This window comes from Macrobrachium rosenbergii, chromosome 37 (genome assembly GCF_040412425.1).
Source record: "Macrobrachium rosenbergii isolate ZJJX-2024 chromosome 37, ASM4041242v1, whole genome shotgun sequence".
Taxonomy (NCBI): domain Eukaryota; kingdom Metazoa; phylum Arthropoda; class Malacostraca; order Decapoda; family Palaemonidae; genus Macrobrachium; species Macrobrachium rosenbergii.
In genome coordinates this window covers 5,688,032-5,760,120 of record NC_089777.1, presented here as the reverse complement: position 1 = coordinate 5,760,120, position 72,089 = coordinate 5,688,032, and the positions used below count along the sequence as shown (strand labels likewise).

At 38.3% G+C, this 72,089-nt stretch overlaps 2 protein-coding genes across 11 annotated transcripts in view; one reads left to right on the top strand and one right to left on the bottom strand.

Moving 5' to 3' along the window:
• The first annotated feature begins 19,824 nt into the window (after positions 1-19,824).
• Positions 19,825-57,740, top strand: dos (daughter of sevenless). Its single transcript, XM_067081349.1, has 4 exons — positions 19,825-20,187; positions 22,350-22,475; positions 23,047-24,804; positions 42,646-57,740. Exons 1-4 carry the CDS (start codon positions 20,110-20,112, stop codon positions 42,868-42,870), a joined length of 2,187 nt encoding a protein of 728 aa, XP_066937450.1. The 5' UTR covers positions 19,825-20,109; the 3' UTR covers positions 42,871-57,740.
• Positions 57,741-68,175: 10,435 nt separating this feature from the next.
• The window catches only part of LOC136825271 (ras-related protein Rab-33B-like), a 94,439-nt gene continuing 90,525 nt past the window's right edge, over positions 68,176-72,089 (bottom strand). For 5 of the 10 annotated variants that reach the window (XM_067081340.1, XM_067081344.1, XM_067081348.1 and 2 more), the window contains one exon: positions 69,834-72,089. This exon is cut by the window's right edge and continues 1,724 nt beyond it. The gene's annotated coding sequence lies outside the window, so the exon portion shown is untranslated. The other 5 variants (XR_010849273.1, XR_010849272.1, XR_010849274.1 and 2 more) reach the window with 2 other exon arrangements.

Genomic DNA, 72,089 nt, shown 5'->3' with positions numbered 1-72,089 from the left:
TCAAGTTAAATAGACAAGAAATATTTAACATTCAAACTGAGACACAAAAGACTAATACTCAAGTTAAATAGACAAGAAATATTTGACATTCAAACTGAGACACAAAAGACTAATGCTCAAGTTAAATAGACAAGAAGTATTTGACATTCAAATTGAGACACAAAAGACTAATGCTCAAGTTAAATAGACAAGAAATATTTAACATTCAAACTGAGACACAAAAGACTAATACTCAAGTTAAATAGACAAGAAATATTTGACATTCAAACTGAGACACAAAAGACTAATACTCAAGTTAAATAGACAAGAAGTATTTGACATTCAAACTGAGACACAAAAGACTAATGCTCAAGATAAATAGACAAGAAGTATTTGACATTCAAACTGAGACACAAAAGACTAATACTCAAGTTAAATAGACAAGAAGTATTTAACATTCAAACTGAGACACAAAAGACTAATACTCAAGTTAAATAGACAAGAAATATTTGACATTCAAACTGAGACACAAAAGACTAATGCTCAAGTTAAATAGACAAGAAATATTTGACATTCAAACTGAGACACAAAAGACTAATGCTCAAGTTAAATAGACAAGAAGTATTTGACATTCAAACTGAGACACAAAAGACTAATGCTCAAGTTAAATAGACAAGAAGTATTTAACATTCAAACTGAGACACAAAAGACTAATACTCAAGTTAAATAGACAAGAAATATTTGACATTCAAACTGAGACACAAAAGACTAATGCTTAAGTTAAATAGACAAGAAGTATTTGACATTCAAACTGAGACACAAAAGACTTATACTCAAGTTGAATAGACAAGAAGTATTTGACATTCAAACTGAGACACAAAAGACTAATACTCAAGTTAAATAGACAAGAAGTATTTGACATTCAAACTGAGACACAAAAGACTTATACTCAAGTTAAATAGACAAGAAGTATTTGACATTCAAACTGAGACACAAAAAGACTTATACTCAATTTAAATAGACAAGAAGTATTTGACATTCAAACTGAGACACAAAAGACTAACACTCAAGTTAAATAGACAAGAAGTATTTGACATTCAAACTGAGACACAAAAGACTTATACTCAATTTAAATAGACAAGAAGTATTTGACATTCAAACTGAGACACAAAAGACTAACACTCAAGTTAAATAGACAAGAAGTATTTGACATTCAAACTGAGACACAAAAGACTTATACTCAAGTTAAATAGACAAGAAGTATTTGACATTCAAACTGAGACACAAAAGACTTATACTCAATTTAAATAGACAAGAAGTATTTGACATTCAAACTGAGACACAAAAGACTAATACTAAAGTTAAATAGACAAGAAGTATTTGACATTCAAACTGAGACACAAAAGACTTATACTCAAGTTAAATAGACAAGAAGTATTTGACATTCAAACTGAGACACAAAAGACTAATACTCAAGTTAAATAGACAAGAAGTATTTGACATTCAAACTGAGACACAAAAGACTAATACTCAAGTTGAATAGACAAGAAGCATTTGACATTCAAACTGAGACACAAAAGACTTATACTCAAGTTAAATAGACAAGAGAAGTATTTGACATTCAAACTGAGACACAAAAGACTTATACTAAAGTTAAATAGACAAGAAGTATTTGACGTTCATACTGAGACACAAAAGACTTATACTCAAGTTGAATAGACAAGAAGTATTTGACACTCAAACTGAGACACAAAAGACTTATACTCAAGTTAAATAGACAAGAAGTATTTGACATTCAAACTGAGACACAAAAGACTTATACTCAAGTTGAATAGACAAGAAGTATTTGACACTCAAACTGAGACACAAAAGACTTATACTCAAGTTAAATAGACAAGAAATATTTGACACTCAAACTGAGACACAAAAGACTTATACTCAAGTTGAATAGAAAAGAAGTATTTGACATTCAAAGTGAGACACAAAAGACTTATACTCAAGTTGAATAGAAAAGAAGCATTTAACATTCAAACTGAGACACAAAAGACTTATACTCAAGTTAAATAGACAAGAAGCATTTGACATTCAAACTGAGACACAAAAGACTTATACTCAAGTTAAATAGACAAGAAGTATTTGACATTCAAACTGAGACACAAAAGACTTATACTCAAGTTGAATAGAAAAGAAGCATTTAACATTCAAACTGAGACACAAAAGACTTATACTCAAGTTAAATAGACAAGAAGCATTTGACATTCAAACTGAGACACAAAAGACTTATACTCAAGTTAAATAGACAAGAGGTATTTGATATTCAAACTGAGACATAAAAGACTTATATTCAAGTTAAATAGATAGAAGTATTTGACATTCAAACTGAGACACAAAAGACTTAAGTTAAAAATAGACATATTTGACAGCAAAAACTTTTCTTCTCTTTTATTTACTAATTATTACTGACCATTTACTAAATATTATTCAACGTTAGTGTTTACCAACACGTATTGCATTTTAGTTTATTTGATTTTATTTTTATTTTTAAACATCGTCTTTCGTGTCTACACAGTGAAGGCACTTCAATTCGAAACCGAAAAATGTAAGAAAAGGATCTCCTAGTACTGTACACACACACACACACACACACACACACACACACACACACACACACACATATATATATATATATATATATATATATATATATATATATATATATATATATATATATATATATATATTTATTTATATATATATATGTATATATAAAGTTCTTAAGGGTTGAACTTTTACAACTGATTTGACATGACACTTACTTTGGATATTTCATCTGAGGTACAATCTCACATTTAAATTAAATAGCAAAATTTTTTTCTCCTTTCTTTACTAATCAGAGGTTTATTTACTAATCTGTGTTTTATTGTAAATTATTGTATTTTAAAGAACACACATCTAAAACCACTCTCGATTAAGGCTGTTTAAACTTGAAGATTTTTTTGTGTTTGATTTTTTTTATATTTCTTCCATAACTCCGTTATTTTTAGGAGTTATTTTATTTTTTTTTAAGAATTAGACTGAAGTTGGAGTTAACTGCCATCGATTCGTCAATGTCCAAGAAAGAGGGTCCGTGATCTAAGAAAGCAAAACCTTCCATTTTGACACGAAGCCAGACAAAGAATTGAAAGATATCTACATCGTCATCTTCCCCAGACACATCAGCTACAGTTACCCATAAGATACACGCGAGTAACCACATAGTTCAATTTTGGGGAAGGAAAGGAGAGCTCGATGCATGCAACTCAGAAAATTGGATTGAATAAGTCCAGACACATCTAAGTAACACAGGCGGAAAAGATATTAAGAAATTAAATGAAGCCAAAAGTTACCCTGATCTGTCAACAGGAGATACAGGGCGTTATGTTCATTCTGATCCCTATAGAAGAATTAAGAATTGGGAAGAGTTAAAGCAATTTCCGAGGAAATTATATTCCACTGTAGACGAAACTGATCTCGTTTTCAGCCTCGCAAACATAGTTCAAGATTGGAGAGTAGACAAAGAAACTACTTCAGAATGGGTCCTTCGTTATATAACCATTTAAATGAATGGGGCCATTTAGTTTCAACCACTCCATGGACAAAAACCGTGGGAGGTGAGGAGGTAACAACAGCTGAAAGTTGTAAAAACCTGTTCAGGTTATCCTTATTGTTGGGAAGTTTACCGACAAAAGATATTGAAAAGATGAACCGCAATTGGAAGCTAGAAGCTGACATAATTGAAATGGAGGATGAAGTGATAGCATTAGTACAGACTTTAGTACCATAGGACAAGACAGAAGGGGATCAGCTTACCTTGGCCCATATCATAAGAAGACAGGTCAGGGGCCATGATGCAAGTGACTGCTGCGGACCAGCTTATGGCCCATATCATAAGAAGACAGGTCACAGTGTTCGAGATCGTAGGAATAGACCTAATTCTAGATATAGATCTCAGTCACAAGGTAGGGGTAAAATCGTAGTCAGTCTCCACAAGCTAGAAGAAGCAGGTGTCAAATTACTAACCAAGCTGCAAACTTAATGTAGCAAGCAAATCAAGTAATATCAAATGATTCAACAGTAAATTTTCACACCATCAGTATCACGGACAATCCTTCGTAACAGAAGAAAAGACCGGAACGTCAAACTTCAACCAAGTCACGAATGTTAGTGAAATTAATATAGATGACTCCAGTTATAGACCTGAATTTCCCGCATACGTTGGTTTAGAGAAGCCTGTTGCTGTGTTCCTTGATACAGGTAGTCCCAAAAACATAATCTATGAAAAGGCACATCAGGCATATTTTTCTCACTTAGATTTGAACCCAGAAGTAGACTGTAGAATCACAGATAGTAGGACAAACTGATTTCCCTTTTTAAACTAGGAAGAATCTCACTTAAGGAGAGGGTGCTAGTAATAAGAGGGATACATTTTGCGTTTGCACATTTGTCAACTGGTTATCCCACTATGGCTAGACAAAGGATCACTATTGATGCACCTAGAGAGCAATTAGGCAATTAGTGATCAAAGGTTTATAAGATATCTAGAATACCTCTATGTAAAAATATTAGAAGAAAACAGACTCAACAAAACTCTTTTCTGAAAAGCATTCTAAAGAAAGACAGTACAGAGGAAAAGTATCAGTTATGCAGCACGAATTCTCAAGAAATCAGTGACAACTTAGAATCTGACCAAGAAACTTACTTGAAATTAGCAAGAGACTTAAGACTTAATCCTGGAGAAAGCACTCGGATAGAATGCACAGTAAATCCAGTTTTTGAGGGGAAGGAAATTCTTATAGTTACAGAAAGATCACAAGTAAATGGAATACATTACTCTTCCAGCTTACATGAAGTTAGACAGGGTAAAATGTACAGACATAGGTCTAGCAGCAGTGTACACTATCCCTATTCAAGTTGTAGAGAAGGAAACTGTAACATCGATCAATAAAGAGAACGAAAATTCAACTCAAGGAACAGAACTGAGTTAAGATATGGACTCACTTGAAAGATATCGAAGTAGATTTGCGCGAGTGAAACTCGTAGATCTACTGAGTGCGTATAAAGATATAGTTGTCATAGAGGGAGATACACTTGGCAATACAGATGAGATAACATGTAGAATTGATATTACACAAAATACTAAGCCAATCTATATACCAGCCTATGGAGTAGCACATTCCCAGAAGGAGATTACTGAAAGAGAAGTTCAGAAAATGGAAAAGGGAGGAATAATAGAACCATCAAAATCTCCGTGGTCTTTTCCACTTTTGTTTGTTCCAAAGAAAGACAAAATTTACTGAGTATTGGTAGATTTCAGAAAGTTAAACAAGATAACAGAAAACGATCCTAATCCAATGCCGTCCATGAGAGATCTCATCACATCTGTTTGATCCTAGAAATACTTTAGCACAATAGATCGGTTACAAGCATTTTTACAAATCCCTTTGGACGAAGAAAGTAAAACAGTGACTGTTTTTTCCGCAAGTAATGGTAGATATCAATACGTAAGAATGCCTTTTGGTCTAAAGTCAAACCCCGTGACATTTGTGAGATTAATGGATAAAATTCTGGGTGATTTGCTAGGCAAAGGTATACATTGCTACATTGCTATATTGATGATTTGATAGTAGCCACAGATACCACTGAAGAACATATAAAGCTAGATAAAGAGGTCTTAAAGAGATTGAGGAGAGCGAATCTAAAGTTCAAATTAAAGAAGTGCACTTTCCTTAGAAGGAAAATAGACTATCTGGGACGCACACTAAGTGAAAAGGGTGCGGAAGTAAACGACTTAAAGATTAAGTCAATTAAAGAGTATGCTGCACCTCGATGCAGGAAAGATGTGAAGTCTTTCTTGGGTTTAGCAGGTTTTTACCGGAAGTATATAAAGAATTCTGCAAACATATCTGCTCCATTAAGTGAGCTATTAAAGGAACACATACCATTCTTGTGGACAACCAAGCATCAGAAATCATTTGGGGAACTGAAAGAAAGACTAACACATTCACCTGTACTTAGTTTTCCAGACTTTAGAAAAGAATTCTTTTTAGCCACAGATGCAAGTTGTAGAGGTATAGGAGCATGCTTAATGCAGAGACACGATAATAAATACCATTCCATAGCTTATTACAGTAGAAAACTAAAACCCACAGAAGAAAACTACTCAGCAACAGACAAAGAGTCTCTAGTAATAATAGATGCTTTAAAGCTCGTCAGATATATCATATATGGTTATAAGATAAATGTATTCACTGATCATGTGCTGCAGTAAAAATGCTCAAGAATCCGAACTTTTCCGGACGTAGAACTCGTTGGTTTATGACTGCCCAAGATTATGACATAGATTTGAAGTATGTTCCAGGGAAGACAAATAAAGCAGCAGACGCATTATCAAGGTATATCCCACAAGGTGACAGTATAAATATGATAAATCAAGAAGCAAAGTTAAGCGAACCAATAAGCAATGTATTCACCATTCACTATACAGAAGAACTTTCCAGGTCAAATTTCATAAGGGAACAAGAAAGTGATGGAGATTTAAAGGAGATCTACAAATTTGTGAAAAAATGAAAGGAAATTTGGTCATCAAGAACAAACAAAATTAAGTAAGAGAGATGGATGTCCCATTGATAAGTTGAACATAAGAGACGATGTACTAATTTAATGTGTCAAGAACTTGACCCATTTAGATCATTTGAAGGCGTGGTCTATAAAAAGTTAGTCCCTAAGACTCTAAGAAGTAAAGTTATTGAATTAATGCATGATGATCCCACAAGAACTCACCCAGGGAAAGATGAGATAGTTAGACTAGTAAAAAGAGCCTTCCATTGAAAGGACTTTACAAAGATATTAACAATTATGTGAAAAGTTGAAATACTTGCAACAGTTACAAGAGGAGAACAAATAAGGCAGTATCTTTAGGAAAGTATCCTACTCAACAAACTCCATTTGAAAGAGTAGACGTAGATCTCATCACTAACCTTCACACCACGAGTAAAGGGAATAGAAGTATACTAGTGTGTGCAAACGTACTCACTAGATATACAGAGGTGATACCAATAACAGGTAAGGGAGCTAAAGAATATGCAGTTGCTCTCTTTGACAAAATGTTTTATAGATATTCTGCCCCACAACTAATGATATCTGATAATGGCACAGAGTTCAGTAACTCACTAGTTCAAGAAATTTGTGATGCATTCAAAGTTGAAAAGGTAACAATACAACAGTACCATCCAGTTAGTAATGGTTTAGTAGAAAGGAACAACAGAAAGGTTCTGGACGCATTCAGGCATACAGTAGGACAAGACCCTGAATGGGATGTCAATTTACCTTTAGTCCAATTGTCAATAAACGTTAGATATCATATTAGTATACAATCAGCGTCCATAAAAGCTTTAACCATATGCATGGCTGAATCAGCCAATACAGCCTAATTACTCTGAAGACATTATTATGATGATAAGAATGAGTAATTTCAAGGTAAACCATAAACAATTACATAAGAATCTAGAAGGAGCCCAGAAGATCATGGTAGACAAGTATCAAGAAGGACTAAAGCCAGTAGATTATAGCATTGGAGACGAAGCATAGGCTACACAAGGAAAGAAGTAAGAAGTGGTAGCAACTATAAATTAGCCACCAAATTCACGGGACCTTTCAGAATCATGGAAGTTAAGGAGACAAAAGTTAAAGTGAGAAAAAGGAACGAATCAGTACCTTCCACGTGTGCTGAATCATTAGAAGAATCGGGATTTTGGGTGAATAAAAACAAGGTTAAAAGGACTATAGAAGTTAAAGAAACAGAAATAACTGAAGAAATAGAAGAGGAAGTTTCAGAAGAAAATACTAGACATAATTTAATGAACAGAAGAGTCACATTTCAGTAAATGTAATAGGAACAAACCTATCAACCATTCCCATTATTCCCTGTACTTAATTTCTTTATTGCTAAGTTTACCTTCATTGGTTGATTTAGTGATAAAAGCTTTTTATTTTCTGTTGATGCAATTCTTACTTTAATTAGTTGGTTTTGCAGAAAAAATTCCGGGGTTTAATGCACTAACTTCGAATTTACTTTTTCTTTAACTAAGAGGGAAATATTTAGGAAGCAAAGAAGGTAAAGTAAAATTCTGGAATGCAATACTATCACTTCAGGAGAATTATTTAAAATGAGAAGAACAACGTTGTAAATAATCGTCATGTATCTGCAAGTTATACAAACGTAAGCTAGACTGATGTAATGAACATAGTCAATACCGGAAGTTTAATCATGGATAAAGGACACGTGAACTTGATAGACGAATGTGCTGAAATACGGACTAAGTTCGAAGGCACAAAAGATCTTGACACTCAGTTAGGAAGTCTGTTTAAGGAACTAACAATAATAGACAAAACATTAAACAAAACCCAAAGTTACGCAGTCCAGAAACAGAAACATCGTTAAGGAATGTAATCAAAGACATACTTCAAGAAATAGAAGAATTATATGTGCCGGAACAAACAAGAGTCAAGAAAGGATTACCCATAGCTGCTATTTTTTCCAGAGGTTTATCACTCTTCTGGAATTTCTAGCCCAATTCCACTAATATCTCTTCAAGGGAGAATCTCCTAAATAAAAGAGCAAATGAAGAACATGAATATGGAAATCCTAGACACCAAAGCAAATATAAGAAATACATAGCAACTCCTAATAGAACTGAAGAACAAGAAAGAAATGTTAAGACCGATATTAAGTGATTTTATGAAGGAAAAGAAAAATCGTTTCCAACACATTGAACTTAATTTTACTGGAATAATCCTAACAATATAAGTAGAAAGAACAAGAGACGAATTACAAGATTTTGTAAATAGTTTAGTGATAGTTTCTTAAGGAAAAGTCTGCAAAGACTTGCAAGAAATAATAACTAACGTCAAAATTAAATATAAATATAATGAGTGCTTCATGTTCCCGTTGAACTAACACACTTACTCTATCCATTTCTCAGAACTGCTTTAAATAGCGAAGGCTCACTAATTACTATTCCAGTAAATACGAGAAAGATTTATAAATATTACTCTTTTACTCCTTTCCCTACTTGCGATGCCAATCATACTTTAGTGTTGGATACTGAATATACATAACTCCTTATACAGGAAGACACTCACATTCTCGTTGAAGAAGTAAAAAAAAAAAGTTACATAAATGAGTTACACATTTCAACTGCACAAGTTGCGATGCAAATCATTTGAATATAATTCACAAGCCCAAAACATCTTGTTTATACACTGACACATAATCAGGATATCCATTCATGTCAGTTTCAGGAAGAGAAAGTTCAAGAAATTAAAATCACCAGCCTGCAGGATTTCATTTACGTTTTTAACATAAGGAAGGGGCCCTTTCGAATTCGATGCGAGGATGTAAATACTCAATAATGCAACATAAAGATATACCGCAGATGCGAAATCACAAACACTTACGTCTTCATCCCAGAGACAAAGGTAAGAATAGAAGTACATCGATTCAAGTCACTGAACAAAATCTTCAAGATTCCAAGCTTGTGTCAAGACAAAAGAAGAAAAGAAGCAAAAAGTAGGAGTCAGCATTATCCAGAGTTACATATTTTCTGTTTATCTGTAGTTATGGCTCTAAAATTGATCATCATAGTCCTTGTCATCATTCATTGAAGAAGAAGAAGAAGAAAGAAAACGAACCTCCAGAAGTTCCAGTCCCGAAAATCATCCATATGGCAGGTTAGGTAACAACAAATTCCACCTGTTAGGTAGGACTCAGGACTAAATAAAGTTGATGTAACTTGGATAGCAAATTCTATTTCACTGTTTTGAGAATTAAGATTTATTTCAAGTAGTTTACGGCATGCTTTTATTTTGCTAAGACATTTAAGTTGCTCACAGCATTACATTATGTTTATTTCCTTTCAAGTTCTATTTCAACTAGATTGAGGTTATGTTTGCATGTGTATTTGCTTTAACATTTCAAATATGATTTGTGAATTGTATCTGTTACACCTATTATGCATATTGTTAGGAGCCCTCATAGCTCATATCATTTTACTTTAGTTAGTTAGAAGCTGCCGGAGTTAGCTAGGTAGCCTAGTCGAGACTGTTACAGAGAGAGTGTCATAAGACTATTCATGTAACTATACATGAAAAAAGGCATAAAAACGCTGAACTTATAGTAGGTAACTCAGAGAGAGAGAGAGAGAGAGAGAGAGAGAGAGAGAGAGAGAGAGAGAGAGAGAGAGAGAGAGACCATTGGGCTAATGGAAAAAAAAAGGGGGTGTTTCTGTTATTGGTTGTCAACAGCCAAAGTCAAGTTTTAGAGCATAGGGCAGAGGTGATAATCTCTTGCCAGTGAAGCTATTAGGAGAGGTCAAGAGGTCAGAAAAGCACATGTTGACACCTTTCTGTATGGATACACATAAAAAACACCAAGACCGTTGCTCTGAAAGTGTGAGAAGTGAACAACGAATAAAGAGACCGCGAATAACGAAAATTAGTTAAATTAACCTTGGGAAACGAAAATGAAGCCAATGAGAGGGGGGTGAGTAAGATCTTACCATACACACCTCGAACTTTGATGTCATGGTTGACATCAGAAACAAACACCAATACAAGAGAGGTGAGAAGGAGAAAGAGTTAAAAAAGAGTGAGACTCAAGAGACAGCGAGTTTCATTTAAAACAGTCGGTGTGTGCAGAGTGCAATGGTAATGTCTGTGTCACAGTAATCTGAACTTAGACTTTTAGCTCTCTCAACGTAAGTTTTCGCCAAGTCCAGCACGGACTTGGTGCAATTAAGTCTCAAGCCAGCTGATATCTCAAAGGCAGCAAATTAACCCAGGTGGAATATTTATATTTAACAAAGAGAAAAATAAAGAAAAACCCTATCAAATATTTTCTTCAAGAACTTGAAATTTATATATTAATTTGTGCAACTATTCCTAAGAAAGGAAATTCCAGAAGCTAAGCAGAACACCTCCCAGACACGTTTATCTTAACTAGATTGGAAGAAGCCAATCTCGAAAATATATACAGTATATATATATACATACATACATATTATATATATATTGTACATATATTGTATACATATATATATACATTTACATAAATTAAGCAGTGACCCCAGACTACTGAATCATGTATGAAGTCCGTGTGTAATAACTTCCATTACAACAGCTTCTTCAGATGCCTACACACAAGGCTCATCAGCAGTATGTCAAGTTCTACTACAGACAAACACATCATAACTCACATAAATTTTGTCCACATTCTCAAGGTAGCCTACGGCGCTTTTTTTCTAAAACACTTGTTATACCACCTACCCAGCATTTTCTAAGGCTTCATCCCCTCCATTATAACACTACCAGATTATTGAATGGTCTTTTTTCATCTCTTTTCTTAACATCCTTCATTCTTATTATATGACCAAACCATCTTGAAACTCTCTACTCCAGTCTTTCTCCTCTGGTAACCCTTTTACTGTTTCTTTATATCTCCATATTTCTTGCCCTTTAAAAAGGTTTTTCTTATACACAGCAGTCGGTTTATTTCAGCCAATTCACACTTGTTTATTACATTCGGATTCAGCATCCACACTTCACTTCCATAAAGGAGGGTTGGCTCAACAATCCCTTTGTCCATTCCCATCTTGGGTTCAACAGACGATCTAAGACTCTTCCCAGTCTTTCGTACTCACCCTGCTGTCTTCCTTGTCTCAACTGCTCTGTGACTCACCCCTTCTCTCATCTCCCCAGCACCCGTTACAAATGAAGGCTGCTACTCTCGAAATACCTGCACGTGACCACATTATCTTCAGGGTACGTCAAGACGTAGCCCCTGCTATCGTAGAGATCATCTTCTGACCTAAACAAATAGCAGTAGGGCAACTCGGAGAAGGTCAAAGCTCTTCGCTTTACGATGGAGCGACCTAGAGCTCTCTCTCTCTCTCTCTCTCTCTCTCTCTCTCCACCGTCGCTGGATGCATCGATAACCCGGTGGTCCAGAAAAAACCTGAAATATCTCGCAGAAAACGAAACTGCATTTGAGTTTGATAGCGAACGTGAGGAAGCAAGAGTCCATAAACAAACAGTGTTTGTACAGAGTTCACATACCTACGCCTACACACACTCTTATTATTATTATTATTATTATTATTATTATTATTATTATTATTATTATTATTATTATTATTATTATTATTATTATTCAGAAGATGAACCCTATTCATATGGAACAAGCCCACCACAGGGGCCATTGACTTGAAATTCAAGCTCCCAAAGAATATTAAGGTGTTCATTCGAAAGACGTAGCAGAAGGTAATGGGAAATACAGAAAGTTACAGTATTAGAAAATCGGATAAATTAAGAAATCAATAAATAAATAAAAATCTAAGAACTCTCTTGACGAAAGGCCGAATCAGGTTTGTTTTGCACCATCATTATATATTTAAAACTTAATGTGCAAGCTTCCAGTAATTACGTTCTCTTCTTCCTTCATTCTTCACTGAGAAAAAAATAAACGCCTATTTTAAACATGGCTCTCACTTGATCAAACTTCGTGCCATGAGAACGATTTTCGACATACCTGTGGGTGGGCGTTGCTTTCGCAAGAGGGCTCACTATTATTGTCCAGTATCCTGAGTCGATGAATATCTAACCTTTTTTTTAAGGGCATGGTGACCGAAACGAACGAAATTACACCCGCGGCCCTCCCCCACCCCACACACGAAAAAAAAAAGGAACCGTTTCTGCAAGAAAATTTCGTCAATGGACCTACATTGAAGTGATGACAGATCCTCTTCTTGAAGAACGAATTTCTGACAAAAGGAAGAGAGCGAGGAAACCGATATTAAGTGAAGATATTCATACGCTCTCAAACTCTCTCTCTCTCTCTCTCTCTCTCTCTCTCTCTCTGCAAAACCCCTGAAGTTTTCTACTTCCTTTTGTCCTGCAATCTTTTGCGAGCAGGCATTCAGCTTTAATGGGAGATCTCCCTTCAGCCGAAATGTTAAACCCTTTGGCATTTCTTCTCATCATATGTCAGGGACAAGGTAAATCATATTCCCCCCACCTCTCTCTCTCTCCATCGATTAAAGTCATAGTTGTCCTGTAACTTCTAAGAGTTGTTTAGTAACAGTTTGGTACTAAGCTTAATTTCCAGCAATATTTTTCCAGCTATTAAGCTTAAATCCTAGTCATTAAGACAACTTCGCCTGCTGTTTAGGCCTAAAGCTCATAGACTAGCCATCAACTAACTATCTAGGAGATAAGCATATTGGCACTAACACATCATACCCCCAATATATATATATATATATATATATATATATATATATATATATATATATATATATATATATATATATGTGTGTGTGTGTGTGTGTGTGTGTGTGTGTGTGTGTGTGTGTGTGTGTGTGTGTGTGTGTGTGTGTGTAATGTTACATGGAATATGTGAAATGAGGGATTTCACAAAATCCATAGGGAATATGTGAAATGACCAATTCGTTTAGGAACATATTTTGATCTCCGTGGGCTAGTACTAAACACAGCGAAACAGTGATTCATCTACACTGTTTCGCCATGTTTAGTACTAGCTCATGGTGAGTCAAATGTGTTTTGCCATGTTTAGTACTGGCCCTGGGGATCAAATGCACTTAGAGAGTTTTGATCCTTCAGGGGCTAGTACTAAACACGGCATAACAGTGTAGATGAATCACTGTTTCGCCATGTTTAGCACTAGCCAAGGGCGATCAAATGTTCCTAAACGAATTGGTCATTTCCCTAGGGATTTCATGAAATCCATGATTTCACATATTCCCTGTAACACACACATATATATGTAAGTATGTATGTATGTATGCATGTATGTATGTATATGTGTGCATGTATATGATCCTCTTTTGCCCTTCTCCTGCCGAGAGCAACCAGATTTTCTGAACCACGGCACCAATATGAGGTAAATGAGCCTCGCTGTAGAACTTCTCAGTTCCAGTGGTCCTTTATTTATCACACGGTTGAACTTGGACCGTGGAACAGTCTCCCTGAGGATGTCGTACATTTGGAACTTCAAAAGTTTAAGCAATGCATTACTACCTTAATGCATTTCTCCTTGCATTTTAAAAAATTTTTTATATTTATTAATTTATTGTTTCTTCTTTAATAAGTGAGATTTCTTCTTTCTGTTTTCCCTTTACCTCCTCTTGCTTCTTCCTAATAAACACCATAATATTCTTTGGAAGCTTGAATTTCAAGTAAATGGCCCCTGTGGTGGGCTTGTTCCATATGAATACGGTTCATCTTCTGAATAATAATAATAATAAAAAAAGTAACTTCTCCTCCTCCTCACCCTTCTGGACAATCTTATTATCCAGCAGAAGTTGGATGGAAGTCATGAACTGATGGAATACAGCTTTGAATAGTGTCTACATTATTCTGTTTAAGAATTTGGAAATTGGGAATATATACCAGTACGTGACAAATCCTCAGGGCATGTGCGCTTGCCTTGCTTTCAGCCCTTGGCACGTAAGATTCCTCTGAATAGTGCCATGAATATTTATTTCAGTAGATATTTTGTTATGTACGATTTTTGAAAATATGTGTACAATGCATAAACAATCATTCAGGTCGCATTACCATGAAGCGCTAAAGTAGAGAGACAGTTTCTTCTGGGTAAAACCAGGCCGGTCAAACCGGCGATGTCACAATCTCAATACTTAATTCTGTATCGCTCACTCGTTAGGTCGTTTGAGGGCTGTTTATTGTCGTTCCTATGGTCCTGCGCTCTGGAGTTTTCGGCGTGATGAAACTCCACATGAAACTGAACTCTATCTGAGACTAGCTGGAATTTTCTATAAAATTGCTAGGCTGCTTGTCAGTCTACCTGCTCCAAAAGGACTTTTTTCTCTTTTGAATAGGATCAAAACCTACAGCAGAAGCACATAAGGGCAAGAGAGATTGTTTATTGGAATGAGCAGGAGAGTGGAAACATATCAAATCCTAATGGGGAAAGACAAGGCGAGAAGACATCCCACAGAAGGAGAAAGGGAGTTCGGCGCACTTTCAAACGATGTTAGTACCAGTTTATCGTATTTCAGTACCAGTTCGGTTCGAGATACCAGTGAACTTTTCATTAATTCGTTTCACGTTTTCCGGTATTTCTATGCTATTTGTATGTTACACACACACACACACACACACACACGATAGCCGGTTTAAGCACACCTCCCCCATGACGGATTAATTGCTTATCACTTATAAATTACCCTCGTTTATGTTATTTCGAGGTTGACTGAATTTTATATTGAATGACACTTGTAGTTTAATGTTTGCGAATAAAAAAAAACATGTCACGGTGTATGTTAAAACACTCACATATACTGTATGTATATCTATCTATCTATCTATCTATCTATATATATATATATATATATATATATATATATATATATATATATATATATATATATATATATATATATATATATGATCCATGACCATCTAGATATATATATATATTGACCATCTGGAGGGTTTGACTGGGTTTCCCAGGTCATCCACGGCAATACTTAAATAGCAAATTTATCTAGACCTAAGGATTTAAATTAAGAGATTGGTGTGATCGACAACAAAGGGTCAAGCATTCATATTAAAAAAAGAAGTGAAACAAAGTCCAGGTTAACCTTAGCTCAGGTCATTTCTGTTCATGATACGTAAAAGACAAGAAACCGAGAGAGCGTTTGTTAAAGGGTATCGGCGGGGTCAGGGATTAATTTTGAGTGACGGTGTTCAAACTTCTACAGGTGTTACCTCTAGTTTGACCGAAGATGCATACAAAATTTCAGGTGAATTTGAAAACTTTTTTTAACGAATATTTTTCTTTTAAACATAACATTTTTTTGTGTTTTTTAAAGTACATCTCTTCATTATTTATCATTCAATTTAAAAACAAAAGTAATAGCAGAAAGTTTAGTTCCTATCAAATAAAACGGCAAACTCAAAAATCTAATATGTGATGTATGCTATTTTAAAAAAATATTTTAAAAAGTACAATAAAAGATACCATAAAATTATATATTAAATCTTGGTAAAAAAATTTTTAGAAAAAAAGAAAAATAAATTTGCCGATGTGTTCTCTCACTATCTTTGTTCAAATTGCTTTTTAGATTTTTAAAATCCTCAGGAGTTTTGGAATTTGAATGTAGAAAAAGTAAGTTTTGAGAAAAAATGCAGTTAAAGTTTTGCTAACCATTTACTTTTAGAAGCATATAAAGTTTCTTGGAAAAGTTTGTTTTCTCTTTTATAAGAGATATATTAATAAAAAAACACTTATCACTTAAAGAAAATAGTTTATCATATATTATTTTTGGGGATAATCATAGAATGCCACTCGACTCTTGTGCTGCCAGGTTTTTAGGAGGCTAATGAGCCCCTCCTTCATATCCTCCTTTTGATGTTCTTTGCTTTCTTGAATGCATAGCAGACATTCGTTTCCTGGTCTTCTCTTTCATCTGAAGGCCTTTCAGGCTTTCCCTGTCATTTTTTTAAAGGCAGCAATGTAACTTGCTGCATAGCTGATATCATGTTCCAATCTTTATGACCGTGCTATCATCAATTTATTGAGTCCTCCAAGCTCACTCCTAAACATAACTTTGTTTGTTGTTGTTATTTTCGAAACATATTGTGTATCTTTTTTCAAGGCCATAAGATGAAAGACAATTGGTTTTATTCTTCCTTGAGCAATGGAGTGCCATAGGAAAACTCCTTTATATGCTGTAACTTTATAGTATATGAATTCCCTGTCTAGTGATTGCCACAATGCGAGCACCAGCAGCTTCAATATCTCCAGAAGTCAGGGACAGCAATTACATCTCGAAAATGCTCATTCTCTTCCTCCTCCCTCTCCTCATCATCAAAACAAAGTCGTCAGTGCCATCATCATCACATCTTGATATAATATTTTGCAAGGGAATAATAGATTTCACTCAGAGCGGGCTTCGTAATAGGAAGTTTTGGCATCTTCAGCAACGTAGATTAATCAACTTTGAGATTAAATAACAGAGGTGTTAACTTTTAGCTTCAAGATAAGTTTTGATATCCCAGTAGCTTGCTTCCCTTCGGTTACTAAACTTCTTTTCTGGCATGTTGGTAATATATATTACAATTGACGTCCAAAAGTCCGAGGAAGTGTTGCAATGGATTGAAAATAACAAATACACGATTACATCAACGGAACTCTCGGGACAACTGGTGCGTTATTCAGTCCTGGGAAGCGTTAACTATGAAAACATATTGTACGGCATACGAAAGAATACGCAATGAAAAGAAATAGAAATACCTGAAGAATGAATGCAAAATGAAAAGTAAAACCACCCCTAACAAGACCTTTAATTCTCTACTTGGGTGTGGTTTTAAATTCTTTAAACCGTTTAAAATATCGATATTATCTTACGTGTGTGGCAATGGCCGGGACCCAGATCTGTGGAAATATGACGATAACTAATTTTCACGAATTTGAGCCAATATCACCAAAATCGCAGGCCGCCGATACCCTTAAGAGTAGATTTGTATTGTCGTCTGCCGCGAAAGGTCACAGCGTGAATATTGTATCTCGACGAGCCAGTTTTTTCCGGGTAAATAACACCTGTTTTAGCCTGATTCGTTTAAAGGCATGTAACGATATTTTGCTTTGATATTAATGGAGATTTCATTCGTTAACAGGATTTTATTCTCAATAAAATCCTAACAGCGTTCCCACAAAGTCCGTCGAATGACTGCGCAATTACCGCATTGCAATAACGGTATTGGTTTGTGGCATTTATAACGATTAATCACTTTCATTAAAGGACAGAGGTGTTAATGCATCCCAGTAGCGTGCTGAGAGATTACGTTAACAAGAGCCAAGGAACTTCAGTGGCCTTCGCGAACTGAACTCTTTGTTAAACTAAGGCAAAGAGTAGTCTCCGATATCATCAAAGCACTGAGGTATTACCACCCTTTAAGTCTGAGTACTGTCCTTTCATGATTATGTAGTAATTAACTGCCCCGCAATTGTGGGAGGGTAATGAGGACAGTAATACGTTCAACGCACTTTGTTGATTTATCAAAGTTTCTTATGGGTAAAGAGTAATGTTTAAACCAATCATCACGACGGTAATATATCGACAAGACAGTCAATAGCCAATCAGAACGCTTCCTGGTTGTAGTCATCTTGTCTGAAGTGTTGCCGAAGACTTTCTACCATCTGCGATTAGTAATCCTAGGTTGAAGGAAATTGTATTGCGTCATGCTGTACTACCTACACTGATTACATTTGAGTTTAGTGTTGTAAGTGATTAACATTCACTGCTACACTCACATCTGTTTTGTACTCAGTCTTGAGTTTTGTAAATACCAAAGCCCTTCGTTTTACTACCTCCTTCACGAAATTTACCCGGCATTTTCTGGTCTTCCATCTCAACACTTAACACTTCCGAATTATACTCCTTTTCTTTTTGCCAGCCGAGTCTGCTCCAATCTTTCTGCATTACCAGACCATATCATAACACTGTTTCATCCTTTCATTTATCGTAATATTTTTACACATTCTATCTATTTCCACATTTCTCACACTTCAGCTCTTCTTAAGCCACATGTATAACACGATAGCTAAACTCAACAAGCTATTTTTCCCTTCCGTCCACATTCAAAATTCAAACTTCACTTCCGTAAAGGAGAGATAACTCCACAGTCCCTCCCCATCTTTTCCTCGCACACTGCTGCATCTGTTGTTCCGAATGTTCTGTCTCAGTCTCATCTTGTATACCTACTTCTAAATACCTGTACAAATCAATTCTTTCTGCAACTCTATTTAACTAATTGCTTATTCCTCCTGATTTCCGTTTACCTTCTTAACCTTATTTCTGCTCACATTTACTTTCAACTTCCTCCTCTTGCAAACATTTTCAAATTCTTTCTGTGGTTTCTGCAATTTTTTTTCACTATTCCCAATAAGTAAATCATGTGCAAACATTAACTCTTCTACTTTCAGTTTACCCCCAATTTCTCATTCCATAACTTTGCACATGTGCTTAATTTACTCTTCCTGACTTGGCACATCACTGCGTACACAAAACCAACTTCCCTTGTCTCTGAAAAGCTTTACCAACAATCCAGCCACTCTCACTTCATTGCTGTATATTCGAAGTTAAGCTTTGGTTCCATCATTAACTCTCTCTCTCCTCTCTCTCTCTCTCTCTCTCTCTCTCTCTCTCTCTCTCTCTCTCTCTCTCTCTCTCTCTCTATATATATATATATATATATATATATATATATATATATATATATATATATATATATATATATATATTTATATTACACACACACACACACACACACACACATACATATATACACACATATATATATATATATATATATATATATATATATATATATATATATATAATTGTTACAGTAAGGCCTTTTTCCTAGTGTTCAATCAATCAATGGTTACTTCAAACTACATCATTTCGCTGGTCACAGCAGTGCCCGCTTTTTTCTTCTCTAGTATTCGATCAATTACTGGTTACTTCAATCTAGATAAATTAGCTGGTCACATTAATGCCTTTTTTCAGCAGTATTCGATCAATCGATGGGTTCTTCAAACCAAGGACCCTCTTGCTTGAAATTCAAACCAGAGCATTTTATCAGTCGTCGAAAGAAAGAAGCGCCACTTATCGCTTAGGGTTCTTGGGTTATTCAAACTAGATCACTTGTCTGGTTATAATAATTTAATTTTTATTCACTATTCGATCAATCAATCGGTGCCCCAAACCAACGACCTTCATGCTGGAAACCAGGTGTTTTACGAGTCGCCGAAAGAAAGAAGCGCCACTCAAGACTAGGAGACCCTGCAGCATGACCCTGCTGGGTGGAATCCGACGGTACTAGCAACAACTGGGACTGGGAGTGACGATGATGGCCATCGAGTGTTCGTCGTGATAGTGAATCGTAATAATAAGTGAGTGAGTGAGTGTGTGAGAGTAAGAGAGAGCGCTCGGCGGTCCCTCCATCAATCGCGGATACTATGCTGTGTGTGAATAGTAGCGGAAGGCGATGGTGCACGGCAGTATGGAGATCGTTCACGAGGGATTTCTGGAGAAGTCCCCTCCGCCGAAACGTCTTTGGAGGGCAGTAAGTGTCAAGTGAGAGAGAGAGAAAGGAGTGGGTATCTGTGGGCATGTCGTGTGGGTATCTGTTGTATTGGTGTGGGCACTGAACCGTGATTGCGTTCTTCCCCCTACCACGTACTTAAATACTCTCCGTGGGCGGAATGAAAAAAGTTCCAGAGGGGGTTTGTTAGGGAACGGCCCTTATCGAATGCCCCAAAGTGAGGTTCCTGATAAGGTCTTTCTAACTCCCGTGGGCTGCTCCCCTACCAAAATACTCTCCTTCGTGGGAGGAATAAGAAGTTCTGGACGGAGGTGTTAGGGTTTTTTAGTAAACGGTCTATATCAAATGTCCCAAAGTGAGGTTACTGATGAGGTCCTAACTACCGTGCCCCCCATACTCCCCTTGTGGGCGGAATACCCAGAGAAGTTCCAGTTGAGGGGGAGGTATTGCTAGGGAACGGCCCTTATCAAGTGCCCCAAAGTGAGATTCCTGATAAAGTCCTTCTAGCTTAACTCCCACGGCAGCCCCCCTCCCAGCCAAAAGTGAGGTTTCTGATAAGGTCCTTCTAACTCCCATGCCCCCTCCCCCCCTAAATACTCCCCTTGTGGGCAGAATACTCTGAGAAGTTCTAGGTGGGTGGGAAGTTTGTTAGGCCCTTATCGAATACCTTGGAGTGAGGTTCCTGATAAAGTCCTTCCAACACCTGTGGCCATCCCCTCCCTCTTCCCCCTCAGAATTTAATCACCCACTGAGGCATCTGTTCTGCAGTTGGTTGAAAATGCTGAGTTGCAGTTGGTTTTCTTCGCTGGAACTTATATTGCAGAGTGCAAAAAACCTTCTTCGAAAAGGTTAGGCTACATCCTGATGTCCTAGGCTAGGTTAGTGCCCTTGGTGAGAGTGATGAGATTTCTTTAGGGTTAGGTTTAGTTCTTTCCAGCAAAAGGAAGGGGAGAACTGAAGACTACTACCACTCCCCTGTGGTTTGATGACTTATCAGTTTACGCACAAATGGGGCTCCAGGTCCTTGGTTGGGATAAGCATAAAATTGTAAACAATAGACTCAGAATATCATAAATACAAACAAAATGGATAAATATAAGCAAAAAGCTGAACAAAAGGCGGTAAATATTACGGTTGCCGACTGGCAGGAGCCATTTTTACTGAAGGAAGACGTACAGCTTGATTTGTGTAAGCTAGTTTATTTGGAAAAAGTTTTTGCTAGGTGCTTCTAGATGGAGGAGTAGTGTAGATTTATGGAGGAATAGGTCATGTCGAGGCAGTTGCCTTTGATCGAACCAAACTTTGTATGCAGAGTTCAAATATTATTTAAAAACTATTCAAGCTAGTGATGTGATTAACTTATATATTATCCTAGTGAGCAAACCCTTGAAGTTTTCAGGCTACAATAACTAGCCTACTGGTATAACGATAATTTTTCCATCCTACATTTGCCTAGTTTGAGTATGTTTGAGTAAATAATATACTGTATAAGTTATGTTATGATATATTACCAGATTTGGCAAACCTTCATACAGGCTAACAGAGTATTTGCTTGAGAAATAATTTTTTTGGTAAATGTCAAGAAGGCTGCATGAATATATCCTTTTTTTTTTAATATAATTTTTTGGGCAAACATTATAGAAAACGGTGTAAATTATGCAGTACAGGTGAGATAAAATGAGAAAATTACAGAGATAATAAGAAATCTGCTGTCTTTCATTTGTTTGTATGCTAAGCTCTGATCGGTTGATACTTAGCATGGAGGAAGCTCCGCTGGACGCCATGTTTAGTACAGCCCCGTGATAGACAAAATACAGTGAATTAATTATTATCTCTGTACATTTCACAGATTAACTTGCCTGTACTACATTATAGACACCATTTTCTACATTATTTAGCCAAAAAATTTTATTAAAAAATATTTTGTTCATGACACCTGCCAGATATATATATAGCTGTATTTCTCCGAAATCCAGCTATATATATATCTGCCAGGTAAGTATGAACAAACTTTATTTTATCATTAAAATATCATATTTGTTCAACCCTCTCCTATATACCATTCTTCCTGATGTTTTCATAGGTGTTTCAAGTGATTCTGTGTTTAGCTACTCCCCGTCAGCATATAATAATTCATAAATTGTTGTTGGTGACATAAAATACATTTCTTGATTGTCTTTCAGAAGTGGCGAAGGCGATGGTTTGTCTTAAGGTCAGGGGAACTTCCAGGCCAATACTTTTTAGAATACTACACAGACAAAACTTGTCGCAAATTAAAGGGCAAAATTGACCTTGACCAATGTGATCAGGTGAGTCATTTCAGTTCCTATTCTATGTTGTTGAACTGAAAATATACTGTATTGATCTATGTCTTAGAAATTTTATAATGATGTATTTATGTGAGGTGAGAAGTCATGAATATTCATCATTTTTGTTTTTTCATATAAATTACAAACTCTGTAACTTTTATTTATTTCAAGTACGATAGATCCAATTGCTGAATCGGATTAAAAGCAAATGAAGCAATTAATAATACTCATGTTATTGTCATATTTGGGGGTACTATCCTGTCATCTTCCAAAATTTATTGCTTTACTAGGTTTTATCTTTTGTGATGTTTATTCAGTTTATTGATTAATTTCCATGGACCATATCTTTCTTGTATTTTATCATCATTGGCATTGACTTAATTATGTTTTATTGAAAATAATAAAAATTATTTATATTTTTGTCCATTTTTTAGTAAATGTTAATTTCCATTATGGGACAAGGAAGAGAGCTATCAATTAAGGTTGAAAATAATAAAAATTGTTTGTATTTTTGTCCACTTTTAAGTAAATGTTAATTTAAAAGATGTTTTCTCTTATTTTTTTCTTACAGGTAGATGCAGGTTTGACATTTGCAAATCGAAAATCAGAATACAAGTTTATGTTTGATATAAAGACACCCAAGAGGATCTACTATTTATGTGCAGAAACTGAACAAGAAATGAACAGATGGGTCGACTGTGTGTGTCAAGTATGTGGCCTCAAGGTGTATTCACAAGATGATGAATACCCTATTCCATCTCTGGAACATTTGCCTGCAGCGTCCAACCCACTTCCTGCTACACCTCCTGCACCCCTTCATGGCTTACCCTCAGATCATCATGTTCAGTTAGATTCTCCTCCTCTGTCTCCTTCATCCATATCTGGTCCATACATACCGATAAGTGAATGTATAACAGGAAAAAGAACACCAATAACGGGATCGAACTTCCCATTTACAGATGATCTTAATCTTCCATTGCATGGCTCAACTGAGAGCCATCGGTCCAGCATACCCAACGAAATGGCACCTGCTGCCCCTGTTTTATGCCCTGACAGTCAATTACCATCTTCAAGTTTGGCTCCAAATGCAAGTACAGGGGCTATACCTAGGGAGGCCTATGACATACAGAGGCAGTTTAGGCCTTCTGGAACGACTTCTGAAGATACACTAAGTGTGCAGTCTCCACTGGGGACAGAAGGCAGCAGTGTCTTTAGTGAAGACGAATGGGCTCTGACGCCACCTAAAGCCGAGGCAAAATTTTTCAGTGACAATTTGAGACCTGTTGGAGGAGTTAGTCATACACACAGGGATCCTCTTCCAAAGGATGGTCAGGGTGGTGCTGTTGGAGGTCCACCTGTAGTGAGTGGGGTTGCTACACTGCCCAGTGAAGTCAGAGGTCTCACATTATCAGATGACCAACAGCAGCAGCAGCAAGGTGCACCTCCGTGTATCGCTCCTCCCCGTCCACCAAAACCCCCTCATCTTACTGAAAATCCACAGCAGCTTTACCAAAATTTAGAAACAATTGTGAAAACTAATCTTGTACGTAGAAATAGCTCTAATGACAAAGTGAAGAATGGCACTGGAATTCATTTAGCTTCATATGATACTGCTATAGGTGTGTCAGACCCAGAACCCTCGCCTGCCTCAGTAAGCAGTTCTGTCCCTCCAACTCCAAGTGATTTGGTAGATGAGGCGCAGGTTTTGGTGGTAAGGTCACAGCAACATGCAGAGGCTATAAGTCCTCAAGCTGCTGAAAGATCAAAACAGAGAATCTGTCATAATAATTTCACTGCTGTCCCAGTTCAAAACCAGTTCTTTTCATATGATATGAGGGCCCATGACATTCATGATAAACAAGGGGAGTTTGATCCACGAATATCACCTGCTGGCCTTTATTCCAATATTCCCCAGGCTAACATTAGTCCAATTCATCCCCCAGCAATTGACAGGGGCTTGAAACCCAGGAAAGTTGCTGATGGTGGGAACCTGAGTTCGTCAGAGATGTCACCACCTCCCTCTGCTGGTGGGCCTTCTAAGGATACCTTAGGAGCTGTGGGTGGCTCACCATTACCACCAAGATCTGCACCCCCTGCTGTTGATAGAAATTTGAAACCAATGAAGATTCCTTCTGATCAACCAGTCATTAAAAATATTGTATTAGATCCTGCGCCTCTTCGTTATAAAAAACACGATCAGCGCATTAGGGCAGCACCTTCACCTACGCCAACTAGCTTGGGCAATGGGCGTGTCAACAACGAAAGTGGAGATGAACCAGAGAGAACTTCAAACCCAAGTAGTAGGAGAAACTCGACACAAGATGAACAGGTAAGATGTGTAAATTCTTTTTGTCCAGGGGTCTTTTTATTTTAATAGATAGATTTAAAAGAAAAGTCTTCAAAATGTTGAGGTAACCTGTTATTCCTTTACTAAGTAGCATAATCCTATCAACCAGTCTTTTTACATTCGGATTGTTTAACCCATAGAAATGCTGCCTCTGTATAAGTATGTGTTCCCAGGGAAAAGCAAAATCCTGCATTCTTGTGTGTATGTTGAGCAAACCTTTTTATTTTATATGTCTGTCTATTGGAAGGGTGTTGAATAGACTATCCAAAACTAATATACCATATATAATTGCGTAATACTTGACTTTGTGTAATATTCACCCTGTTTTTAGTTTAATACTTGACTATGTGTAATATTCACCCTGTTTTTAGTCCCAAAAAATCATGTTTTTATCATATACTAACTGTGAGTTCAATTCTGGAGTCAAGAACAAACCTTTTAATTAACCATTTGGGATTCCAGTTTGTTCCAAAACTCACCTTTGCCAAACCACACACCAACTGCTTATGGGCATAGTAATATTTGTTCATACGAGAACATAGCCTTCGTCTTGTGTATAGGAATATTTTGGTGACAGCTTGTTTGGCTATTAGGCTCATTAGCAAGGTAGGTAAGTTGCTGAGGAGTACCTAGCCACTCACCTGCCGTCAGAATTTCTCCTGTTTTTAAAACTGGCCATTGTTCTTCTTGTCTCTTGTTTGAACATCTGCAGTGTTGTCTCAGAAAATTCTTCTTCATGATTACTCTGAATCTTTTATTCCTCCTGAGCTATTATTTTTGCATTGATCTCTCTCGCTTGTCATTTGGTAGTGGAAATTACCAGTAATTCCCCAAATGTCTTTCTTGGGTGAGTTTTGACTCACTGGGTCAAACACCATTAGTAAGTTCTTGCTTGTTGGGAGGTGTTGGAAAGTGTTGTGACCGTTCCAGTTATATAAATACTGTATTTGTATCAATCTACAGTATTTCCTCCTTTAGGTATGCATTTTTGGAGTGGTTTGAGCCAGCTAAGCTTTTGCTACTGCTTATAAATTCTTTGCAAGCTCAGTTATCTGAAATATTTTTCTAAATCTTTAACCTTTAAACTATTTACAAAAGTGTCTTCCCGTATGCCAGCGGGGTTTGACAGTTAGCTTACAATTGCATTTTTCGACCATTTCGGTCGAGTCAAAGTTGACCAAAGGTTGAAATTTTGGCACTTATTGTGATTTATATGAAAATATTTAAAAATTTATAAAAGCTACAACCATGAGTTATTTTTTGTTGTATTGTACATGAAAGTGCGCACATTTTCATATATAAAGCTTTATGTAACGGCTAATAGAAAATGGTGCAAAAATTATGACAAAGTGACTAAAGAATTTCTGAGATTTTTAGCAGAGTTAGCGTGCGGCGACATAAGGAAAAAGTTTTTTCAAAAATTCACCATAAATCGAAATATTGTGCTAGAGACTTCTCGATTATTGCAAAATGAAGGTAAATGATTGAATATTACTAGAATGTAAGAGTTTTAGCTTACAATTGCATTTTTCGACCATTTCGGTCGAGTCAAAGTTGACCAAAGGTTGAAATTTTGGCACTTATCGTGATTTATGTGAAAATATTTCAAAACTGATAAAAGCTACAACCATCAGTTATTGTTTTGTTGCATTCTACATGAAATTGCACATATTTTCATATATAAAACTTTATGTAACAGCTAATAGAAAATGGTGCAAAAATTATGACAAAGTGACTAAAGAATTTCTGAGATTTTCAGCAGAGTTTGCGCGCGGACGTAAGGAAAAAGTTTTTTTCAAAAATTCACCATAAATCGAAATATTGTGCTAGAGACTTCTCGTTTGTTGCAAAATGAAGGTAAATGATTGAATATTACTATAATGTAAGAGTTTTAGCTTACAATTGCATTTTTCGACCATTTCGGTCGAGTCAAAGTTGACCGAAGGTTGAAAATTTGGCACTAATTGTGATTTATATGAAAATATTTCAAAACTGATAAAAGCTACAACCATGAATTATTTTTTGTTGTATTCTACATGAAATTGCGCACATTTTCATATATAAAACTTTATGTAACGGCTAATAGAAAATGGTGCAAAAATTACGACAAAGTGACTAAAGAATTTCTGAGATTTTCAGCAGAGTTAGCTTGCGCAGACGTAGGGAAAAAGTTTTTTTCAAAAAGTCACCTTAAATCGAAATATTGTGCTAGAGACTTCTTGTTTGTTGCAAAATGAAGGTAAATGATTGAATATTACTGGAATGTAAGAGTTTTAGCTTACAATTGCATTTTTCGACCATTTCTGTCGAGTCAAAGTTGACCGAAGGTTGAAAATTTGGCACTTAACGTGATTTATATGAAAATATGTCAAAATTGATAAAAGCTACAACCATGAATTATTTTTTGTTGTATTCTACATAAAATTGCGCACATTTTCATATATAAAACTTTATGTAACAGCTAATAGAAAACTGTGCAAAAAGCACGACAAAGTGACTAAAGAATTTCTGAGATTTTCAGCAGAGTTAGCGCGCGCGGATGTAAGGAAAATTTTTTTTTCAAAAATTCACCATAAATCGAAATATTGTGCTAGAGACTTCTTGTTTGTTGCAAAATAAAGGTAAATGATTGAATATTACTAGAATGTAAGAGTTTTAGCTTAAAATTACATTTTTTGACCATTTTGGTTGAGTCAAAGTTGACCGAAGGTTGAAATTTTGGCACTCATCGTGATTTATATGAAAATAGTTTAAAACTGATAAAATCTATAACCATGAGTTATTTTTTGTTGTATTCTACATGAAATTGCACACATTTTCATATATAAAACTTTATATAAATGCTAATAGAAAATGGTGCAAAAATTACGACAATGTGACTAAAGAATTTCTGAGATTTTCAGCAGAGTTAGCTGATGCTTTCTAGTGGGAGAAGAAAAATTCGCGCATGCGCAGCTGGGTCATGCTTGTAAACAAAAAACAGCGTGATTCGTGAACTCCCAGCATCCGTCAAGGCGCGTGATTTAAAATTTTTCACAAACTAGGCCTATAAGTATTTTTCCGCAAATATTTAAAAAAACTTTTTGTTGTCAACATATTTTACGTCCACTTGGCACCCGACAGATAATTTTTGTCGACGTAAAATACGTCCAGTCGGCGTTAAAGGGTTAATATTTATGAACTTAATTTTGCCTGAATTATATTTTGTGTAAGAGCAGTTTTTTGTTTCACCTCCTAGTGAAGTTACTGTAACTTCTTGTCCATTACTGTATACTTGAGGTAGTGTTATTTAGCAATTTATTAGCAAGTGTCCATTTAATTGCTTTTGAGTTTATTGCATCATGCTTCAACTTAGATGTCTTGGAACCCCTGGGATTTAGTGCCAGTCTTTCATGCCAGCATAAACACCTCCTTTGATTCTGCAGTGCCTGCATGGATCAATGTTGCTTATCAGGATATATTGCCAGGAGATGTTAACAATGATCTATGAGGAAAATGTTTTGCTTCCTGTGCACTGGAGATCTCTTCAGTCATATTTACCTGCAGGCATTATGTAAGGCTCTTTGCAGTCTCTCCGGCCCCTAGCTGCAACCCCTTTCATTCATGTTACCGTACCCCCGTTCCATATTCTCTTTCTTCCGTTTTACTGTCCACCATCCTAACAATTAATTCATAGTGCAACTGCGAGGTTTTCTTCCTGTTACACCTCTCAAATCTTTTTAATGTCAATTTCCGTTTCAACCCTGAATGACTTCATAGGTTCCAGCACTTGGCCTTTGGCCTAAATTCTATATTTTATTCTATTCAGTCATATTTACAAGCTTGGAAAAACCCAGCCATTGGGAAAATGTCCCAACTTCAGAAAGTTTAAGAGCATATTAATTTCTAAAATTCTGGGTGAGGACAGTTTCTTACTGCATTTTGCAGGATGAGTTGTATAAATTTGAGCTTCACAGTCCTCCTCCTGCCACCCCAAAAGGTTTTCTTTTCTTTGTGGGCTTCACACAGTGTTAAACACCCGTTAAGGGGGTGTGCCTATGCCATAAATACCCATTATAATGTATGTGAACATTGTGACCTTATAATTGAAGAGATTTACTTAAAATTTTTACCTCATCTTAGACTCCTGTAAGTTATAAATTTTATGGCTGAAAAAAACTGATGTCTTTTTTCATAAATAATTTACATAAAAAATTTGCATTAAAAAACATTTGTTCCTACACAAATACAAACCCTTGGTCCTTTACTTATATGGGGTTACTTTCGGCGAAGCTGAACTGGCCGCTAAAGACTTAACAAGGCAGTGTGGTAGTATAACTACTGGCCTGGTAGTTGGGTGGTTGCAGTGGGGGACCCACGCTACCACCCTCCTGGCGTCACGCATCCACTTTACTTTCCGGCCTTGTCTGATGCGGACGTGTTTTCCTGCTCTGCTCGGACATTCCTGGATGCTAAAGCTTCACCTTTTACATGGTTTGTTTGTTCCTGTTTTTTCTTTGTTGCTTGAGTATATCTGTGTGTGTTTGTAATTATGGATGAATTATTACAAACCCTTGACTTGGATGAGCCTGTACGCCGGGTATGTCCTGGTATGTGGCTCCTTCCAGTGTAGCGCGGACTCGGATCCTCACTCCCTTTGCTTAAAGTGTAGGAAAGGGAGCAAGGACCCTCCTGATTGTACTGTTGACGAACCTTGCAATGAGTGTAGACTATGGTACCCCGAGCAGTGGGATAGGTATTCTCAGAGGCCTAGGTACAAGCATAAGGAGACCAAGGCGTCGGAGGTGCTGTCTTCAGCACCTTTGACTCCGTTGGTTGCTAATCCTTCGCAGTCGTATCTAAGCCCCGAAGGCCTTCCCTTGCTGCCAATTCACAGTTCTGAGTCTGTCTCGCTGTCCCCTGTGTCTGCATCAGTCACAGAGGAGGCGAGATCGGTGGACCTAGGCTATACTCCTTTCAGTTCTCCTCACCCAAAGTCACAGATCCCTCAGTTAGGGCGGGGGGGCCCTACCTGTCTTTGTCTTCCACAGGGTTGGCATACACTCCAGGTTTGAGTCGGGCGTGGGAATCACTCGGGATGGTTGGCAGGCCTGATCTGCCATTGCCCCTCGCGCACATCAACACTGCTGCGCAGCCGGGAGTACTCCTCCCTCCCCCACTACCCCCACGGTTGACGCTCTCACTACCATTACCGTCACCGCTGTGCTGCCGGGGAGCGTGATGACCACCGTCGGAATGCACCATGCTTATAGTGTGGTCCCTACTCCAGCCATCTGTGTCAGCGGTGGCTGGGCCGGTCTGCTCGGTCACCCTGCCCCCGCCTGGCAACGCTCCCTCTCCTCCCACCACGCTTCCACTGTTGCCCATGCCTATCATGCAGATGTTCCATCCATCGTTGCCTGTGTCTGCCTCTGTGTGCCTACCACCACTATAAGTTCACGGCATGAGTCTCCTGCTGGTCATTGGACTCTTGTGCCATCTGCTGTTGCTGCCCCCGCCCCCGTTGACCCCTGGTCTGTCTTCGGTAGGCTAGTGGATGTTGTGTTATCGCTAATCAAGAAGAAGAAGCGCACATGCCAGCCGTCTACGTCTTCATCTTCCACTTCATCCTCGTCGTTGTCGTCCTCATCTTTGTCTTCGTTTGCCTCTTCAACCCCCTCTTCTAAGACCAGTTGGTCTAAGGGGAGGGTGGATCCTCCTACCCCCCCAAGAAGACTCGCTTTTCTAAGGGGGCACAGTCCTCCCCTTGGGGGAAGACTGCTGGGTCTCTCGCTGGGAAGGTTACCTCGTTACCCTCCTCAGACGGTTCAGGGGCTTCATCTTCTCGAACTAATTCTGTTTCAGCACCTGGTAAGCAAGCGTCACTGGAGGCATGGTCACCTAAGGGAGACCGTGCAGACTCGAGCTGCTCCTCTCCTGTAGCGAGCTCGGGCACGGAACAAGAGAAGGGGAAGAGCCTTCGGGCTTCTCCTCCCCTAAACCGTCATCCTTGTTCAAGTCGGGCAAAGGATTGTCGGGGAAGGTGTCCAAGGACGTCTCTGCTTCAAAGATGTCAGGAGGAACCAAGAAGAGGTCCCCGCAGCCTTCTTCGTCTGCTTCGGCATCGAAGAAGGCTGGAACACGCCCGGACGTTAGGGACAGCGGTCTCCAATCGGCAGTCCGTGCCCCTGCATTGGTCTCCTCTACATGCTCCAGTGTGGAGGATCGTCCAGCGTTGGAGCGTGGATCGGCTGTGAGGAGGCCGTCCCCTGATCGTCAAGACGGTCGCTCGCCCAGACGACTAAGTCTGTCTAGGCCCTCTCGCGACGCTCCACCACGGGTTGGAGATCGTGAGGGGTCCGTGGCTTCCACTGGTTATACCAGCGGATGCGACAGTAGTGTTCGCTCTGCCTCTCCCACCCCCTCAACTTCCTCAGGATTCTCCGGGAGGAAACGGGGTCGGTAGGATTGCTGGGGCTGAGGCCCTTGTGCAGTCAGCATCAGGGGCATCCAGTCCTTCCTCACTCCAACCAAGTGAGAGGTCGTATGCCTTTGTTGTAAGGGGCAGAGAAACGGGGTCTATCTCGGGCTCTCCTGCGGGAGGGGCCTTTCTGGAAGACCGTCTCTCGGAAGGTCCTCTTCCAAGAGATCCGGATACTCCAGAAATGCAGAGAGCATTTGTTGAGGTCGTTGCGCTGATACATCAGCACAACGGTCTGGAGGAACCACTTCCGACTCCCTTGGAAGAACGGTCATCCAGGTTGGAGGAGTTTTACGCTTCCAAGAAGGAGCTGAAACCCTCCCTTGGACTACCATGGTCTCCCTTGGTGGACAGCGTTCTCAAGCAGGTGAATGACTTGGTCTCCGGACCAGCGTCTTTGCTTCACTCGACTTGCTCCACCAAGCTGTTGCCTCCCCCTCTCCCAAGACAGAAGAAATACTATGTGCCCTTGGAGGGAGCACTGCTGCAGAAGGTAGTGGAACTGGGTCTAGCTCGTGTAGCTCCTGGTGCCACTTCAGCTCAGCTAACTGGGGAGCCTGCACTTCTCACGCAAGCTGAGCTGAATGCCTTGGAGGGGACAGCTCTGTCGGCTCTCCAGGCGATCTCCTGGCTCGACAACTGGGCCTTCATGTTGTCGAGGATCGCGTGTTCGTCTGGCTCTCAGAGCAAAGGCCCGACCTTCAGGAGTCTTTACCATTTCTTTTATAGCCCACCAGACGGCACCTGTGGGCAAACCTGGTGCTGAAGAGACGGGATGTGGTGTTGTCCTGAATCTACAGATCAGTGGGCGCTGAAGCTGCAGTCTCCCTGCGCAACGGACCAATTCTGGACACCACCTCCCTCTTCCCCAGAGAGGTGGATGCTGCGGTGGACAAGAGGAAGGCCGACGAGCTCGACCATCTTGTCCACCAGGCAGCGACGAAAGGTGTCGCGCAGCCTTCTCATCCTGCGGCCCGGATTGTGAGCCAGGCTAGCACCTCAGCCCCGAAGAAGTCTGGTGCTTCGACGGACGCTCGGGGAAAAGTCCAGACCTCTTCTTCCCCCACGGAAGGAACCGCAGGGTCCCTTTCGCCAACCTGTCCCCCCCAAGAGGAAAGGTAAGGCAAAGAAGAAGAGGGGAGGAGCTCACTAGGGATGGCAAGCCCCCTCAGATGCTGCCGTCGGTGCGGGGGTGCCTATCGTGCCACTGAGCAACTTGGCAGCGATACGGAACGGAGACCTGGGTAGTGAATGTCCTTTGGGAGGGATATTCTCTACCCTTTGAGTCACTGCCTCCCCTCACCGACACACCGGTCCAGTTCCCCTCTTACATTCAAGACCCCCAGAAGAGAGAGGCCCTACTTCAGGAGGTCGAAACTATGTTGAGCAAGGGAGCCATCGAAGTTGTTGAGGATCGATCTCTGGGCTTCTACAGCAGGATCTTTCTTGTGGAGAAAGCTTCCGGTGGGTGGAGGCCAGCAATTGACCTCTCCCCCCTGAATCGTTTCGTTTGCCAGACTCGGTTCAAGATGGAGACGGTGCGAACGGTACTGTCAGCCATCAGGGAGGACGATTTCATGCTGACGGTGGACTTGATGGACGTGTACTTCCAAGTACCGGTTCATCCATCCTCTCATCGGTACCTTCGCTTTGTCCTCAGTGGAGTGGTCTACCAATTCAGGGTACTGTGTTTCGGGCTGTCGACCGCTCCACAGGTGTTCACGCGAGTGTTCACCTTGGTGTCAGTTTGGGCCCATTCACACAGGATATGTCTTCTGAGGTATCTTGACGATTGGTTAGTCCTGGCAAGCTCGCGCTTGCAGTAGCTACAGGACAGAGATTGCCTCCTCAGGTTGTGTCGTGAACTAGGTATTGTGATCAACTTCGGGAAGTCGGATCTCATTCCCAAACAGAGGACTCAGTATCTGGGCATGCTGATTAGTACGGCAGCAGGCAGAGTCTTTCCCTAAAAGGCTCGCATCAGCACGTTCAGGAAGGCGGCAAGGCAGTTCCTGTCAAGGCAGGAACAGCCAGCTCAACAATGGCAGGTTGTGATTGGTCACCTGTCGTCATTGGAGAAGCTTGTACCGCACTGTCGGCTCCACCTTCGGTCTCTCCAGTGGAGACTGAGGGACTTCTGGGATTAATCTCGGGAGCCCCAGTTGGTTCTCGTACCCATCTCTCAGGAGGTGAGGAACGATCTTGGCTGGTGGTTGGACAACAGGAACCTCTGCATAGGGACACACCTGTCCTCATGGCCTCCGGACATGCTGCTCTTCACAGACGCATCGAAGGAGGGCTGGGGTGCACACCTGGAGGAGTTGCTGACTTCAGGCATGTGGGACCATCACGACAAGCACCTTCACATCAACGGCCTGGAGATGAAAGCAGCTTTCTTAGCCCTTCAGTGCTTCCAGGACCGTTTGATGGGACACTCGGTGGTGTTGATGAGCGACAACACGACTGTAGTGGCATACGTCAACAAGCCAGGGGGACTTGTCTCCCGTGCTCTCCGCGCATTGACGGTGCAGGTGCACGAGTGGGCGGTAGCCCACTCTGTGTAGCTGTCAGCCTGATACATCCCAGGCAAGAGGAACGTTCTGGTGGACACGCTCAGCCGTCGGGATCAGGTGGTGGGATCTGAGTGGTCCCTTCACCAGAGCGTGGCGGACAGGCTCTTTGACCTGTGGGGGCGTCCAGTAGTGGATCTGTTCGCCATCTGGTACAACAGGAAGCTTCTAACCTTCTTCTCCGTCGTACCGGACTCATGGGCAGCTGCAGAAGATGCCTTTCAACACTCGTGGGACAACCTCGAGGTGTATGCCTTTCCCCTGTTCTGTCTGATTCGTCCAGTTCTCAGTGGAGTCCTGGCATTGATGAATCTGCAAATGATCCTGGTGGCTCCCAAGTGTCCCAAGGCCGCTTGGTATCCAGATCTGCTGGCTCTGCTTTCCGAGGCACCAAGAGAGCTTCCCCTCTGGCACAACCACGGCAGCTGCATGTAGAATGGTACCATGAGGCTGTGGCCTCCCTGTCACTGCTCGCCTGGAGGTTATCCACCATCTCTTGTGAGCGAGAGGCTTTTCTCGCTGAGTAGCGACAGAGATGGCAGGATACCTCAGGAAGTCTTCTGCAGCAGTTTACCAGGGAAAGTGGGCCATCTTCTGTGGTTGGTGTCGTAGATGGGGTTACTCTCCGGTCGGAGTCACTCTTCAGCAGGTAACAGACTTTCTCGTCTATCTTTGTCGAGAGAAGCTCCTATCGGTTTCAGCGGTAAAGGGATACAGAGCTGCTTTAGCCCTGGTCCTGAAGTTGAAAGGCATCGATATCTCGTCCTCCCTGGAGATATTGTTGCTGATGAGGAGCTTCGAATGGTCTTGCCCTCCCAGGGAACTCAGGCCCCCGAGTTGGATGTGTCTCTCATTTTGTGGAGCCTGACTCTTGCCCCATATGAGCCACTGTGAGAAGCCACAGACAGAGATCTTACTCTTAAGACTGTCTTTTGCTTGCCCTAGCATCGGCGAAGAGGATTAGTGAACTACAGGGATTTTCTTTTGCAGTTAAACACTCAAGGGGGTGGGCATCGGTGATGCTCGAGTTCGTCCCGGAGTTTGTAGCGAAGACACAGAATCCAGCGGTCCCTGATGCTCGATTTGAGTCTTTCACGATCCCATCCCTGGGTGGCTGTTAGTAATGACCCTGTCGAGATGCTGCTCTGTCCTGTACGGGCGCTACGGCGCTATTTGAAGAGAACTCGGTGTCTCAGGCCTGAGCGTCGACGACTCTGTTAGCGCCGGGATCCCTAAGAAGGAGGTGTCCGAGAACATGATCTCCTGGCTTCGTGAGGTTATCAAGAAGGCGTATGCAGTAGCTGGAGAGGGTGACGCCAGCGCTCTACATCCATGCGCTCACAAAATCAGAGGGATTGCGCCTACTTTGGCATTCAAGAAGAACCTGTCAGTTCAGCAGGTACTGAGGGCAGGGGTGTGGTCACGCCAGACCACATTCACCTCTTTTTACCTCCGGGACGTTACCCATAGGTCCTTGGATACCTTCTCCTTGGGGCCAGTGGTGGCTGCTCAACAAGTTGTGTAACTTACCCAGCTCCTGTACAGGACAGTGTTGTGTCTCGTCTGTTGTACATGCATGATTGGGCGTGAAAGGTGAGTGACTGGCTCTCTCTTCCTTCCTGTCATACGACTTTTTCCTTCAGGCAGAGAGTTTGGGCCGTACAAGCTGAACCAGACGTCAGACGCAGGTGAGTTTCATGCCTTGAGTATCCTAATCGTTGTTGCCTTTCTGGTATACGTTAGATGTAATGTCCCCTCCTTCCCTTACAAGGCGGGGAAGGGGTTGCTTGCTAATTACCAAATCCATTCTTCATTTTGGTCCTTAGTCCCCGACATCCTCGGGTCACCTCTTCTGTGGCTGGGGAAGGTTCTCTCTGTCTTTCACCTTGCTGTGTGTTAGCTTACCTACTGTAACTTCGTCGCAGCAGGGGCGGTCTAGTAGGCTGCTTCGTGACACTTCAGTTCACATAACAATGATCACGGTCTGGTGGCTATGTCCTCCTGGCTCTTACCCCAGGAGAACACAAGGTGTGGTTGAACTTCCAGTCGTTCAGAGACCTACACTCAGATTCCTCCCACTAAATCATGAGTCCCCATATATAAGTAAAGGACCAAGGGTTTGTATTTGTGTAGGAACAAATCACATTTTTTAAAAGTAAAATGCATTTTTCATAACATACAACCCGAGGTCCTTTACTCAGGTTACCCACCTCAGCCTCCCCACAATCTGCCCTAGGCCAGAAAGTAAAGTGAATGCGTGACGCCGGGAGGGTTGTAGCGTGGGTCCCCAACTGCAACCACCCAACTACCTGGCCAGTAGTTATACTACCGCTCTGCCTTATTAAGTCTTTAGCGGCCAGTTCAGCTTCGCCGAAAGTAACCCCATATAAGTAAAGGACCTCGGGTTTGTATGTTAGGAAAAATGCATTTTACTTTTTAAAAATACAATTTTCATTTGCACTATTCATTTATATGCTGTATCTGTATATAGCATGTTAATTTATGTATATTGGTTATTTTACTCTAAAAATAAGTCAAGAAATACAAAAAATATGTAAATTATTTGGCATGGTCATTAGTGGTACAACTTTGATGTGTACAGAAAAAAAATTGAGAAAGTTACTCTGATCTTATATTTTCCTTGAGAGCATGTCTCACCAAAGAAAAGGGAGGCATTCTGGTGGGTAATGCAAGTATATAAATTATTTTCAATTATATGTAATAAGAAAATTACTTACAAATTTTGCAGCAGTCTGTCGCTCACAGGGTGATAAAAGCATTGAACAAAATTGTCTATAAAATGTTTTTGAGCAATAGTACTTGAGGATCCCCAAAGGGAGGTAATGCCATCAGCACACTTCATGTGGTGCACTGTAGGTAGTACTTAAGGTTCTTTGCAGTGTGCCTTCGGCCCCTAGCTGCAACCCCTTTCATTCCTTTTACTGTATGTCCATTCATATTCTCTTTCTTCCATCTTACTTTCCACCCTCTCCTAACAATTGATTCATAGTGCAACTGTGAGGTTTTCCTCTACCTGTTAGACCTTTCAAACCTTTTTCTGTCAATTTCCATTTCAGCGCTGAATGACCTCATAGGTCCCAGTGCTTGGCCTTTGGCCTAAATTCTCTTCTATTCTAACACTTGAGGATGTGCTTATTTAGACATCAAACAGTCCAGAACTGTCATTAACTCAATTTGGATAATTCCTTGAAATGCGAAGATTATTGTGCTTCTGAGGTTCTTTTGTTTTCTGGGCACACCACTGGTCTGATGCTAAAACATCTTTTAGTACTGACGCACTACTGAGTACCTCTGTCTCTCCTAAAAGACTAAAAATCCCTTGTTGCAGCAAATTACATTTTTATTCCACAAATATAAAGCTGGTAAAAATGTTGAAACATGTTAGTGATTTGTTACTATCTATAAAACCCATCATCATATTAGGTAAAGGGCAGTCATCTTGGAATACTGACTCTGAGAGTAACATTAAAAGCAGAATAACCAACTTTTGTTTTGTGTTCTTCATTTAATAGAAAATGTCACATGTCACATGGATACTATACATGTCTCTGATTGGTCACACTTGTTTGACCCATGCTTAGTGTATTTGAAGAATATATTATTCAGAAGATGAATCCCATCATATGGAACAAGCCCACCAAGGGGGCCATTGACTTTAAATTCAAGCTTCCAAAGAATATGGTGTCCATTAGGAAGAAGTAAGAGGAGGTAAAGGGAAATACAGAAAGAAGATATCTCAATTACACTTATTAAAAAAGAAACAATAAATTGATATAAATATATTAAAATGAGAGAAGAACAGTATTAGGATTGTAAGTAAGTATCCACATGACTTATATCAACACTGGTACCGAACATTTTTTGTGATTGTCCTATAATGAGGTGGCGAGTAAGAGGCAGAGTCAAAGTATATTCTAATTTATTGATACAAAATCTCTGACAGGTCAAGAACTCTTGCGAGCAGAAGAGTAGAATTCGACATTAGAAGAAAATGGAGGGGCGTTCATGTACAGTCATATGTGTTTTCTCACACCTTTAGAATGTTTAACAATTCTAACTACAAATTAGAAAGAGGTTTCAAATACACATGGTTAGAAAGTTTGTATTGCTTTACATACATTAGTAATTACAGTCCTGACAAGGACATGAAGTACCTTCTGAAAAATGCATAAAAGATTGCTTGAATCACAAGCGCTGGATCTGTGTTTCCTGAGAGTCTTGGTGCGTCATGCAGATTTTTGTTTTGAAGTGAGAATGGTCTGAGGGTCCCGGCAACAGCTCTGGACCTCACAGTACTCTTAACCCCACCCCCCTGAAAGTAAGCCTAGGTGGGTCGTAGTCTGGGATATAGGCTCATTTTAATCTGTCAGTGGAAACCCCAAGTTGATACGCTTTCTCTCTGCATTCTAGTATTTGGTGTGGTCCTGAGTAGGCTGGAGAGAGGTGGGGCTTGTATGCGTCTGTTCTTATGAACCCATACTTTGCTGTTTAAAGGTATTTGGGGACGTATTTTTTTCTTGCTACGTATGTTCTCTTCCCTAGTATGATGTTTTCTAATGCTCTACAAACATCTGGAAGAGTTGTGGGCTCTGTTGTGTCATGAAAAACATCTGCCGGTATTGTCAATGTTTGGCTGTAGCGTGCTTCTGCCAGTGATGCGTTGAATGCTGTGTGATGAGCTGTTCTTAATCCCAGCAAAACCCACGGTAATTCCTTTTTCCAACTCCCGCCTTGACGTCTAGCAGTGCAGCTGCTCCACCATGCCGTTCGCTTCTGGGTTGTACGCTGTTGTGTGAATGAGTTTTGTCCTGAGCCTGGCGGCGAGGGAGCTCCATAGAGTGCAGGTGAAGTTAGCTCCTCTGTCACTTATGTACTGCGGTACTCCATGCCTGCTGACCCAGTCTATTAGTGTTCCTGTTGATGATCTTGAAGAGATACCTGTACCCCTCAGAGGCGGGCAGGGATGCCATGATGTTGATGTGTTGTCTGGAATTCTCCTATCTCCGTATTTATTTGTGTGCCTTGTTATTTTTGATGTGTGGCATGGGAGGCATTCCCTTGCCCACTTTTTGATGTCTGCTTTCATTCTCCACCAGATGTACTGCTCTGACAAGGTTTGGGCAGTGGATCTACCTGATGGGTGGGACAGGTTGTGAGCAAGTTGAAGGCTTCCTTTCTCAACCCTAATGGTAGGTATGGGCGAGGGCGTCTGGTACTCATCTCGCAGGCGATGGTCATCTCTCTGTCGTTGATAGACGGGTTGCTCCATGTAAGGGTGGGGTTCTCCCGTCAAAGTTGCTGTAGGTCCACAGCATCCTTCTGAGCTGATGCTATTTTGGGATATGATATCCCGATCTGGACGGTGTTGATGTAGTTTTGGGAAAGGATGTCTGCCACATTGTTGGAAGAGCCCTTTAAGTATTTGATGGTGCAAGAATGTTCTGCTATCGATGATAGGTGACATTGTTGTTTTGCTGACCACCCATCTCCACTTTTGGTGAAGGCATATACCAACGGTTGGTGGTCTGTCTGCACCACGAATTGTTGTCCTTCCAGCATGTGTCGGAAGTGGCGGATGGCTCTATGGACTGCCAGTAACTCTTGGTTGAATGCGGAGTACTTTTGTTCTGCCAGCAATAACTTCTTGCTGAAGAATGCCTACGAGTGACGACCATCGTTTGTCTTGTTCGGGTACCGCACCCATCACTGTGCTACTCACGTCCGTCATTAGGGTGAGAGACCTATGGGGTAGGAAAGATTAGTGGCAACAGAGGTGATTGCTTTTTTAGCTAGTGTGAAGGCTTTACAGTATCATTCCTGTGAATTCTTGGACTGCTTTGATTGTTGTTGGTTTTGGGAAGTCGGTGATTGCTTGGACCTTCATTGGGAGGGGTTTTATACTGCTGGGGCTTATTTGGTGGTCCAGGAATTCCACTACTGGTTTTGCCTATTCGCATTTGTTTTTTTGGACTATAAATCTGTTTTGTTTAAGTATTTGCAGGACCTGCCGGATGTCTCACATGTCTTGTTTGATGTTGGGGCTGAATATCAGTATATCATTGACGTAGACGACGCAGAAAGGTAGGTTGCTCAGGGTTTCGTCCATCAGATGTTCGAAGGTCACACCTGAGTTCCGAAGGCTGAAGCAGCTGTAGTTGAAGGTGTATGTGCTGAAGGGGGTGATAATGGCTGCTTTTTCTGTCCTCCTTTGCAACCAGGACTTGGAAGTATCCCTTCAACAGGTCGATCTTTGTAAATATTTTGGCGCCCTTCGTCTTGTTGGATATGTCAACGATGTTCAGCAGTGGGTACCTGTCAGTCTCTGGTAGTCACCCCAGGGTCGCCATGTGCCATCAGGTTTTGGTACCATGTGTAGGGGAGATGCCCCGGGGCTGGAGGCTTTTTGGCATATTCCTGCCCGTTCCATGTCCTGGAAGGTTTGTTTGGCGTGGGTGAGTTTTTCTGGGGCCAAACATCTAAAACAGGCGTGCACTGGGGGACCTTCGTTGACTGTGGAGCTGGACCTGGTGCTTTGCAGGTTTGGTCAGGTCGTGCTGCAGGTCGTCCTTAAATATCTCCAGGAATTCCTGTAGGAGGCAACTTATCTTGTGCTGGAGTTGGTGTGAGTGGGGCTACGGGGGTGGGTTCATGTGATCAGCTGCTGTTTTGCTATGTCTACCAGCATTTCGTGGGCTTTTAGGAAGTCTGCTCCTAAAAGTGTGATTGATACGTCTGCTCTGACAAACATCCAGTTGTACTTCTTCAGCTGAACGACACTTTCATGGTCCTCTTCCCATATATTTTCAGCGGGGCTCCACTGGCATTGGACACCTGTAGGGTGCTGGGGGTTGGATTGAGGCGTTTGTGCAGGTTGGCTGGCAAAAATGATTTGAATGTGCCGGTGTCAACCAGAAACTCCGTATTTGATGTTACATTCACAATGAAAAAACACATTGTCTTTTTGCCTGTAGCTGGAAGAAAGACAGCGGAAAGCAGGTGTGGTGTCTCATACAGGGCAACCGGTCTGCTCACTGCTGATGTTTATTTTGTTGGGTCACTGCTGTGACCCTTTTGCATGTTTTTTGAGGTGCGGCAATCATTTTCACATTTTTGGGCTTCACTTCTGAACCTCCAGTGGTACAAACAAATGTCCTTGGGATGTTCCTCTGTTTTGGGGTTGTATTTTGGTTTATTTTTCCACCTGGAGCTCCGTTAGTGGTGTATGGGGGTGGCAGGGCCCTCTGGATCGCTGTCCGTCTCTATGTTGGTCTGCTGCTGTTGCTGTGGGGTGGCTGCTGCTATGGTTGGTTGTGTAGGCTCCATCAACTTGTGGGCCAGGTGGACGGCGTCGACTGTCTTCAGGAAATCGTCAAGATCCATGGTTGATGCATTGGGGATGGCTATGACTGTTTGGCGGGGTAATTTTGTAAGTAGGACCTCTCACAAGGTCCAGCTTAGTTTCTGGGCGCCCATCTGTGGTGGGGGTCGTAATTACATGCCGTAGTTGCTTGTAGACGTTAGACGTACGATGGCCGCTGGTCTCCTGTTGCTGCCCATGCATTGTCTAGGATTTCCTAGCTCTGAGGGCGGGCGGCATGGTTGTGGGTTGTGAAGGGCGGTAGGTGGATGTTTGCTGCTTTAGCGGTGTCACTGGATGTGCTGGTGCTGGCAGTGGCGGCGTTGGTCATCTTTGGGGTCGCCAGTATAACGAGGCAGTGAGTAAGAGGCAGAGTCAAGGTGTATTCTAATTTATTGATATAAAAATCTCTGACAGGTCAAAAACTCTTGTGATCGGAAAAGTAGAATTTGACATTAGAAGAAAATGGATGGATGTCTGTATACAGTCAGATGTGTTTTCTCACACCTGGAGAATGGTTAACAATTCTGTAAACAAATTAGGAAGAGGTTTCAAATACATATGGTTAGAAAGCTTGCAATGCCTTACATACATTAGTAATTACAGTCCTGACAAGGATATAAAGTATCTTCTGAAAAATGCATAGAATTTTTGTTTTGAAGCAAGGATGGCCTGAGGGTCCCGACAACAACAGCTCTGGACCTCACAGTCCCTTAGTGTAATATCTACATCTACATTTTACATCTACATTTTAAGTTGATCAATTAATTAAATTGCTGTGATTTGCAATACTGTATATTAAGTAAATCAGTTTTGTCTATTAAGAACAAACTCTTAAGTCTAGCCATATGTGAGTTAAGAATGTTAACTCATCAGAATAAAATAGAATATAGAATTTAGGCCAAAGGCCAAGCACTGGTTGCAGCTAGGGGCCTAAAGAAGGGATGCTGCTAAGACCCTTAAGTAATGCCTACAGTGCACTGCGTGAGGTGCACTGACGGCACTTTCCCCTGCGGGGATGGTTTGATTAAACTATTATTTAATAGTAAAAATGTTAGACCATCCAGCTACAAATATTCTTGATTTTACATTGTTGAAGTGGCAAAAAGTGACCTGCTGTGAATATCTGGCATTGCTTCCCAGCCCTGCCTCCAACTGTTAGGTCACCCTGACTTTAGTCACCTCAAATAGTACTTATCAAGTCAACTTTCTTGATCATAGGTAATAAAAAACACTTTGGTATAGCACTGTGAAGGTTTTGATGCGCCTGCAAATTAGAAATGTTCTACTCTGATTTTTGTGTTATTTAGTATATGTAGTCGTGTATTCATATTAAGAAATTGAGAAAAGTTCAGAATGAACAGTTTTGTTTTGAATCAAGATGCAATATTTGATTAACATCTAATTTTTTCCAGATCTTCTTTCCATTACCCACGAGATCGCAGCACGAGATTCAGTACACGGATTTAGACCTCGAGATGGAAAACCGTCACAGTCCCAAGCCTCTAAAACCTGGAATGAAAAACTCTGCCATGTCCTCTGTGCCATCTGTGGTGTACAAGACTATAGACTTTGTTAAAACAGAAGTGTTTAATGAAATGAAGAAGACAGTTGAAGACACTTATCGTAAGAATCAATAGCAGAACCACAATATGTGGAAAGATCTGTTGCATCTTAGATAGATTTATTGTTGTGGTAAGTGCACTACTGAAGCACTTATTGTTATGTTTCATTTGATACTTTTACTATTATAATGTTGAATGAGAATCTAAATGTGATACCAAAGTAGCCTTGAGAATTTCCTTTTGTGATGAAGGAACAAAGACTGCATACATACACTTCATGATATTCTTTTTACAAAGTGCACTCACTGTGTTTTGTTGCAGCAGGTTCAACTCTTTGGCCTCAGAGCTGCTGTTTTTGTTGGTGTAGTTTTCCCAAGTATCCCACCTCTTTTGGAAGAAAGTCTTATAATAGTGGCCTTCTTTTCCTCATGAATTGTAGAAAGGATCTGTGAATGGAATGAGAAAATAAGTTTTTCACACACTTACCATATTGGTAATAGTGGAATGGGTGTATTGCATTATTCTTTCACGTGGGTTTTCTCCATCATAAACGCATTCCTTTACAGAGAAAAAGATACTGCTCTTTGAATTTAAAAGGAATTCTGTCATAATGATTCAATCTATGTTTCATCTGTGCTAAAACTGAAGGATTTAAACAAAGTTCAATAACAAACCCTCATTATCAGCCTTTTAAGTGTGTAGGAATTTGACTCAGTGGTGTGGTTAAACCACTTTTTAATAATATTAATAATATTCAGTTCAAGGTTAGAGACACTGAATACTTAATTTGTTATATAGAGAACCATGTATCATATTACTTGGGATTATTCAGTGTCTGTCATCTTGGTTGTCACCACTTTGTCCAAAGGTGTTATCATATAATTGGAGTTGTCATTATTCAGTTTATTTTTTTCGTAAATCATTGAATTTTCAATTTTATTTCATTAAAGAAAGACATTTACAGGAGTTTGCATTGAGCTTTTTAAAGTAGGGTTTGAATAGAAGAAATTTCCTTGATAACCAGTATGAATATGTAGTTAGCTGCTGAGAAATTCAGCATGCTTATTCTAGATCATGTGAGTAGATCATTTGGGAAACAGTTGTATGAATCTGAGATAGAGGAGACATATCTTTAACACCCTCAGTGTCTTTATTCCAAAGGCACATTGTATTTGTTACTTCAGGAGTTCATGTGAATCTGAACAGGATTAACAGTTATGATCTGGAGAATGACAGATAGAATGTGCCGCCTCTTCCAACTCATTATGACCATCCATGCTTACTTCCAGTACCATTTTAGGCCTTCAAGAATGACTTACAGCTCACGGAAGTCAGTACTTTTGTCATTAACATGGTTTGTCTTCTCCAAGGAGCCCAATATGACAGTTCTGATTCTTATTTCTTCACTAACAAAGTGAGTGCTTGTTATGTACAATAGTGTATGTGAATTTTCATGTAGGTGTCTGTGTTTAAAGTTTAGATTGTTCAATAATGTAAATATTTTTCATGCCCTTAGCTACCTTCAGTATTTTTGTTCAAACCGCATATTATCTCTGCCAGAGAAGATTATCGTTCATTATGTTGCATCTGAGGTACATACTGCTTACTTGTATTAATCTGATCTTGGTGATGCTGTCTATCATGTAGGTGGAAATAGTTTTTAGGCAAGACATTACTTTCCTACCCTGAGCAGGAGGAACTTTTCTTTCATACCTAGAAAAGTGAAAGCTTGAAGTTGCTCTGGGTAGAGCTCACTTGTTAGTGAAAAGGACTATGAGGTGTTGAGGAGTTAGAAGTGCTGAGAGCACTGTTATGTAATATAATTTTAGAGTTAGGTTATTAGTATTGGTAGGCAGAGGTGCACTGGTTTTTATATACCATACCTGCTCGTGTCATTTACTTCTCAAATGCAAGTACGATGTGTTTTAGTAGTTTTAATTCAGGTTTTCTGGAATTTTATCATATTTTCAGAGTTTTAATCATGGATTTATCTTCAGGCAGTTAAAGTGCAGTGGTGTAAGTCTCTTAAGTGCTGAATGCCAAGCCATTTCGTCTTGCATCTTTTTACTCAGTCAAATTTTATACATAAAAAGGGCTTGGTATGTTCATTATATAATTCCTGATTTTTCTTCTCCTTAACAGTAGTGTTACAATAGCTAATTTTGTAATTTAGTTTTTAATAATACTGGTTTCAAATGTGGGAGAGTGCATGGCACAATTAATACGCTTTATTTGTTTCATTGGATGTTGAACATGATTTGTCTTGGAAGAGCACAAATTTTTTAAATAATTTTTTGTTGACAAAATGACAAAATCCATGTTCATATGCTTTAGTACTTTTCTTTATGTTCTTGTAAACAGTTTGGGGTTTAGTAAGTACATTAAAAGGCATCTGAAATGTGGATTGTAACAAACAGTCATATTGTAATCTTGATTTGTCAGAGTCACTTTGATTTTTTTGCATTTTCTCCATCATATTGAGTAATATATATTTTATATTAAGTCCAAATACAGTACATATATATATGTATGGAAATGTTTAAACAAATGATCATAAGTAATAGATATATTTCTGCATTCGTAGGTCATGAAGAAAGCACCATTGTACAGTGTACAGATGTACATGTTTTTGTTAAGGCTAACAGTCACTAATTATGTGTCAGTATACTGCTTCTGGACATTCTGTTTAATTTGGGATGAATCTTACTTGCTGTTACAGATAGCTGTATCTTCGTGCTGCACATCAGGTTGGCATTCAAATTAAAAAAGAGAAAAGATTGCTTTGGTGACCTTTTGACTTTCTAGTTCACCTGTTCTCCACCAGGTGTGTTTCGTCAAAGTTCTTGCCTTAGGGCAGGATGGTATTCGATGATTTGCTAGTTGATGTTGGCAGCTTTTTTCATGGTATTTTGAAGTTTATGTTTCATTCACTCAGGATGTCTTCAACTGACAGTAGAAACAAAAGCATCAGGTTTTGCAGGAATGTTTTCTGCATATAGATTGCATTCTATAGAATTAGATACGCTGTATTCTATAGTGGTAGATAGGCACACTTTGTACCAGTTGTAGAGGTCAGGAGGGAAGGGTAATGTCTGGAGGGTTGGGGAGCATGAAGGTACATTAAATGTATAGGGATATACATTTTTTCAGTAGGTATACTTTTGGTATTGACTTTAGTTTGTTGGATTAACACTGCTTCTGCTGAGGCAGATTTCTTTGTAAGGCTTTTCTTACCCTGTCTTGAACCAGAGAGCCGTACTCCCTGCAAGGGATCCAACTTTGGTGGCAGTACATTCCAGGAGTGATTGCAGATCAGGTTATAATGGTTTGGGTTTCATATAAGAAACCTTTAGTTTGCTAATCCTTCTTCCAATGTGAGAATCAGCTATTTTTAACAGTAGGTAAGAGTCATCCAAAATAATATGAATTTTCATAATAAGATTTATTATATGAATACAGTACAACCCACCAAGCCTCCCCACAACTTAGTGGGCTGTCAAGAAGAATTCTGGTGAGAGCTAAAACATTCCTGGTGGAGAACTGGTGAACTAGACATTCATCTGGGTCAGCCAGGCCATTTTTTTTGTTTTTGTTTTAATGCTAGCTACACCTGTAACAGGAGGTATGTATCCATATAATAAATTTCATTATGGAAATTGATATTTTAGTACTTTTGAGAGATTAAAAAGCTAATGTTATATTTATTGTTCCTTAGATATCCTCCAGATAAGCACTAAAATTTTTCTGTGGATGTTCATGAGATTATGTTTATGAGCTCATTGTTATATTGCTTACTATATAATTAAAATTTTTAGAATGTTGTAGATAAGTTCATAATTAGTCTCTTCTATAGTTGAGTTGCATTTTTAAATTGGTGTAGGATACAAAATATGTCAGATTAAGTGATCAGGTATACTGTGACCAGTTATCACTTGGACATTGTAATTTATTACTGTGTTAGAATGGTATGTGTATGTGGTAATGTCAATAGTGCCTTATATGTCTTTACCCTAATGGTAACATATCATGTAAAATACATTACAATAGTCTGAGGGTTGTTTTAAAGTGGACAAAATAGAAACCACTTGAAATTGTAATGTCCAGAAAAAATAGTGTTGTTTGTCTACTAAGTAAGAATGTTACAATCTGTACTGGAATGATAGCAGACCAAATTAGCTAATCATGAGTGAGTTTTTATTGTTATTCATCCAAATCAGGAGTTGTAGGTTTTTTATATTTGTACTTCTGAAATAAGCGACTTCGAATCAAGCCTCACATTTATTTTTGTGATCTCTTGATACACATTCTAGCTTGCTCTTTGATACTCAGGGTATTTCAGTGCACTAATTACAGAAAAGATTTGGGAATTGCCTTTGCACCTTATCTTCAGTTTAAGAAAGGGGAATTGAAAAAATGATGAATTATCAGAATCCTTTTCAAGTTCCTTTTTCTTAATGTAGCAAACTTGATATCTTCAGTTGAGTCAGTGAAAAGGCTGGGTGCTTGAATCATAGTTGTTGAGCATTTAGCAAGTGATGCAGTTCATTTATATATTGGGATTCCCTTAACAGAATTGAAATGTTAATACTGTAGTCCTCTGAGATGGTGTGTAAATTTTGCTGGAAAATTAATAAGGCATATCACCCTTCTTTTTCTAATGCTATCATTCTACGGAATAATTCTGAAATTTGAGGGAAGACACAATGAGCACCGTAGATTTTTGAAGTGTGCAGATTGAAGGATGCTGTTCTAATTTCCTGTATCATTGTTATGTTATTGAAAATCCAGATTCGTCATTACAGTTAAAGTTGATTTGCTGGTTTTTGAATGGAATATGTTCTTGTCTGTGAATACTCGAGGTCTAAATGCTGTTTCATATAACCTTGCTTGGGGTTGAACGTACAATGTAGTTTTAGGTGCTCTTGGTTGAAATATCAGCATTTGTACCAATAGAGATGTTGAAGAGATGGGTAACAATAATTAAAATTTAATTATTGGTGAGTTGTATGATGGCTAGACCATTAGGCATTGGTTTGAGCAATTGACTACTGTTTGATGGCAGTGCAGTTATACAAGCAGTGTTCTGTCAGTGAGTATTGTCCTAAGTGCTTTGCTTTTCATCCAAGGTCACAGTAGTGTTTGCATTTAATTGTATGTCTTTCGTTATTGTAATACTACAAGCAGTCTTCTATTTTGATGTCACAAGTGGTTACGTTTGGGTTAGGGTTTACTGACTTTACCTATATTTAAGTGAAATGTTGAGCAATATTTAATGGTGAACGGTGGTGCCTAAAACTTGGTGCATTGCAGTAAGATTATCATCCTTGCAGCCTAAGCCTGCAAGCATTGTGACTTCATGTGTAATAGACTGTTTGAAGAAATCTTATAAGGAAGGAGCTTTTTACAGAATTTTAGCTTGGAACACTTTACCATTTTTGTATGCAGAGATGGTTGGCAGGTAAGCTGAAAATTTGAGTTTTAAGTCTTAGAAATAATAGAGTTGGGGTCATTTAAATCCGATGAATAACTCAGTGATAATTGTTAGTTTTTACATACTTTTAGTTCTTAGTGCTGTTCTTGCTCAATAATTAAGTTGGATATAGTATCTGTTGCATACTTGTGTTCTATATATAGTATAATTTAATTTGTACAGAACATGAAAAACTTTCTACTTGAACTTAACTTGGTTCTTGATAATCTTGGCTGCAGTAAATTCTGGTGCATCATTCCTTGCTCCTGGACAATATTTGATCAGTTTTACAAGGACAGTTGGCTATCTGATAAGCTGAATGAGATCATTTTATCCTATTTTTCAGTAGAATGGATAGATGATTTTGAAGCAAAGAAAGCTTTTTTTCAGCTTCTCCAACTCATTTTTCACATTGGTAGAGTTTAGCACTGCTGAAGGGCTTGTGTATGTTGTTAAATGCTTTCATATGGCTTTATTTCCAATCACCCTGTGATGCTGTAAGAGCTTACCATTTGATACTTTCAGATTGGCAATGTATATAAAACCTACATTATATGGAGTATTCATACATCATAGTTTCATGTTTACGTACACTCGTATGTAGTACAGTATATACTTTTTTTATATCGTTATGATTTTCAAGTCTTGCCTGTACCAATATGAACTGTTGAAAAAGTTCTCATTAATTACATGTAGTTGCCTGGAAACTACTTTAAGACCATTATTCAAACATTCCGTCCAACCCATACAGTAGTTTGAGCTTCTTGAACCTCTTTTTTTGTTGTTTTTGTGGAGACTGTCACAGAACCATAAGTGGAAAAACCTTTACCCAGTTGCATGACAGAAGTAGGGACGGAATGGTTCATATTTTGCGCATGGGATAAATGCACGTGAATAGAATTTTGTTGTGTGACAGATTCTACTTGTGGTACAGGACTTAACTAAATGATTTTCAGTTAGGAGAAATAAAGAGCAAGCATAACCATGCAATGATTTAAAATTTTTGAAATTGTCATATTAATTTATTTGCATACCTGTCTAGCTATCGCATTTTGATTCATAAATATTGAATATGTAGCAGTAATTCTTGCCATCCAAAACAGGAGTAACAAATGCAGAGATGGCCATGAATAAGGAGAGTTTACAGTAATTATTTCACAGATTCATTGTAATCCCTGTACATAATGATTTGTGATTAAATAAGTTTCTTTGTATGGCATCCATTTGGAAACTCATGTACACAGAGGTTGACATGCAGCATATGTTGGCCTATAAATCTGGCTCCCGAGTTATAGTTCTTTCCGAATTGTACTTTTCATCTGTTTCATTTGGAATCTTCCTGCCAATATGCCCTTCTGCTCTCACTTTCTCTTGATTGAAATTTTGCCCCTTACTGAAAGCCAAATCCTTTTGGTCCAGCCCATCAGTGTCAGCAAATTTTACCCTTTATTGGAAACCAAATCCTTTTGGTCCAGCCCCATCAGTGTCAGCAATTTTGACCCTTTATTGGAAACCAAATCCTTTTGGTCCAGCCCCATCAGTGTCAGCAAATTTGACCCCTTATTGGAAACCAAATCCTTTTGGTACAGCCCTATCAGTGTCGGCAAATTTGACCCCTTGCGGGAAACTAGATCCTTTTGGTCCAGCCCCATTAGTGTCAGCAGGTTTTTTCCCTGTTGGAAACCAAAAGGTCCAGCCCCACCAGTGTCAGCAAATTTGACCCCGTATTGGAAACCAAATAATTTTGGCTCAGCCCCATCAGTATCAGCAAATGAGACTGCAAGTTTCATTTCTGTATTTTGATAACTTTGCATGCTAGCTGGATTAGAGGGAAGTTTTTTGTACCGGACGAGTAATAGCCCCCAAAGAATCTTGAATGACAATGTGCAGAAAATGGAAATAATAATAATTCTGCAATGATCTGTTTAAAATCCCAAAGTCTCTCTGTATTTTGAGTAGTTTTTACCCTTTAGCAAATTGTTCAAAAATAATTTTTCATTGTAAACAATAATTGGAAAAATGATTACAATACATACATGAGTACTCTAAATATGTACATGGCCCTTGACAACAATATTTATGTTACAAGTTCCCACTGTGACAAAAAAAAAAAATTTTTGTACGTTCTAAAGACAACAAACACAAATAGTTAAGTTCCCTGATTCATTGCTTGTATTATTACTAAAGTATATAGTGTAAAGAAAAAGATACAGAATCAGTGCTTAAAAGACCACGCAATGTCCCTTGTTAAGAACTTGGAGGCTGGGCCTTTAGTCAGCATTATCTAGATTCCTTGGCACTTTTTTCACCTCTCCTTGGATGGTACAGTGAGCCTTTGTCCCAGCTGCTCAGCTTTCTGAATTTTACTTTTTAAGTACAGTACAGTATTCCATTTGACTTCTTACCACTTCCATGCACATAACTTTTATGTAACTTGTACTTCAGCTTTCTTACTGCTTGAAAACAAATCCTTTGGAGTGGCATTATGAGAGTCCTGCAGTGACTTGAGAGGTTTGGTTAGAAATACTTCATTATACAGTACTAATGAAGCATAACATTTTACACTGCATTTCTTGTGAGAGGTAGTTTTACAATCTGTAGTCTGCCTATACACTGTAGGCATTACTTAGGGTCTGCAGCATCCCTTCGGCCACTAGCTGCAGCCTCTTTCGTTCTTTGTACTGTACCTCTGTTCATGTTCTTTCTTCCATCTGACTTTCCACCCTCTCTGACAACTATTTCATAGTGCAACTGTGAGGTTTGCCTCCTGTTACACCTTTCAGACCTTCTTACTGTCAGTTTCCCTTTCAATGCTGAATGACCTCATAGGTCCCAGTGCTTGGCCTCTGGCATAAATTGTATATTCTGTTCTATTTTGTAGTCTGCCTAGCACACTACACTGTTGGCAGTAGTAAATCATCTTTGTTGTGTCCTGTTGGTCAAGAGTTGCATTACTCTGTGGTGCCTGTCGTCTTTCCTGCCTCCTTATCGTGGTGTCTGACTTCATTATGTTTTCATCCTCCTTTAAAAAAATTGGTTTAGCTCAGCCTTGTGATCATAGAGATGGCTCAATTGGTCTGGTTTAGTTTCTTTGTAATCTTCATCATAATCCACCAGACATACAAGTGTCTACTGAAAACCATAATCACTTTCGTATCTTCTTGGACAGAGGTGGACATACTGCTTTAAGTATCTGTTGATGTGGGTAAAGTTGGTTTGAGCTGTACCTTGTAAATGAGTCCTTTATAGTTTTTCAGACAAGAAATTAAATGCTAGTACTGTAAGTAAAGGTTTACTTACACTGGCATCTGTAGCTTCTTCTTGTTTAACTTTGTTGGAAGTGAAATATTTAAGTCAATTATCAGGCGTATGTGACATTATTCTGAAGGAGTTGTTCATATTTAATGTGGTAGAAAGGAAAAGATTATGAATGAACACAGCACTTGAGCTGTATCCATCCTAATGTATCCTGTGAGCTCTGAATTTTTCATCATTCAAAGATTTATTGATGATGATAAACCATTGACGCCCTCTTACATTGACCTCCAGCCCGAGAAGAACCCTAAAAGGGTTCAGAGGTCTGGTTAAACAAATCATTTATAACTAACTAACCTCTTACATTAACAAGGATTTGATTCCAAGATACATGAATCCCTTTAGCCTGCAAAATTTGTTTTACCCTCTTGGTCACTGTCTGGGCCACATTCATTTTCTGTGTTACAATGGTACATTTTAATGTATTGCTGAACAAGCCTAACGACTTAGAAAAAATGGCTTTCATTGATGAGACCTTTTGTTACTACAGAACTCTGATGCTTATTTTTGCTTGTTTTCAGAGAAGAAAGTTGCCATTTGAAAGTGTTACAGACCCGTAAAAGAATAGGTTTGACAACTTTGGGCATCTGAAGTTTTCTTTTTGTAATACATCACCATCATCATATCACGTCCAGTGTTGATGCAAATGGCCTCTGAAATACTGCCACTCATGTTTTCCTTGTGCTTTATCTTCCACACATCTCCAGCCTCCTTTCTTATAGTTCTCATCCAAGTATGTCTAGGTCTTCCAGCATTTCTGGTGCCCCCGGATGCCCAGCTGACACTGTCACATACCCTTCTCCCAGGGGTTGTGTGAAGGACATGTCCAAGCCATCTCCATCTTCCCTTTCATCATTATCTCATCCACATATGGAATGTCCATAATTTCCCTTTTGGCACAGTTTCTTGTTGGATCATGCCATTTGACACCTAATATTCTTCAAGTTTCATTCTCATATTGACAAAATCTTTTAGATGTGGTTACATTATCATATCATGATCTGTATTTGTATAGCGAGGCAGATCTTACCAGAATTACTTAATCTTTTGTATGCAGTTTCAACCTGCTTAATTTCCAAATCTTATAAGCTTGCCTAGAGTTTGATTGACCTTTTTTATCAACACCAAATTCCGACTTGAGGGAACTTGTACCAGATATTGTTCATGAATATCCAACAAATTCAACCTCATTCATTCTTTCTGTATCTGTTATTTCATCCCTTTGTGCATACTCTGCCATCATCACTTCTGTTTTTATTAAAATGAATTGAGTCCCACTATTCTCGATAAAGTATGCATCCTATCAAGCTTTGTAAATCATGGGGGTGTGTTGCCGATTAAAAGAAGAAGAAAAAAAAGGTATCTGCATATTCCAAGTCCATCTATAAGTTTCTAGTGTTACTCCAATGTAAGACTTCTCTTCCGTGACTACTTTTTTCGTTATAAAATCTATGAGGTCCAACTGCAAAGGTGAAATAACATTCCCTTATAATACTGTACTTTTATAAATGTTGTACTCTGTACTTTTTGGCATAACATTGCACACTAAAGTTATTCTTCCACCTCTGATGGCAAAAGTGACTGCTGATTATTTTACCTCTCTTTCATTTAAAGTATTTTTACATTCTTTTACAGAAATTAGAATGTGGGTAAATACCTATTTTTTTGTGTGCAAAACTATGTTGCACTTATATTTCAGCAAATTATTCATGTCATTCTATATTTGGCAGCTGTTGTAGTATGATAGCAGGTTAAATTATGTAGTTATGATATTTCACAGCTTTGAAAGGGAAAGGAATACTTTTTAAGAAATGATTAGTATAGACACTAACCTACATACGAATGAGTTATGTTCCAAATGCCATTTCGTATCTTGAATTGTTCATAAGTTGGTCTTCACACTTATTCAGGTACTGTACGTTTGTACTGTAAATTGTACATGCAGTACTGTATTTTATAAAGTACAGTACTCTGTTAATACGAATGATACATAAAACCTAAATAAATTGTGATGATAACTTATGGATGGCAGAGGGGAATACTCTGAACACAATTTTAATTGACAGTCACATTTGTTTGTATCTGCATGATGTTCATAACTTGAATGTTTGTAAGTAGGATAGTGTCTGTATATACTATTTTATCCTCTATTGTAACTTTTCATGATCTTGTATACCAAACCAGCTAATTTCCAATTCATATTTTACAAAATGTTTTGATATATACAATGCATGTATATAACATTTTATGTCTGGAAGTTGTTGCTCTCTCGGATTTTTGTTTTTATTAATATGTACAGATAGGCATACTCATATGCTCAAATATTTTATCTTTTATATTGAAAAGCAATACCAGCGGGAATATGATTTGAGTGTAGAGTCATTTGTTCAGTTGACAGTAGTTTTTAGGATATGGGAGTTTGCAGGGATGCTATTTCTTTAGCCTATACCACTAGTAATTTCCAATAGCTTAGCAATTTCTGTTGCTGACTAGTAATTTCCAATAGCTTGGCAATTTCTGTTGCTGTCAGTGTACACATTAAAACGGTACTACTGAATGTTGCAATATTGGAGCCTTTGCTTTGGGTACTATTTTTTTATATTTGTATTTTCTGTGTTCATACCCTTTAATAATGAAATTCTCCCCTCAGTTTTCTGTAAATAGCAGTGAAGTTATTCTTTATTTCTTTTAACATTTTGTGTCCTGGAAAGTTTAAGCCAGGGAAGAGTTGGGTGGAGGTGGAGTAAGGTGAAATATAAATTTTATATAGTGTATGTAAATTACCAATTAAGGATACTTCATCATTTCTGCATAGTCAGTTAAGAAGGTGTTCTTTAAATATTTTAATAATAGAAGCATTTCTCATCATTGTCACCAAGTGTTTGATGTGGATTACAGTTTAAAAGAGTGAATGAAATGAGTGCATTCTTCTGTTTATCTGTCCTATTTTTTTTCTAATATCTCTGTTTCATTCTTTGAAAAGACCCCTTGAATGCAGCCTGTTTAGCACTGATTCAGTATTGCTTTCATTTTATATCCTCAGTAGACTTTGTAGAATTGACATTTAATATGGAGGACAGAAGTAGACCAACTTTGGTCTTTGGTAAGTAGTGTTTGCAGCTAGAGAAGCACAATGTATTTAATTGTTTGTAGAAGGAAATATGTACATAGGTCAAAGTAAAACAAATCTGCAAAGCGCCCTGAGATACTGCCATCAACTTTATATTTTACTTATTGAACAATAGTAAAACTTAGTTGTATAAAATCTGATACCTCAAATAGAGAGATCATAAGCCTTCTCTGACCTAGTGGTCTGGGTAAACTGCAATTTTACCTCGCTGACTAAGTCAGTATAATGTCATATTAAAGTGCTGTATTTGAAAAATTCTTAGGCCATACTCTAGAAAAATCTTGATACCTCATATGCCAGAGAGCTTGTTCAATTTATAAATAAAATTGAAAATAGCAGTTGCTTTTTGCAGATTGCACAAGCTATTTTCTGATGAACCAGACAAGTAGATATTCTTGCAAGTGACAAATTCATGCCTGACCAACAGAATGCATGCGACACTATATTATGTCGATAGCAGTCATCTGAAAAAGCATGTTTTACAGGAACAGAGATTTTGGTAATAAGTATTTGGAGAATTCTCGTGTTCATTTGCAATTTCCTTGTCACTCAGTAAGTACAGTATGTAATATTGTAGTGAGTTCAGATATGACTCAAAGAAGGATGTATAGGCGTTTAATAGTAGATACAACCTGTCAAATTTTTGTTTCCTGCTATTGCAATTGAAGCTTTAAAGTTGGTTTTGTTATCAAACCAGTCAGTGTAAAATAGAATTTATGATTTACTGTTGGTGAGATACTATTTCAGTTTTCAATGTATACCATTTAAAACTTTTGTATAAATAAGGAATACTGTAGCAACTTGCTTTTTATTCATTGGGAGTCAGGTTTATTATTTGACAAGAAGTATTGAGAACACCAGTAGATAAAATGTTTACAGTATGTATTGCTCCAGGTTTTTGGGAATTTTTTCTTGTCATGATTAGGCAGATGATTATGGGAAAGCCGTTACTGGCTTGTAGAGTTTAATTGCAAGGTGTTTTCCTAAACCATTACAAAAGCTAATGTATTACAAGAAGGAAGACTTAAACAATTTGCATTTAATTAATTTATTACGTAGGGTTGATGTATTTGCATGTGCTGTGAGATTTTTCAGAAACATTTTAAACATGAATGTTGATACTAATAGTATGTCACACGGGTTGAATTTGATTTGGATTGATGTAAGGTACCAGATTTTGACCTTATTTTGCTACAATGGTAAGTATCATTTCTAAAGCCGTTTCCCGGTCAGGTTGAGGGTTGGGGGGGTCAGGTTGAGGGTAGGGGGTTGTTATTCCCAAATGTGTGAATTCTGTCACCTAATCAGGAGTTTTTAAAGTGAATCTTGTGCTGCAGTGCCTTGAATTCTATAATTTTTTGCTGTTTGAAAAAAAATCTGGCATATTTTCTCGGTTCATAGTTATTTTAGGGAAATGAAAGTTACTTGTTTCTGTACAGCTTGCTCTTAACACTTGGCTTTTAATCAAAGTGTGTTGAATGTTTTTATGGGAAACGTGTCATAGCCATTTTGAGTCTTGTCAGATTTTAGCTGTAACCATGTGTGTTTATACATCACTGATTAATGCAGAACGCACGGTTCCTGTATTTTAGAACTGTATGGTACATTAATTTGTAACTCAGATGCAAACAGTTCTCAAACTAAATTATTATTTTCTTTTGAGAGTTACTTTTACAAGCACTTAATTTCTCCGTTTGTAGTAGAAAGTCTGTTGTGACACTTAACAGGATTACCATGTGTCAAACATATATTATCCTCGTCTGCCTAATTTTAGAACTTAAATTTTTGTATTTTTTGAGAGAAATTTATAGACTAATGGCAATATCATTGGAACATTCGGCATAATTTATATTGTATTTTACATAGCCTTAAATCTGAGTTATCTGCAGCAGCGTTAAGTTATTCTCACAAAACCTTATGTGAAATGTACTACTAGAAATTCTCTGCCAGGAAAATTTCTTAGACTAAATTTTTTATACAGATGATCCTGGTAACTAGTAAATCTGTCAAGACTGTAGAATTATAGAAGTGAAGAAGTGGATGGAAAATTTCCCATTGACTGCGTTTTGAACTCCATTTTCATCAAACACAGTTTGTTATTAGGAGGGACCAAATTGGGTAGTTGTGGCAGGAATCTAATTGCCTATTCTGCAAGTTGAAAAAATCCCTGAACTACATTATTTGTTAATTCCTTATTACCTAAGGAATGCAATCCCTGCAGTGGGAAGGTACCACAGTTCCAGAGCTGAAGGGTTAAAAACCAGTAAATTAAATAGGTAATTTCAGAATGAGCACTTGCAACGTGGAATAAGGTATGAAAGATTAGGAACTATATCGTGTGAGAGCATAGACAAAAGTCTGATTTGCTCAAGCTTCATTAGTCTCAAGTTAATGTGTGTGTCATGTACCCCTGATTGTGGCAAACCTTATTGAAAGGAAGAGTGTTATTAGGCAGTTGGTTGAAAAAAAAATAAAAAAAACAAGTCTCTGTGTGGCTGATGGCTTTATTATTTTTATAGTAATAGCTGTACTGTAGAAAATAAGTTTTATTTGGTCTTTTGAAGCCATTTCAGTATAATACCCCAACTTTTTTTTTTTTCTCTAAAAATTATCATGCAGTGTTTTTTTTCTCTAAAAATTATCATATGCAGTGACTGGCAATTTAACCTAAGATTACTTTGAACATTTCAGTCACCAAACTTTAATTTTTAAAATTTTTATGGCTTTTAATGAAGTACATTTTGACTAGCACAATGTGATGTTAGTGGTAGACTGCAAGTATGAAACCCACAGGTTTAAACAACTATTGTTTGCTATACAGTAATCCTCTTTCCTCTCTCTTGTAGTGACCTGATTGGAGGCCTATAACTATGTCTTAATAAGATTAAGATACATAATGTTTTGTATATATGTATGCACATTTATATAAGTATAAACAGGGTAACAGTGAATCCTGTTGATGCTTTTCGGTATCTTCAGCCTACTAATGTTACATCAGATAATGCCTAATTAAATGAATTGTTGATATAACACTACTTTTGTATTATCCTAGAAAGAGATTTTGTCAGCGAAGGATCCTTGGAAAAAGTGCATCTGCCATGCCAACTTGCAGGAGGGCAGGAACACCATTTCCTTGTTTGTTGATGTGAGTGACTACTACATTGGTGGAGTTGCTTGTTAGTGCCACCTAGTGTCCCTTTGGGTGGCCTGAGTGCTTGCAGTCAGTAATGTTGCCTATATTTCGACCAAGACATTGATCCAAATGGTCAGCATTCTCTGTCTACACCAAAACTGACCAAGTCCTTTGGGTGTGGATTCCAACCCTCCTTTGATGAGTCTGAAAACAGAGGTGTCTCCTTTTGGAGGAAAGAGTACAGGAAAACTCTCAAAAAGGCAGTACTGTCCTTCATTCACAATGCATGATTGTCCCTCAGTTCCTTGGTGTAATGAATACATTGTGTCAGAGGATCTGCTTAGGGGAACCATTGCTGCTTCAGACACCAGTGAAACCAGTGCAGGTGGAGTTGCCCATGCAGCATGAGCCTATCCAAGAATTGCTTGCAACCAAGGGCAAGCTGCCAAAGCCCAACTAGTTGTTCCTGTCAGGGCAGGAATGTTTTTGTAACCTTGAGACTGGCACCTTAACAGCCTACTGGATACTGTTGATACTGTTGCTTTGCATAATTCTCAGATCATGTAATCACAGTCAGCATACCTAAATACTTTGTTCATAATTCTCAGATCATGGCACAGTAATCACCTCAGTCGTTAGCAATCAGATGATGGGGACAGTGGTCCATGAAGGGCAGTACTGTTTGACAGAGTGATGAGTGTTGCTCAATGATCTGAAAATCACTTCCTTCTTTAAGAAACTTATTAAGCATCTCCCTCCTCTTCCAATGACCTCTGGCCTAGAAAGAAGGTCAAAGGGGCTGGGATAACTACTAGCCCTTTCCTACAGAAGAACAATGAATTCCTGATCAGGGTTTAGAAGGGGCCTGGCACTTGACAAAGGTGAGGGTACTGAACTAAAGTGTAAACACCAACAGCTTCCTGAACTTGTATTACCCTCCTCATAGAACATCCCAGAGAAGGCAGTGTGTGCCAGTGTGTTCAGCCAAAGGGTGAGCTACAATGACTCCTTGAGAGAGGTCTTGGCAACTAACTCCATGACCCCTACCTTGCTGGAACGAAAAGGGATACCTTCCAAATGAAATTACTTGACTTGAGGCTGTTCAGTCTGCAGACTGAAGGGTGTACCTGCAGGGTGCAAGTCCACAGACTTGGGTGTGTGGCATACTAGTTTGGGATTGCAGAACAGACAGCAAGGAGTGCAGAACAATACCATACAAAAAACCAAACTAATTTGAATGAAAAAAAAAAAAAAAAACCTGCTGACAATAGAGTAGCAGTTGATATAAGTTATCTCAAAGAAGGCCAAAGGAGAGTGAGGGTAAGTAGACAGGCGAATGACTTAGATACTATCCCACCTCATCCACCTGTAACTACTTTGTTAATGAACATTAACAAAAGAACCAGCTTGCACCAAGAATTCTCCTACAGCGAAGATGAAGGTTTGTATTCTTGTTGGAACAAGTTTTTCATGCAACTGCAATAATCATATGAATGACTCTATACCACGATGTGCTAAGTTCCAGGGACCACAAGGCCTTGGTCTGTGAGACAAACAGGTGGTGGCACACACACCTCTGGATTCAATACATACAATAGTAACCTCACTTTGTGAAAATCATTTGTGAGGCAGTGAGATGTGAGGGGCTGGGCCACTCCCAATATAGTTACAACAGGTATTTGTTAGTTACAACAGGTATTTGTTAAAAAAAAAAAAAAAGTGGTCTAAGAGTAATTTTTTCCATCACAATCCCATTAATGATATGTATTCCCAAAAATCTACTTTTTGGAAAAATGGAATACTTGAATCTTCAACATGAGATGTAGTTGCCAAACCCTCTGGTGACTGCATCTAGACAGTGCTACGAATTATTAGTAAAGACAAAACAGATTGCAACTTCATCTACTGCAGAAAGATATAAGAGTGAATTTACACCTAGAATTGACAATGAAGATAATGATACAGAAATAAGAGATGAAAATACTGAATACTTATCAGATATAGATACTACAGAAGCCGATATTGTGCAGGCTATTAATGAAATTAAAATGGATCAGCAGCAGGACCAGATGGAGTACCTGCCATATTGTTAAAGAAAGTGGTTCATTCAATCGCAAAGCCGCTAGCAATATTATTAAGACAAAGTATAGATACAGGCAAGATTTATGATGAGCATAAATTAGCATATATTACTCCTACTTTCAAAAGTGGTTCAAGACTAGAGGCAAGTAATTATAGGCCTGTGAGTCTGACATCTCATATTATGAAAGTATATGAAAGGGTAATGAAAAAAATATAATGAAACATTTCCTGAAAAATAGATTGTTCAATATAGGACAACATGGTTTTTGTACCGGAAAGTACACAAACCCAACTGTTAGTCCACCATGAAAGCATATATAAAAATATGATAAATGAAAAAGATACAGATGTGGTTTACCTAGACTTTGCAAAAGCTTTTGACAAGGTAGATCATAATATATTAGTGAAAAAATTAGAAAACATAACATTGTTGACAAAGTAGGAAGATGGATAAAAGAATTTTTGCAAAATAGAAAACAGATAGTGATTGCAAACGACGAGAAATCGGATGAAGCTACGGTAATATCCGTGTACCACAGGGTACGGTGTTAGCTGCATTGCTGTTTGTGATTATGATTGCAGACATAGACAGTAATGTTAAGGACTCAGTAGTAAGAAGTTTTCGCAGATGACACAAGAATAAGTAGAGAAATTGCTTGTGATGAAGATAGGAACTCGCTACAAAGAGACCTAAACAAAATATATAAATGGGCAGAGACAAATAGGATGGTATTTAACTCTGATAAATTTGAATCAATGAACTATGGTGATAAAGTAGGAATGCTATATGCATATAAAGGACCTAATAATGAGACAATCACAAACAAGGAAGCAGTTAAAGACCTTGGTGTGATGTTGAATAGGAATATGTTATGCAATGATCAAATAGCAATTTTATTGGCAAAATGCAAAGCAAAAATGGGAATGTTGTTCCGGCACTTCAAAACAAGAAAAGCTGAACACATGATTATGCTTTATAAAACGTACGTCACGTAGTCCACTTGAATATTGCAATATAATATGGTACCCACACTACCAAAAGGATATTGCACAAATAGAGAGTGTACAAAGGTCATTTACAGCTAGAATAGAAGAAGTTAAGGATCTTGACTACTGGGAAAGACTACAATTCTTAAATTTATATAGTCTTGAAAGGAGAAGAGAACGCTACATGGTAATTCAAGCATGGAAACAGATAGAAGGAATTACCAAAAAACATCATGGAACTAAAATTATCAAAAGAGCAAGCAGAGGTAGATTAATAGTGCCAAAAACTATACCAGGAAAATTAAGGAAAGCACACAGGACATTAATCCACCACGCACCAGCATCGATAATGCAGCGTCTATTCAATGCGCTACCAGCTCATCAGAGGAACATAACAGGAGTGAGCGTAGATGTGTTTAAGAATAAGCTCGACAAATATCTAAGATGCATCCCAGACCATCCAAGACTGGAAGATGCAAAATATACCGGAAGATGCATTAGCAACTCTCTGGTAGACATCAAAGGCGCCTCACACTGAGGGACCTGGGGCAACCCAAACGAATTGTAAGGTCTGTAAGGTAAGGTCTGCAGTACCATAAGCCACATGACTACCATTATGAAGACAACAAATGTGTGTGTCAAAACGAGTATGAAATACACAAACCTGGTGTCTCCCTTAAAATAGCTTTACTTCAATAACCATCACATCACATCAATATAAACATTGAGAAACTTGCCTTAGTCAAGATGAATCCAATATCAAGAGTTACTTCATCCTTCACTCCATGGAAATATATCATATGGAGGTATTATCACTGATATATAAAAAAAAAGTGTACCTTAGTTTGACCAGACCACTGAGCTGATTAACAGCTCTCCTAGGGCTGGCCCTAAGGATCAGATTTATTTTACGTGGCTGAGAACCAACTGGTTATCTAGCAACGGGACCTACAGCCTATTGTGGAATCTGAACCACGTTATAGAAATGAATTTCTATCGCCAGGAATAAATTCCTCTAATTCTTCATTGGCCGGTCGGAGATTCGAGCGCGGGCCCAGCAGGGTGCTAGCCGAGAACGGTACCCACCCGCCTAAGTAAGGCCAATACTCTCCTGGTAGAGCAGGTGGTTCTATCCCTTGAATGCTATAGAGGGCTGTGAAGGGGTGGTGAAGTGTGCTCTGAAACAGTTATTGGTGTTATTAGATCTTTGAATCTTTGTGCAAAGTTGGGAGCAAATGATAATCCCTCTTTGACTGTCTACAGGGTTTAAATATTACCCAGATCTCATGAATCTTGCCTATCTGGCTATAAGAAGTATACAAAAGGCAGTCTAAAAATTAATGGCATTGTCTGTAGATTGCACAGCTGTGGATGTCGGCTATTGTAATGTAATGGCCATTAAAACTGAAAAGTTGTTCAACTGAGCTAATTTATTTAGCTCTCACAAGGCTGGCCCAAAGGATCTGTCTTTAACACAAAGTTTAGATTTTACTGATTAAATTACAAGTTTTTAAGACTTACACTTTGGGTTAACTGAAAATACTGTAATTGAGATTCTGAGAACATTTCTTTAACTTGACATTCTTTGTTAATTGTTTTGGAAGTTTACATATATAAAGGGATTAAATGATGTATGCTGTTCATCAAATATCCATGGGTCAAACAAGAGTGATCAATTCAAAGGCAAATCAAAATTACCAATACAATCACAGTTGTTGACAAACAGGGTCCAAGCACCTGATCATGGCAAGAAGAGACTTGCTCATAGGGAGGTTAAAAAAGATTACAAAAAAATTGAGACCGTTCCCAATGGTCAGCTAAAGGAAACGAAAAATTTAGTCATATAAATGAAGCAAGGTGATAATGAAACTAGCAGGTAAATGTTATATGAAGTGAGATACGAACAATATTTTGGGGAATGAGACTGCAGAAGTTAAACACACACCAGAAGAACAGAAAATGACCAATTCGAAGAGTGGAGATGCTGGAGGACCCAAGCCCTACTCAGACAGGTAGAAACCAGAATTCTTCTACATCTGCCCAGGGGATGTCTGAAGATGATCTACTTTGGATTTAGGCTATTGCAGAGTAATGGGTATTGAAAGCAAGCATTGTCATATAAGCCACAAAATGAACACAGATATGCATCATTTAACATATGACAGCAAATACATCTGAGGTCCCATGTGATTATATAGGTGGAAAATCTTGATCAGGTAACTTATGGTGGATGTTGCACATCTCAAATTATTAATAACCATGCTGACAGTTTACACTGCGCATAATAGTCTTTACATACATTATTTAACACTTACGTTACTGGGTTTTGCATGTACTACTGTTTACTGAAGTTTTTATTGTCATTTCAGTGTGAACTTTCCTTAAAATTTCAATTTTACCTCACATTCACCGTATAAGTAGCAACTTCAGTCATCACAATTGCCCATCTTTTGTAAATTCTTAAGCCTTGAAATTATTTTTTAGGAAATGAGCTAAATTTGTTTTTCCTAATATTGCATAAAACAACAGAAAAGGACAATTTTGCAATTTTTAAATTGGAATTTATTTTGAAACATTTTGCAACTTCTTCAATTACTGGAAATGGCAATAGTGAGCGGCATCTCAGTTCTCGGTTCTTTGTAAACAAAAATTAAAATTTAGTCTATGAGCTATTTACAATGTCTTGGACAGTAAGCAACACATCTGTATTAACATGCACTTGTTACTCACTAGACAATCAATTCCACCTTACAGATATGGCACACATCCATTGCCATTACTTGTAAAGGAAAACCATGATATAAAATAATGATGATAAAAGGAAAAACAAATATACTGTACTCCCATTTTAAAGCTTCAACAAGGGACTAGAGTCTCAGTAGAGTAACCATCAGTTTTGGATGATTTACTAACCACCTAACAGGAAGAAGCAGCACTTATTGAAAAAAAGGAGAGTTAATACTTGTCTAAAAACAAATTGTATCTATGACAGCTGCATTATAAACATGAATTGGTATTTCATAGAATTTTAACCTGACTTACATTTTAATAACCTTATCTACAGAAAAACGTCACAGCAGAGAAAGTAAGTACAAAAGGGTTTAGTAAAACATGGCACAGAAATACATCTACACAAAATCCCCATATGCACAATGGGATAACATATATAATACGTACAATATAAAAATACACAAAGTCATTTTAAAGTTCCTTACATACAAACCTATTTATTTTACTTACACCCACAACTTGTTAAGGTCAGGTGAACTGAGGGGTGGACTGCTCTTTTAATTAGCGCACAAAGAAAGATCAACAATATGTGAAACCTTCAATAGCTCACTCAGCTTCTGTCTGAGGACAAGAGATGCCTATCAAATAAAAAATCAAAGGTGGACATGACTGATAAAAAAATAAATGGTTACTAACTTAGGAACATGACAAGACTGTACTTAATACAATACTGTATGAAGTAGTGTACCTAACTGTTCAAAATATAATTCAATTTAGATTTCTGGTCTCTACTGTACTTGGATCACTTCTCACATTATCCTAAAAACTGTGACCTTTCTACTTGGTTTGCCTGATTTCATGTTTGTGTGTTGGAAATAATGTGCAACTGCCATCTGAGTCTGAAAGATACTAATAAGGTTATAACTATAAGTCCTATTCTGTCTGGAGTTCCACAGGGTAGTGTTCTTGGTCCACTGTTATTTTTTGTGCATACAAGCGATATGGTTGTTGGCCTGGAAAACAAGACTGTCCAGTATGCCAATGATTCAACATTTGTGGGTGTAGTAAAGTCTCCACTTATGAGAAATGAAGCTGCCCTTAGTCTCAATTGTGACATGAAGTGGATTAGAGAATAGTGTAGTTGGTGGGGTATGAGACTGAACTCCAGTAAAACGTAGATTTTCCACCCCATCCTTCCCTTCAGGTAGATGGGACTCTGCTGAATGAATCTAAAGCTTTTTCCTGGATTAATTTTTGACTCATCTTAGTTTTGAGAAACACTAATGAAAGTGCCAGCAAATACTGCACGAAAGTTAGATATTGTACGTAAGGCCTTGCATATTTATAATACGTAGTGATAAAAATCAATGCAACCAGTTATAGGTCATTCATCCTTCCTTTACTAGATACTGTTCTCTGGTGTGCATGTTTGCTTCTTCCAGAGATTTATCTTTTTTAGACAGAGTGGTTCATGTTGGTAGGTATCTGTTTCCTAATATTAGGATGGCCTAAAATTCTTTCACATGGGTGAAAGTTCAGCAATCAAAAGAATGTTTGATTGAAAGTGTTGTTCTGCATTCTTTACATTCCTGGATAGGCTGCATGGGTTGTTCATCAAATATCCATAGGTCAGATGGTTATTCACCAAATATCCATGGGTCAGATAGTTATTCATCATCTATGCAAGGGTCGGATAGTTATTTATCAAATATCCATGGGTCAGATGTGTGACCAGATTGAAAACATGCAAAAGGACACAGATGAAGCCCTGAACCAGGTGGGAATTTTGATGCTAGAGGCCTCATCAAACATCTAACACAAGTCATGTAAAAGCAATGTTTATGATGAAGGCAATGAAATACTGATCCATAGCCCCTTACTGTAGAAGAGCAGATTCCCTTCTACTTGTGACGATAAAATCAGCTGGAACAGAACTGACAGCAGACAGCCTACTGTACTTCATTAAGGTATATATTCAATGAAGTTCATGTGTAGGGTTTGGAAACCCTGCTTGCAGTTGCTTAAAAATGCCCTCTGTTGCAAGTCACTGGATAACCTCTAAACATAATTTCCATTGTCTTTTTTGCCATTCTTTTGTACATATTAAGACCCATATATATACTCTTGTAGTGGAAGGCTACATGATATCAAAGAGTTTGCAGAAGTGGAACAGTCACTGAATATTCTCTTAGGGTGAAGCCTGGAGGTTAATCACCCTGGTATATGAACAACTATGCCAAGAAAAGGCCAACCCAAAACAAGTGGTACCAGTGATACAACACATTCAAGAACATAAGAAATAAAGAATGAAGAAAATATTTTGTGTAGGGGGGTGGAACCTACCTAAAGGAGGTCTTGCACACTGTTACCTGATGTTTTGCTGATTTAAGAAGCTATTAGGCACTCCATTCACCTGCCCTTAACCAGGCATTAGGTAAGTAAAAGTAAGAGTCTGTGATTCGCATACAAAACACCAATGTTTAATATATATATATATATGTATTTGTTTCACAACAAAAACATTAATTATGGTGCCCATTTTGTTTACCATGAAATGATCTTAGATTAAAAAAGGAACATGAAGTCAGATTAATTCACTGGTTCCTCCCTGCCAATCGAGTCATTCTCTGTTTGTCTGTACTTGTGAGCGCATTGTTCCCTATACTTGTTTGTAACCAACCTATACAACAATGTACCATGTTATTGCTCAGCACTACCCGATCTAACAATGAATCCAAAACAAAATAATAAATACAAATTACAGTGGAAATTGATTATCAATCATGCATCCCTGGGACAATGTGAGGTTCATGGGTTTCTCCTATCTGCCATAATCAGAAAGGTGTTGGACTAAGAGTTGGCCTCCAGAACTCACGGTGGTCCCAGTAGCTCCTTGGAGCAATTGGGAGAAACTCCTCCCGTGAAGTCACATACATGAAAGGCTGGAAGTCTGTGGGTCTACCTTTGCTACTAACTGTTTATCAAAGATCCACTCCTAAGAGAACTCTTTTAAATGGGAAGCAGATTTAGCTAATCAATATCCACTATAATTTTCATTTACTATTTTGTTTTGCCTTTGTAAGTTTCAGGATTGCTGATCATCTCACTATTCCGTCACTCATGGGACATACTCAAGCCACTCAAACCAATGCAGATTTTCTCCTTTGCGCAATCAAGTCATTATGTCTGCACCTTCATATAACTAAAAATTCCATGGTGGGTTAACTGAGATTATTTCTGCTCCTTGGATGCATAAAAGAGCAGATAACCTGTAATATAATTTTGTATTACTTAGGAAAGTTATCTGAAATGTGACTGGTGGGAAAGCTATGGAAGTCAGGGTTACAACAAATGAGAAATGAGCCATATCAACATTCTAGATTTTAATTTAAGTTAACATCAATACAGTTTTAATGGCAGTTTCGTGTAGTTGTCAGGCAATTTCACAAATTTAAATTTAAGAAAGGTAACCCACAGGTGGTTAGATTCATATTCATTAGAATAGGTCCCAGACTCTCACACTCACTCTTCCTCTTATTCTCCTACAGCATCCTAATTGATGTATACTTCAGGGTTACATGCATTTACACTAAACAGAATGGGAAGATTCAGCCCTTTATATGGTTTGGGCTAATGGAAATGTTTTTGACACTGGAAATACATTCAAATGGTAATCGAGCAACTCTTTATCCCTATATCACATCACAAGCAGAGCCTATTCCTCTAATTAAGTAGCCTCTAGCTTTGACAACTCAATTTCATGCCACCTAAATTCAGATTCAGGCACTACAAGCAACTCTATTTCATACCATCTAAATCTAGATTCAGGCGCTTCAAGTAATGTGTTGGAAAACTGATAGAAATTGTTAACTGTTTTTTAAACAAAATCATTCTTTGACAAAATTTTCTGCCTTCGCTGTCCTATACCCTCAATACTAAGGTCTGACAATACAAAAATGATCAGAATGGCACCTGGGAACCAATGTATCTGACTGCACATGTGTAAAGAAGTAACTATTAATATATTTTAAAGTTATATTACTCATGACATATATGCTTAGCTAAGCATATTTTTTGTAAACTTACACTCAAGTGCCATCTTGCTTCTCTCTCTTGCTTCATCACTAGTTAACATTAAAATAAATTAAATGGTATCATATAAGCATTACTATTAATATTACTGTTATCATGATTATTTTTACAGTATAACTTTAAATATATATTATTAGTTACTTCTTTACACATGCACAGTGCAGGGCTGGCTTACCACAGTATATTTGCTTTTTCTTGGAGAATACAGTATGTACTGGTCTCCAAAAAATCCTTGACAAATAAATGAGCACCACAAGTAATGGGTATATACTAAAACAATTTTACTTAAAAAATTACATATCTCACATGTGTGTTAATACTGTACCCTCCAATGATAACACTGTAATTGCATAGCCATAAAAATATTACCATAATGATGTTCTACAGTAAGTTTAAGAAGGAAGTTTGTATCCAAACTGCTAAAAATGAAAAACAAACTTCTTAACTAAAAATACTGTAAATATAATTAGCAATTTACAAAAAATTAAAATATAAAACATTACCCACACATCCATTTTTTACACAGATATATCACATTATTTATCTATTCACAGTAACTAGGTATAATCCTGGTACAGTAATTATCCGCCACCTGCAACGCAAGAGTTAAATAAAATGTTCTAAGAGGTATTTTCAACTGTAAAAGTATTTTTCTTAAGGTCTGGAAATGTCTACTGACAGCCTACAAGATAGTACTAGTGCCTTCTCCATACATGACTAGCTATACATATGCAGCATGAATGAATTATGATACTTTGGGAAGGACTCAAGTGGTAGGTATAAAACTATTAAACAGGTGATAAGAGCCCTTTTAATTTTTTGAGCATCAAAATATCATAAGAGATAAGCATGGGGCATACAAATTACCCATATGTTACCAGTCTGGTCTTAGCAACAACCCTTTCACATGATGAAACTGGATAAGCTGCCCCGGTATTAGGCCACATAAATATTCTTAGGATGTCTTTGGGTTCAAGCCTGATCCTAAAAAAAAGAGTGAACAACAGGCTATTGCACTAAAAGTATTGTTACAGTATACTTTTAAAATAAAAATGTAATCAAAGGAAGTACAAATACACTTTAACAAAATAAATACTGCATAAACATTATACACTGTCCCTGAAGGAGCAATGTGCTCCTGCAAAGGGTTTAATACAAACAATTTCCCTTGATTGCAATGAGATACAACCTGAAGTGCCTCTGAGCCACACCACTGAGGCAGTAATTACCGTACCTATTTTGAAACAATGCCAAAGCCCATTAAAATTAGAATGATCATACTATTTTCATAACTCTAAGAAAGAGCGTTAGAGGTCAACAACCAAAACACATGACATTGGTAAAACAGTACCATCTGACAGAAGTCAACTCAATGAGATTAGAAGGAAGCAAGGTTCATGATGGTGACGAAGATGGGAAATTGGTAATGGATGGGAAAAAAATGACATGACTGGCAGTCTCCAGTCTCCTGTACTTCAAATATTCCTCATTCCTATAATAAACTGAAGAGTGAAGTGTGTTAAATGTCTGATAAATACAAAGTCATCATTACAGGCTAAAATTTATTTTGATTTAAGTTTAGTAAGTATATGCATAACTAACTTTCCTAATTTTTCTCTTGTAATAAAGAATGCAGCTGTCTTGCTATCTTTGGTTAATTGAAAAATTGGCTTTTTGGCTGATTCATGATTCTCTCAATTGTATGGATAAATCAAATGTAATTTTTGACAAGCTTCATGGCAAAAAAAATTATATGTCAAATTATTTATTATTTTATACATTCCCATTTTTTTTGTTATTTCCTATGAATTTTGAGTTCATCCTCCTATAATTAGTAACCCACAACAGTGACCTCATCAAATTTTGCTTTAACCTACAGCCATATTGAAGTGACTTGCTACATTGGGTTATTTTTTTTTTATGCCTTCATATCAGTATACAACCTCAAACTCCTTTTTTTTTATCACACTATTAATCGGCTGATCACTTGTTATTCAATTTACGTAATTTTTACGGCCCTGCAGCAACTCTGGTTCACGGTAAGTCCGGTTCTTGTTGAAGCTTCGTCGATTGACTAGTAACTTCTTCTGTATTTCACATTTTCTTTATTTTCTTCCTTCAGCCACCACTTATGGTATATGTGTTTACGAAGTCTAGATTAAGCCAAATTATTATATTGTTAGCTTCAACCCCATTATTCCAGTAAAATACCTAGGTTAGGGTAAGCAAAACAGTTTTAAGTCTCGATGTTTTTTATGCCTAGCGTCCGAATGTTTGGAAGAACCGTTGCGTTTGAAATCTAAATTTATCTTCACGAGTAGAAACTCTTGTATGCGTCCGCAGTTGGAGGACGTTCACCATAACTTCTTTATTCCTTGCATATTCTTTGTTAAGGCTAATTACCCTTAACTGGCGACCTTTGGCTAATTAACAACTGTCTTTGAGGTTAACTTTTGGCTTCAAGTGGCAGGTTACACGTATTCTTGGTCTGCAGGGCCGTAAAAATTACGTAAATTGAATAATACATGATCAGCCGAGACCCTACATGTAACAGTGGCGACCTTTAATAATCTTCCTGACAATCATGCAAAAATTATTTTGAATTCTATTTCATTATTCAATTCTTTCATAACTTCAACAGTGGCTTTGCACACTCCTCTATCCAGCTTACAGCCATATCAAGATCAACATGATGTAGTATCTGCGATTTTCACAGGTGATGCATAAACACTAAAATATGACCTGCACGCTCAAGTCATGTTCAGTAACAGGAGCTAAATGGATGCAAGTACCATGTATGACTATGGACATTTTTCTGGCAAGTTCATCTTCCACTGTTTTCATTCAAACTACTTTTAGACTCTATATATATGGACACATAAATATAAGGTACAGCTAAGAATTAGCCTCCAGCATTGCAAAATAACATTTAAAGCAGAATATGATCTTGATTAGCATTATTCAGTGATAAAAAGAATCTATCTTTTACTTAAGCACCTGCCCTTTCGCAGACGTTTTCTTCACAGTATACATGATTTTGTACAGTTAACGTGGCAATTCTCTCTTGGTTTTTCTTTATGCCATAAAGACTGTACTTTAATGATACTGTATTGGGAAAACCACCTTTGCAACCCTCCAAAATAACATCCTTTGCCTCATAATTAAAAAAATTTAGTAGAGCAAATTCTTTCACATAATTCTTTAGGTTGGATGTTTCACAAGAAACTGATCCTCTCTAACAGCAGTTTTTTTTCATACTGCTTTGCAACCTGTAAAGGTACCTTAGTTATTTCTCTCTTTGTTTAGACTGTTCAGTCGATGATAAGATGAGGGGCTTCACTAAATACTGTAATCACTTCAAGGGCTATGTTGATTTTCAGTTTATTAAATATGTATATATTCAATTTTATGCATCAATAAAAAAATATGGCCAATTCTTCATACAAGGTTCACAAACAATTCAGTTTTTTTCATTGGAGGAAGAAGCAAAATTCATGTGATACACCTATAGTGAGAGTGAAAATGAGGTACTGTCATAAAGAAAACTAAAGTAAAGTCCAAGGTGCTGGCTGATATACTTTGTCATTCCTGGTGAACACAAATCCATATGATTTCTTTCCTTTGGTAGACAAAATATTTAATTAAACATACACTCTACTTACAGACTTTCAAAATTATGAACACTATTGTTCCTGAGTTTACTGTTCAACCACAACCTGAAAAGTTATGCCATCCATCACGTATTACTGTTTTTTAAAAATATCAAGATTAAGGTACTTTATATTATATTCTACAGTAACACCCACCATACCTGGGCAGGTACAGATGAGGGTACTTAGGTTATGAGGGATTTAGCAGATTTAGGTAAGGAACTTGAACTGGAACTGAAGTTAGTGGATAACTGGACAAAGTCCAGTACATTACAAATGAGGACTTAATGGAATAAGTCAGTGGATAGAATCAGTAGGCAGAGTGGAAGAATGTGAGGAGGCAAAGAGATTTGACTAAAGCAGAAAATTTAAGTTTGACTGACAAGGCACAGCTGCTACTCAAGTAACAAAATGCAAATGCAGAGCAGTTTGCCAAGTTTCTGTTCATGGTAAGACTGCTTACTACCAGAACATTTATGACAAGGAGATGTCTGTAACCTCAACTTACCTTGACTACTTTAAAAAGACAAACAAGTCTGAGGCTTACCTTTCAACCTCAATGTGGCAATACTCAGGTCTACTTCCCACCCCTAGCATACCAAGGAAAAGACTTTAATGACCTTTCAATTCTTGCTGTCTCTACCATCTACATCCTATTGTGCTGCCAATCTTACCTCCACTAATTCACCCAGCAAATGTTCCCAC

Bases quoted from the DNA above. Each gene is read 5' to 3' on its own strand.
- dos (XM_067081349.1), top strand. From the start codon at position 20,110: ATGGTGCACGGCAGTATGGAGATCGTTCACGAGGGATTTCTGGAGAAG. The intron at 22,476-23,046 runs GTGAGTCATTTC...TTTTTCTTACAG, and splicing joins ACCTTGACCAATGTGATCAG to GTAGATGCAGGTTTGACATT. The intron at 24,805-42,645 runs GTAAGATGTGTA...AATTTTTTCCAG, and splicing joins ACTCGACACAAGATGAACAG to ATCTTCTTTCCATTACCCAC.